The sequence below is a fragment of the Triturus cristatus genome, chromosome 4_1 (genome assembly GCF_964204655.1).
Source record: "Triturus cristatus chromosome 4_1, aTriCri1.1, whole genome shotgun sequence".
Lineage (NCBI taxonomy): Eukaryota > Metazoa > Chordata > Amphibia > Caudata > Salamandridae > Triturus > Triturus cristatus.
This window is the reverse complement of record NC_140585.1, coordinates 84,123,178-84,195,266: the sequence shown is the minus strand read 5'-3', so window position 1 is coordinate 84,195,266 and position 72,089 is coordinate 84,123,178. Positions and strand designations below refer to the sequence as shown.

The window sequence follows — 72,089 nt, the reverse complement described above, 5'->3', positions numbered from 1 at the left end:
GAAGACCCAAAATTATCTGAAACTGGGGCGTCAATCAAATTAAATTGAAGGATCTCATGATGACCATTAGCCTGGATCAGTTCCACCAATTCTGTGTGATGCGTGATAGGGCCTGAGGAGAGATTAGTCCCGTCCACAGCTCGAACGGACTCCTTTTGTTCCTTGCGCATAGCCTGAATTCCCATCCTTTTTGCATATTTAATGTCACAAAAATTGCCTGTGGCGCCTGAATCAATCATAAGGGCCACTCCATCTATCTCTTGATCTCGGAACTTCAAAATCATTTGCAATATTAAATGTGGCATCTGGGTCTGAAGGGTATTCATAATATGATGAATTCCCGGAGTCTGGTCTTCTATTTTCGCCACCTGAGCGACTCCGCCTACAGATGGTTTTGAGAGTTTCCCGAATTCATGGTCTTCGGTCTTTTCAGACACTCTTTCACAAAGTGTCCAGAGCCCCCGCAATACATGCATAATTTTTTTTGTCTTCTTTGTTCTTTTTCTTCCTTGCTTAAAGGCCCGCGAACAGATCCTATCTGCATGGGTTCACTATCCGCAGCTCCTCCCAAACCCTTACTCGTATCCGGCTTCGTTCTGTCAAACCGAGGAAATAAAACAAATTTCGTAGCGCGCGCTGCATCGTATTTTGCGATGCAGCGCGCGCTAGGAAATTCGTTTTATCTATTTAATTGTTTACTTACCTGCAATTATCCATATTCCGGTTTTTAGAACCCCCCACCCTGCCCCTCCCCCCACCGCCTTACCGCCCCACGGAACTCCCTCCACGGGCCGCGGCTGTTTACACTACAAAAATGATACATTAAAACAGACAAACATCTGCAACAATGTTCTGAAGCATCCAAACAGTTTTCTTCCTCAGCCTTGTTTGCCTGCCTGTTTTGTAGTGCTTACTAATAAAGACATTATGATTGAAATTGCTTCCTCAGTTCACGTTATTATCATGCACAACCTTTGACAGTCGCTAGTGTGTGGCATGCAGATAATTCACCAGTCTATTTCTCTTGACTTTCGCAGGATACTGAGTTAGAGCTCGTGTACTTCTCATGTATATTGTCTGTCGAGTTTTTATGAAATTGCAGGTTTGGGTTGGTCTTTCAAAGTTTCACGGTATTGGCAATTCTATTTCAGACCCTTCATAGTTGTTCTTTGTTCTTCAGCCATAGGCAGGTCCTGAGGCAATAGGATCCCTCCTTGGCATTGTTCTGATTGCTGCCTCAGTTAAATAATCTGCTTTTCACAGTATTGTTACAAATGGCATAGCTGTATGTTAAGAGTGTTTCCCACTTTCTCATTAGAACTTAGAGAAAGACAATATAGAGGCATTTCATTTAAATGTTGGAGGTTTCAAATCAAAATATACTAGATTTCTGGGTGGTAGGGCAAAGTAGTAGATGGAGGGCCGCGCCGCCGGAGGAGGGGGGGGCCCTCCATGTGCTTAGCAGGGGGGCCCCCTCAAGTTTTGTTACGCCACTGGGCCTGAGACATGCTTTACTGGGTTACTTAAGTGGGTAGCACAATAAGTGCTGCATTCCCACTAGCAGGATTTCATTTACAGCGCTGGATATATGGTATATCACTTTACTAGCAAATTTGTAATAAATTAAAAATGGTAATCAGGCGTAAGTCAATCTTATAATGTTAGACGGAGTGAGCACAAGCCCTTTAGCACAGCTGGCAGTGTTAAAGTGCACAGAGTCTTACAGCCAACAAATCAAATTCAGCAAAACTAAAACATTTGTGTGAGACCACGTAAAGGCTGACAGGACTAACAAAGGGGCAATGCTCTTTACCTGCAGCATAGAACCTTCTGACTAATTCCTCATGGTGAAGCCATGTTTCACTGTTCTTCAGCTCCATGCACTGTTTGGCTCTTAGTAAACATTAAGAGCCAGAATCTTAAGAAATAGCTAACAATTTCATGCAGGTTACTTTCTGTGCTCCGAGTACTTGCACAATTTCTTTGGCATTCTCAGAAGTTTCTAGCAGGACTTCTAGAAAGCTGTGAATGTTGCAGCACTGTTCTGTTTTGTAGGAGGAAATACATAGGCATATTTTGGCTTTGCTGAGAAACTTCTACTTTTACTCCACCAGTATTTATGAATGGTCTTTCCAGCTCACTGCTACCCCAGAAAATGTTTACTCCTCCCCTTCCCTTGAATACATCTCCAAGATGGAGGGGGGTTGAGCTAAATACAATCTCACACGTTTAGGTTGGTTGGAATGGAGTGCACCACCTCCATTCATAGCAGGAGATTTATTTACTCATAATATTACACTGGTCTGCAAAAATATATTTATGAGAGAGGAATTTGCTTTAAAAACGTAAATTCATATGATGGGATTTGCCCGCATAAATATATTTGTGATTGCAAACTGTGTTTGTAAGATCAATATAAGACTATATTTGTAAAAGAAGGAGGGAGGACAATACCTGCCTCAAGCATCCTAAAACTGGCATTAGCCGTGTAATTTTCAGCAGATCTGAACTACATAAAGATATTGTGATATGAGAATTCGAAGGTACAAGCCAGGGATGGTATCGCCCAAAGGGAGACAGCTACAGATCAGTAACTATGAACAATCCTGCCTGTACACACAACATCTTGTGTAGTTTACTGTAAATTAAGATTGAGAGGGATGGAAGCCCCACTCAGGCAAAAACCACAATCCTTGTCAGGTAGAAGCACAAAAGTCCTTAAATTAACCTGCGCTTAAACCCTTGATAGCTTAGCACAAAAGCAGTCGGGCTTTCCTTAGAGGCAAAGTGTAAAGCATTTATGCAGCACACAAACAGTAATACAGTGAAAATACAACACAAGAAAGATCCAGGACCAATTTTCAAAAATAGAGTGTTTTTTAATAAATACAATTATACCAGAATGACAATAATTCAGTAGAACTGGAGATATTTAAGTTTAAAGGTTTAAATAACAATAGTGCCAAAAGGTGCAAAGGGCCAACTGAGGGTATCTGGGTGCGCTGGACCTGGACAACCTGAGCAAAGTCACAAGTTCAAGCTGACCATGATGGAGAGTATGCCAAGAACAGGACCAAGTTTACTCCACTTGGAGGTGTACCTTATTTCCTTGGTGGGAGGTCTGCATGCCATTCTTTTTGCAATGCTCAGTGTTGGTTTCAATGAGGCTTATCTTGTGCATCAAGTCTTTGGGGCTCTATGTTGCTTGGTGTTGGTTCTGATGAAGCTTTCAGCTCTGTGGCAAGGATTTGCGTGTCTTTAGGATGCTTCATGCTGGAATTGATGGAACATTCAGTTAGGCAAGGAGGAGTTCTCTCTGATACCAGCCCAGGGTCCAGGACCTAGGTAGGCACCTTTTGGGGATTGGGAACTCACTCCATCAGAGGCCAGTAGGGCTCAGGCAGATCCATTAGAGCAGGAAAGCTCCAGTGAGGCTTTGGGAGCTTGGTGTGTTCCTGTAGCTCAGATAGGAGGTCAGCCAACTGACCCTTGCAGTCACATAGGTAGCCAGTAATGAAAGGAGCAGGTGCAGCCTTCCTTCTCAGAGCACAGGACTGGCCTTAAGCAGTAGGGCAGCCCACTGGGAGTTAAGTCAGGCCACAAGCAGCAGAAGAGACCTCTGGGGAACAAGGCAGACCTTAAATAGCAGGGCAGTGCTCTGGGGACCAAGGTAGTCTTTCTTCTGCAATCTTCACAGGTCCAGGGGTGTACTAAAGAAGTGTTCTGAGGAATCAATATGTATACCTTGTTCCAGCCTTTGAAGTGGGGGGATTTCCTGTACCACCCGCACATCACGTTTTGATAAGTTCTTACCGTCCCCAGCCAAGGCGCCAAGAGGTCTGCGGTGACAGAAGACTAATGGCAGGTTACTTTGTGTGTGCTGGAGGCAAGCCCTTTGAAAGACAAGTGGGGGCAGAGAATAGCTTCTTCTCAGCCATCCTAGCAGGGTGGCCCATTCTGCCAGCACAAACTCTCCTTTTGTCTCCTTGACTGGGAGAAATACACAAAGCCCAATAGCAGAGCCAGTCAGTTATGTGACACAGGACTTTTGCAGAAGGCATAAATTGTCATGCAAGAAAATGGCAACTTTCTAAATGTGGTATTTTTAGAATTGTTACTTAAAATCAGACTTTACCATTAAAGAGGATATTTAATTAAAATTCTTTTGAGTTCAAACATGATATTTCTCTCTGGTCCCTATCAAATTTTAGTATTGATTAAACATAATAAGGTGACCCAGTGTTATCCCATGCAAGAGATAGACCTTACCATAGTGAATAAGACATTTAAGAGTTTTTCACTACAAGGACATGTAAAACTTAAGTATATGTGTCCTACTTTTTAAATACAATAGATCTTGCCCTGTGGGCTTTTTGCCTGCCCTAGGGGTGATGTCCATGTATTATAAAGGAAGGCTTGGGCCTGGCAAAAAGGATTATTATGCCAGGTCAAATTTGCAGTTTAAAACTGCACTACCTGCTGAAACGGCAGGCATGAGACATGTTTTGAGGGCCTACCTTAGTAAATGGGACAATGAGTGGCCAGTAGTAGCATTTAATTTACAGACCCTAGGAACATGTTGTTCCAAATGTTAGGGACGTATAAATAAATCAGGTGTGAGCGAATATTACCATGTTTTAGGGAGCACAAAGGGTCAGGTCTAACAGTATCTTATTGCTTAGAGTACTTATGGATAGCAAACGTATCTACTTTGTAAAGTGTACAAATGAGTTTTTGGTGCTACAGTGCTGTAAAAAAAGTTATATAAATACATAGAGATAATAAATAGGTGCATGTTCACTTGATACTTGCCTTGACACCCTGGGCATGGAAGCAACTGGGGAGCAACTAGCCATGTCCCTCACCACGTAAGGGGCAGCAGATGCATTTTGTCCCTCCCCCATACTAAAACAAGCATTAGTGGATGCAGCAGGTTTTGCCTATGTGATTATTACGTTTTGGCTTTTTTGTTTTAAGTTGTAGCTTCCTGAGTAGTTGTACAATATAAGTTACAGAAAGTCAGTTAAAGTGTTATTACTTGTTCATGTACAAAAAGGCAATCTATTGCGCGGTTACCAGTGGTAGTATAAAGTGGGAGATTAGGTAAATGGTGAAGGACAAAGATAGAAAAACATGTACCTGATAAGTAGGCTTCAAAGTCGTGCAGCTAAGGGGAGAAATGGTGAAAACCATACAAGTACAGCGTAAGTGCTGTTTTTGTAAATCCAAAAAAACAAGATTACGAAAACTAGATGAAAAGATATTGTTTGGTTATTGTCCGTTGTGAAGATTCACAAATGAAAATAACTTCAAATTTTTCAAATGAACATTTGAGCAGTTGTGCAATATAAGTGAAAGAAACACACTGAAAGTGAGATAATTGTTTAATTGAGATGGTCAATTTTTGTTTTATAACAGTTTTTTCTTACAAAGTTTTTATTTATTTATCACTGCACATTTTTTTGGGGGTGTAAAAAATACAACATGAACATAAACTCGGAAACAATTAGGAGCTTAGAGTAAATATTTTCCAATGCATTGTCATTGGCATTGTGTTACTCATGGTTTACAATTTTTCTATATTTAAACACTACACTGTGACATTTTCAATTATTGTGCTAAAAACTTTGAAGTTTGTATGTTGTAACAAATACTGTCTTTTTTTTCAAGGCATTTCTTACATTAAGTCCCGGTGCTACTGCACCTGCTGCAACATTGAAATTATGACCATAGTACCTGCTAGATAACTGCACTTTGTCTGTTTTAAGATTACGCAGTTGGTGTTATTTATATTGTATAACAAAGAAAATACAGGAAGCTATTTAAATTACTTTGGACAACTCAAACCCTTTTTAGCATTTATTAAGCTAAAATGTAAGGTGTAAAGTTAGCTAAATTAGCTAAAGCATTAGCCTGTTATTGGAATGTGCAGTGGATGTTCTTTATATTATATAAATACAAGAAGCTGTTTAAATTACTTAGGAGAACTCAAACACTTTTTCAGAAATTTTAAGCTAAAATACCATGAGTTAAAATTATGCAAATATATATGAATGCATTTCTCATCCGGTTTAAGCTGAACAGCAAAATGCTCTCTATTAGGAAATAACTCCTGCTTCAGTTTACAAAGTATTGCTCAATTACCACGTTGCTCATTCATATGGCCAACGGAAAATACAGCAAACAATATAACAACTTTTTGGTGCTAGAACAATACAATCTGCACAGTAAAGGCAAGTCCGTATAAAGCCAGTCTTAGCAACTACCTGTTTCTAAGTGAAACAATCAGTGTTAAAACTCACACCAAAGAAGAAAAAATGGGTTCTTTATTTAAAAGTATTCTAAAATAATAGATACCTTCTGAAGTCACCAAACACGCTTACTCACAAAGGCAAGCTTTGATGCAATATGACAACAATGCCCAGCAGCTGGAATTTGCAAAATCACTGGTCTTGAAACTACACAGCCTCCCTTTCTGGCCAGTAGAAGTGAAAGACTGCAATCACAAAACTCATGGAATACTTTTAGAACAGAAAGTCCAATTGGCCGCACTCTGCTCGTCCTACCAGCGTGTTACCCCAAGGAACTGTGGTCCATGTAGTAGCGACGGCGAATACGCCTGTGCCAAGGTTGGAAGTGAAAGTAAGTGTCGTGTTAGCCATCCCTGGACACGTGTTTCGAGGTAGTTGCCTCTCGTCAGCAGGGAGTAGGTATGTGTATGGGGTTGCCGCGTAGACTGCCAAAAAAGTATTCTCAGGTAAAGTACCACTCATGGCGCGCAGAACAGGCACATGGCCATGTTTGCAATCCAAGACTCTGCTGCAGTTTTCAGGTGCCGCAATGTTATGCAGAAACTATTGCAACAGATAAAGGAGATTAAAACGTCCCTTGAGAGCACCAGGGAGCGTGCTCATGTAAAGCACTGCAATCACTTTGTTCGGGTTTACGCTACATAATGCACCAACAACAAACACATGGCACAGAAAAAAACTATTTACTAGCGACAATCACATGACATAGAATATAAATGCAATTTTATTAGCAGAACAATATCATAAAGAATTTGAAAAACAGTTAAAAGTCCCACCCACCAAAGCAGAGTTAAACAAGCACATTTTAAATGCAAGCATCTGCTACACTATTCAAATCATGACCCTAGTGCCTACACGATAACTTAACTTGTGACTGCCTGTTTAGTTGTGAAATATAGCAAGAATCAGTGTTTAGTGGTGTTGCCTAGAGCTTTTGGTCTAAGTGAGACTGCACTTGCTCCACTATTGAAATCATGTTCCTAATGCCAGCTAGAAAACTGCAATAATGACTTCCTGTTTAGTAATAAGATATAGCCATATTTGGTGTTTAGAAGAGTTCTGACAACTTTTGGCCCTGGAACCACTGCACCCGCTGCACCATTCAAATCATGATCCTATTGCCTGTAAGGTAACTGCACTTGTGACTGCCTGTTTAGTAGTAAAATTTAGCAATATTAGGTGTTTAGTGGGGTGGCTAGAGACTTTAGTCCTGGTGTTACTGCACCTTCTGCACTATTTCAATCATGACCCAAGTGTCTGCTAGATAACTGAACTTCTGAATTTCTGTTTAGTAGTCAAATTTGCAATAATCTGTGTTTAATGGAGTCCCAGAGCTTTTGACCCCCGAGCCACTGCACCTACTGTACCATTCAAATCATGCCTCTTTTAACTGCAAAGTAACTGCAATTGTGACTGCCTGTTTATTAGTAAAAATATAGCAATATTAGATGTTTAGAGGAGTTCCAAAATCCTTTGGGCCCGTTGCCACTGCACCTATTACACCATTCAAATCACGACCCTAGTGCCTGCAACATAACTGCCTTTGTGAATGCCTGTTTAGTAATAATATAAAGTAATATTTGGTGTTTAAAGGACTTATGACAACTTTTGGCCCTGGTGCCTCTGCACCTGCTGCAACATTTCAATCATGACTCTACTGCCTGCAAGGTAACTTCACTTGTGACTGCCTGTTTAGTAGTAAAATATAACAATGTTAGGTATTTATTGGTGTGCATACATCTTTTGGTCCCAGTGCTACTGCACCTGCTGCACCATTTCGATCATGACCCTAGTGCCTGCTAGATAACTGCACTTGTGAATGTCTGTTTAGTAGTAAACTCTAGCAATAATCTGTGTTTAATGAGGTCCCGAAGCTTTTGACCTCTGTGCCACTGCACCTGCTGCACCATTTAAATCAAGCCCCTTTTACCTGCAAGGTAACTGCACTTGTGACTGCCTGTTTAGTAGTAACATATATCAATATTTGGTGTTTAGAGGGGTTCCTAGAGCTTTCACCAGTGTAACTACACCATTGAAATCATGACCCTAGTGCTTGCAAGGTAACGGCACGTGTGACTGCCTGTTTGGAAGTTAAATGATTGCAATGCAGTTTTTTTCAATGGCGGAAAGAACCAACATCTTTTTCTCTGTGTGAGAAAACAAGTTATTTTCTTCCAAGGGGTTTATAATTCCAGCTTGACCTTGTGGGCATCAATATAGTCATACCGGATAAATCTTCAAAAGCACATTTTCAATGCATGCAGCCAGGGAAAGTAAACAAAATGTGTGACATGGTTTCAATGTGCGCAGCCAGGGAAACTAAAAATCAACCAAAACGTTCCACACAAAAGCGGAATAACACAGTATTTCTGCAATGGGACCTGATAAGAGCCCCTTTTAAGATATACTAAATATAAAAGATTTCACCAGCGCTAGTACTGTGCATGCAAAACCTAAAAAGCTTGAATCACCAACACGGATGGGAATGAGTAGTTAGTGCACGGGAAACTGATAAGAGAGACACATCAGAGAGAACAGGCTACAACCATTAGAAACAGAGGATAGTAAACTGGCAAGCCTACGGACCAATAGAAAGTGAAGACAGGATGTAAGTCCCTTTTAAAATATATTAAAAACAAAAGATTTCACAAACACAGAACAAGCGCTGTGCAGGCAAAACCTGAAAAGTGCAGCAGCCCACAGCCCAAAAGGCATTTATCATAGTGTAGAGAGCTTCTCCTTTTCTTCTCCAAATCATGGTGATCTGTGGATGCCAATGCAGCATTACTTCTGGCTTGCTCAAAGGTGCTCCAGGGAGTGCAGTTGCTACCACCTGCTAAGCCTGATCTTATGGCTAATGAAGGCAGCGGCAGGAACATAAAGTAACCGAGGTTTTAACAGCCCTGTTAATACTGTATACATTTCCACAATGTGACTTTTATGTATTCCCTCAGCGGCAAAATTGCATCAGTTGAGAGGCTAAAGGCGAGGAAAGGGAGAACTCTGTCATGTCAATAGGTGTGTGATGTCACTTCCTCCAATCTTAGCATTTTAGTGAATCGATCTCCATGGACTGAGCATGTTCATCCAAAGGATAACACTTGAGGGTAGCCTTTAACCCCTTGAGTGCCCATGACGAGATGGTCTCGTCATGGGCCGCGGTTGCCCTGTGCCCATGACGAGACTATCTCGTCATGAGCCCCGCCCGCTAATGAAACGCCCGGCACAGGGCGTGGAAAGGGCGGGGCACACAAGGGGTTAACAGGATGGTGTCCCAATTTGGCAATGCCTGCAGGTTCCAACATACGTAGTGTGTGTGTAAAAAAGTATGCAGTAGTAGGGCTCTGTGTGTGAGTGAGCTTGAGTACTGAACCCAGTGGTATCCATTTTTTGTGCCCGTGGCCTGTCATGGCACAAAACAAAACAAAAAATGAGGATAGCTTCCCCCATCAGAGGAAATGTATTGCCTGCAATCCTGTGACTGGAGGGAGAAGATTGATACACTGAAGGGAGGAGGATGGAAGCACTTTTATCTTTAGACATTCTACACGGTCTTCTGTTGACAAGGATCTGCGAATTAGCTTAGCACTGCCATTTTGTTGCTGGTAGAACCAGAGATGGACCTAAAGTTTTTGTTTTGCTAGGTAAGAAAGTTTGTAGGTAGGGACTATCCTTTTGTCTATCCATGATTGCCACTTGAGAGAAGCTGTTGACAGTCGAATACAGAAACAGTAGTGAGTGGTGAGGTGGAGAGAAGGGGGAACAGAGGAAAGGGGTGGGAAATAATTTTAAAAAGTACCTTTTCACTGCCGACTGCCGGCCGCCACCACTTTTTCCTCCGTCCTTCTGTCTTCACTCAGCAGGAAGCACACAGCCTCCCAGAATCCCCTGACCAATCACAATGCTGCCTTAGCAACATTGTGATTGGTCTAAGCACTGTGGTTTGGCGCTCAGACAGGGGCTGGCAGGCTGTGCATGTTCTCCACTGAGGCTGCAATGCAGCCTGGGTGGAGAACATGCACAGTGTGCATGACGCTTTAACCAGCCCAAGATAGATGGCCAAAGCATAATGCACACTTTGGGTGCTGCCAACACTCCTCCCCCTGGACTGCGGGGAGCCCAGCCCCACCCGCCCAGCTTCAGCTGCGAGCTGAATGCAAAAAAAAAAATGATAATAACGAACGTTATTATCATTTTATTTTTGGAATTCAGCTTACAGTTGAAGCAGGTGGGCGACGCCTCTCCGCCTTAGCAGAGGAGCCGCCACTGTACATAAACCTCACACTTCATGGTGCGTGTTGTGATTGTTCCTGTCTTGAGGCAACTCCGGGGGTACCTGCTATTCAAGGCATGACTTTACAGAACGGCTGCATCTGGAGAGCAGCCTCAGCACAACACTTAAACAGAGAAACATCCCAAAGCGATTCTGAAGTTTGAGACAGTGGAGCCAAATTCCATGTCTACAAGTAGTCTAAAAATATGGGAACCAAATCACTAATTTTGTTCAAGTTCCAAGCCCTTCATGACCATGAAAGGCAGTGCTCTGTAGAATATTTAAATAATTGATGGTCAACCATGGCTGGTGTCCAACTGACAGCCAGTCGCCCAGAGACAGGACTAAGCTGGGCATCTGGAGATCGAGATGTGACCTGCATTTGGCCTACGTGGCGGCATGGACCATATTTGCTCAAGGCTCCCCTGTGTGTAGGGGCCACACAAATCACTCTGAAGGAGCGAGGAAAAGACGATTGACTACCCTCTAATCCATAAATGGGTATGTTAGAAATTGAGTTGTTGGTGGACTGGGGTTTGAGCTCTGGTCAAGCAGCAACCGAAATCAGGCTAAGGCACAAGTAAACACCAAGTTAACTTGTGCTCAACAGTCTGATAGCTTGGCACACAGCAGTCAGGTTTGACTTAGAACCAATGTGTAAAGTATTTTTGCATCACTTCAAACAGTAATAAAGTGGAAACACCACACAAAACACATTCCACCCCAAGTTAGAACAATAGAACTTTCCTTAATAAGTAAAAGGCCAAAATGACTAAAATTCAATTAGTAGGAATCAGAGATATTAAATTTTATGATTTGGGTGAAAAAAGTGCCAAAAGGCACAAAGTGCCAACTGTGGATATCTGGTCGTGCTAGCCCAAAACAAAGTGACAAGTTCTGACAGACTGCAGTGGGGCGTGTGTTGGCTATAAGTTTCTCCCGCTGAACAGAGTATCCTGATTTCCTGAGGGTTGTGTGGATCCGCGTTGAAGATACGTCGCACAGCAGTAGTAATGCATCGGTTCTGAGATGTGCGAGGGCATGATGAGATGGCCTGCATAGAAGTGGGGAAAAGCTCCTAGAGGCTTGCCTTTGAAGTGCACAGATGCCCTGCTTTCCTGGTTCTAGGGCCAGACTAACTGCAGGGGGTATGCACGCCTTTGTGTGGACACAGAACACAACCGATGCAAGTGTATGTGGGGCTGGGCACAGCTCCTCCCCCAATCCTGCCAGTGATGGCCCATCAAGCCTAAGCTGCTTGTTGTGTGTGACTGTCTAGGAGGAACACGTAAAGCCCAACTGTCACCCATATCCAGTCATGTGACCGAGAAACAAGCTTCAGGCACAAAATGGCTAAGGCGAGAAAATACCAGGGTCCAGATGTAGACCTGTTTTGGCATGCACAAACGGGTTTGCAAACCCATTTGCGCATGCAAAAACATATTAGGACATGTACATAGCCTATTTATCGAGTCACAATTTTTTTGCCACTCGCTAAATAGGTTTTGCGACTTGCTATTTGGAAGAAGCGTTCCCTTTCAAAGAGCGAGTCTCAAAACACTGGCAATTACCACCTACTTCAAGTAGGGGGTAATGCATTTGCAAACAGAAGGGGACCCCAGGGGACCCCTTCCCTTGTGCAAATGCGTGCAAAATATTTTTTTAAGGGCAGGCAGTGGTCTCAGTGACCACTGCCTGCCCTTAAAAAATTAAACGAAAACTTTTCTTTTTTTTTTTAACATTTTTTAAGGAAAATGGGCTGCATTTAAACAAAAAAAGCTGCTTTATTAAAAAGCAGTTCTAGACATGGTGGTCTGCTGAGCCCAGCAGGCCACCATCCCTGGGAGGGCTGTCATTTACAATGGGCTCGTGAATTGTGAGAGGCTCATTAATATTAATGAGCCTCGCAATTTGCGACTCCATTGGGAATCAAAAAACTGTGTAAACACACTGTTGTACATTTCATTTAGCTACTCGCAATGTGTTGCAAATTGCAAGGCGCTAAATGAAAGGGTTGTACATCTGGCCCCAACTTTCTAAAAGTGCCATTTTCAGAATTGCAATTTAAAACCCAACTTCACTATAAGTTAGACTTTTAAATTGTGATTCTAGAGACACCAAACTTGAACTGATACACATTAAATATGCCAATTGGGTATAAGCAAATTCTACCATGGTTTAAGGAGAGAGCACAAGCACTTTAGTACTGGTTAGCAGTGGTAAAGTGCACAGAGTTCAAAGGCCACAAAAAAGTGGTGGTCAAAGGCATAAAGTTTGAAGATGACTCTGGAGAAACCATCAATTCCAACAGGGTCGAAATGAGAATACTGTGAACGGAATATGCATTTGACTTGTTGGTGAAACTTAAGACTGCACCTAATCCTGAGTCATGTTTTTAGCTGAGTACTAGAGTGGGAACCAGCATAACTGGCATCACCTGGGTGGGAGTAGAGAGGGAACTCGGCTGGTGTAACTCCACAAGGGAGGATTCTACAGACGGTCATCACCCTGTATCTTTAGCTGGAATGTGTAGTATTTAGTACTGCTGTGTGATTAAAAGCACTTTTGCTAACTGGAAAAAAATTAAGTACTTGGCTGGAAATTAAGTTATTGTTTCTGTTGGGTGGCTGTTGAGTACTAAACTTGTGGTCTGAGAAATCTTGACTGCTCGCTCTCACTATCCTGAGAGTCAAGAGCGGAAGAGGTTGCACTGAGCTCAGTTTGAAGACCCATACATAGTAAAACACAACTCAGAACACCAGCGGCAAACACCCCCAAACCAAACAATTAGTGCCCGGTAGTAGCCAATGTCAGCTATGTGACCTGTGTTGGGTCTGGTAATGTATACTAGACATTGTGAGGGACTTTTAGGCAGCACCTTTCAGCCAATATTTTTCACAATGTCATTCATGTTTCCGATCAGCCCACAGAACAACATAGAGCGAGAAAGGCTTTGAGTCAGCCCTTTTCAGCACTAGCATGTCGGAAATGTCATCTAGATTTTTTATCAGTCTACAGGACAGTCAATGAGCTCTGAAAATCACACCTGCCACCTTCCCAAACTCTTGGAAACATGCCACTGTCACGCCTCTGCTCAAGAAACCCTCAGCGATCTCCCTCCTAATGTACCCAGCCAAGAAAAACTCTTCAACATACACCTCACTGACCACATCAGCAGCCACCAGCGCCTCTAAACCACGCAGTCCAGCTTCAGACTCAACCGCAGTTCAGAAACCGCACTCATTTCCACAACAGATGACATCAACATGACCCTGGACATACGTGAGACGGCAACCCTCTTCCTCCTGGACCTCTCAGCAGCATTTGACATGTTATCACACCCCATCCTCATCAGATGACTACACGAGATTGTCATCCAAAGACTTGCTCTCTGTTGGATAGGCTCCTTCTTGACAGATAGAACTCAGGCTGTCAGCCTGGCATCGTACTCCTCAGAAGCCCCAAACTGATTTGTGGAGGGCCTCAATGTTCGTTCCTTAACCTTACCCTCTTCAATGCATACATTATCCCTCTGGCGAGTGCCATACATATACACCTCATCACAATCCTCTCCTTTGCTGATGACACGCACCTCATAGTATCTCTTTCTCGGATAAGACCCCTAACACAAGAAACAAGATCACAGCCTGCATGATCGAAGTCACCATCTGGATGAAGTTCATCTGTCTCAAGCACATCAGATGGTTGTATGATAGAAGCACGTATGGTTAAACCACATGTGCCTCTATCTCGTGGTATCTGCATGAATGGTAAAGGAGTATGTGTGGCTAAGGTGTCCACTAACCATGCACTGTCCCTTAACTACCCCATCTCTCCTACTGCCCTAAAACCTACCCTGACCTCCCCAGCCCTAAAACCTGCTCCATCAACCCATTCAACCTCACTGCCCTAAGGCCCAAAACCCTGCCCCTGTACGTACCCTTCCCCGACAACCGCCTCCCCGTGCTGTCCCTTAAACTACCCCAAACCCTTCCACTGCCAAAAATCATACCTTACCCCCCTTAAAACTACCCCACTTACCCATTCCCCTCCCACTGCCCTAAGGCCTAAAACCCTGCCCCTTTATTTACACTACCCTGACTCCCCACGCTGTCCCATAAACCACCCCAACCTCTTCCACTGCCCTAACACCTACCCCAACCCCCCACCCACCCTAAAATCAAACCCAACTACCCATTCCCCGCACACTGTCCAAAGGACTAAAACCCTGCCCTGTAAGTTACACCACCCCACCCACCCTGCACTGTGCCTTAAACTACCCTGACCCATTCCACTGTCCTAAAACCTACCCTGACCCCCAGCCCTAAAAACTACCCCTGAGCGCCACTTACCTCACCGCAGCATCTTCCTACATCCCTCTTCCAGCTGTGAGACTGTGCACTGCCTTAACCACACATATGTGTGGTTATGGTAATTGCATGGTTAAGGTAAGCATTGTCAAGCTTCCGTAGTTGAAACAAGCTTGGTTCAGCCGTGGAGGTCTGACTGTTTCCCTCATCAGATAGATGTAATGATTTTCACCATGAACACCTCGCCATGGGACTCCCATTGTTTGCTGGCTTACCCTGGACCCACATGCACCTCTAGCATCCATGTAAGGAACCTCAGGATAATCAACTACAAAGTACAAATGACCGCACAAGTCAACGCTGTCACAGCAATCTGCTTCCACACCCTGAGGATTCTAAGGAAAGTTTTCAAATGGCTCCAAACAGCTCCACAAAAAATATCACCCCCACCCTTCTCAGTGGCAAGCTTGATTATGAGAAAATCCTTTGAGACAGAAAGACCCAGGAACTCACCAGAAGACTACAAACCATCCAGAACTCTGCAAACTCTCCTACGCAGACCAAATTTAAAACCACACCTCAGGGATCTTCACTGGCACCTCGTACACAGAAGCCCACAGTTGAAACTCTTCACTCGGACATTTAATGCCCTACATAACATGGTTCTCATTTATCTGAACAATTGCGCCTCTTTCCACCAACCCCCTAGACATCTCTGCTCTGATGGACTCCTAGTAGCACACATACCACAAATATACAGAATCAGATCTGGAGGCAGGGCCTTCTCATACATGGCTCGTAAAGCGTGGAACCAATACCCACTAGATATCAGAGCACTTCCACTATCCGAATGCACGCAACCGCTTTGAAGCTAATCAGGCCAGCTTGAGAAGAAAAGGAAGCCGACAATCCAAAAATACCATAGCAGAGAGGCTGCAGGAGGATGCATCCAATGGAGTTCAGTTTCAAGCCAAAGTAACATCTAACCTGAGTTCAGTCTTAAGTTTACAGCGAGCACCAACTGAGTCGCTATCAGTGATCCGCTACTAGACGATAACATTGAACCCCTCATTGCACACAGGTGCTGACATTAATCAGGAGGAGGCTTTGTCATGCACAGATTATTATTAATTGTTTTCTTTTCATCGACAGAGTTCTACCTCTAGACACCCTGCCTGACTCAACTGTGTGACCTTGGACAAATCATTGTGAAGCAGACATCTTCACTGTCAAAGGCCAGAAAGCTCAGCATCACACCAGGCACCCATTGAAGAGCTAAGTGGAAAACTGAACCCTTCAGAAGTTCAAATGTATAGATCTGTGCGTAGTTTTTATTCCAGAAACATAATTTTTCATAGATCCCAATTTTGTGGATACTCAAAGCCAGCCTTTCCTCAGACAGCCTCCCAGGCAAAACTAAATGTATCACCCCTCCTGATCTATCTCCCCCAACCTTGTCTCATCTGCCTCCTCCCATTGGTGATCCTGGTGTGGGCCCATTTGTGCTCCTGCTATCAAGCCTTGGCTGAACACCTCAGACCAGTGACCAGCCTATTAACAGACATTTGCCACCTGATGCCTCACTTTAATCACCTATTCAGTTGCTAACCTGGAGGTGAGAGTCCATGGGAGGTGGAGAAAGAATCCCTCTGTAATTAGTCACCAGGAATCAACAAAGATTCCTGTAGGATCCATTTGTAACTACTCTACTGGAATTTACACCAGTTACTTCTCCAATTCGCAGTCCTGGTGCGCTGTTGTACACTGCACAACATAGCTCCCATTCAGATGGCTCATTGATGCTTCCAGATGCCTAGGGCTCCTTTTTGGTTACTGTACATTTTACAAATGGCAATACAATACAATGCAATACAATACAATGCAATACACTGCAATACAATACAATGCAATGCAAAACAGTACAATACAATACAATACAATAAAATAGAATACAGTGCAATACGATGCAATATAAATCAATCCGATTTAATGTAATTTAATTCCTCCACTGTGCAAGCAATGCCTACACATTTTACAATCTCTGGCTGTTTAAAGGGGAAAAAAAGCAACTGATTTTGGCCCTGAAAGGACTTTCCTGTGGTGGAAAAGATGCAATCTGGGCATTTTCTTATTTCTTGAAAAGGGGCTGCCTTGTCAGGCCTGATAACCAACGCTCTGTGATGTCTCCGATAACACAGAAAGCCTCCAGCCAATCCTGTGAGCAGGAGCTGCTTGGCGGGGCCTTATAAGGCGCTCTCAGTTGCAAATGCGCATTGAAGTCTGCAAATAAGGCACACAGGAGAGGGGGCTTCCTACAGAGTAAGGTATATGTAGCATTACCAATGTCAGGCGCCTGAATTATATTTCTGTGTACAATAACTTTCTTTTCTGGCGCTTTCCTTTTGTCATTATTTCCTTAAATATGTCGTTTTTTTCTTTGTTTTTTCTCTTTGATTCCTTTATATTTTCTTTTCTTTATGGTGTATCCATTGTTTCCATTCTATTACTTAACATTTGTTTTTGCATTGTTCACGTTTCCTTTCTTTTATTTCATGCCAATCTTATGTTGTATTTTTTCATTTTTTGTTCATTATTTCTCTTTTACTCTAACTTATTTCTTTCTTCCTGGATTTTTTTATTACTTCCTTTCTCTCTTTCATTCATTTATTTTTATTGTATTTTCATCCTCCTTTCATGTTCATCTTTCCAACTTTCTTCCCTCGTTTTTACGTTATGTTTTCTTCCCCATATTTCCTTATCTTTCTTGTAGAGCACCTTTTATTTTCATAGATTCGTTTTTTAAAAGGCTGACTCTCTTAGCATTATTCTCCATAGTATGTGATGTGTAATATGCGTTGTGAGGTGCAGAAGGTGTTTTCACGGTTGTAGCATTAATTTACTAATCAATAATCATGAAAGTCACTGAAGTGAGGGATATTTGCGGGACTTTAGATTTGTATTACATAGCACAGTAAATTGTGTAACCGAGACAGCCTTATATTGCCAACATCTAAAGCGCCTCATGATAGGGCATGTCATCCGCCCTGGCACCAGGCACTTCTCGTTCTAAGTCTTGCATGCTTCTGCCTTCAGGGTGGCGAGATGTAAGTGTGGCTCTGACAAGCCTTTAAATACAAAGACGCAGAATATAGTGGGAGGAAAGCTTGCAAACAGTCTAGATCACTGGGAATTCATCCGGGGAGCATTCCAACCCATTATTGGCCACACGTCTTTCCACTCTAGACAAAGGCCTGCCTTATGCAAATTAGGCCGGACCCTGCTTCCCTTAAGAAGAATTCATTGAGAACTGCCAGGCAAGGCCCCCACCAGAAGGGAGCCCAAGTTCCATGTTGTAGTACGAGCAAAGGCCCCTGCTAGAAGGGGCCACAAGCAACCTACTCAATTCACCGATTTCATAAAGCGCACGGCTACCTGGTCATCGAGCTTTCTATCGCTATTGGAGTGGATGAAGTGAGTACATTAAAGAACTAAAAAAGATTACTGGAAGAGATACATCTTTAGGGGCATTATCAAGCACAGCATCTGGTGTGAACATGGGCTTCTATGGGAATTCTCTGCGACATATTATCAAGCCCATTATCGTCGCTTTAGCGGCCGTTTTCTGCCGCTAAAGCGGCGATAATTTTCACGCCATGTTTGATAATATGCCCCTTAGTTTTTTTTAAAGTCATGAAATTGTCCTCATTCTGAGGCTAGTAGGCAGAGCGTTCCAGAGCTCGGGTGATGGGTAAGTTAAAGACCGACCTCCGCTCCTGGCTCTCTTTATTCTTGGGTCAATGAGCAGCTCAAGGTTGTTTAACCTCAGCTCCCTGTTGGCATGGTAGGCAGTGCCCATTGCTGGAGAACAGAAGGACCTGTGTTGTGCTTTGCCCGATGCATGATGCATGGTGCATTGAATTGTACCCTGCAGCGTATGGGCAGCCAGTGAAGAGTTTTGAGCGCAGCACCTACCGAATGTATTTTCTGAATGCCTAACAGTATCCTGGCAACAGCTGGATAATCTGAGGATTTTTAGTCACTGATTTAGTACTGTCTAAATGAAGCGAAGTGCCGTAATGAAGGCGAGACAGGATCAAGCCTTGAATCGCGATTCTAAGTGATTCTTTTGGGAGACAGTTCAGGACCTTTCTCAGGGCTCTCAAGTCAAAACAGCTGCTAGCCACCTTCTTTGCTTGGGAGGCCATGGTCGGCTGATTGTCCTGGATCCTCCCTATGCTCTTTGCTTCTGACCAAAACCTGAGTTTTTTCGCCGTTCGTCTTCAAGCAGCTGGCTGCCATCCACTCAGAGATCTTTACTAGGCAGCTGCTAAGTCTCAGAGCAATAGAGTCCATGTCAGGTGCCAGTGTGGCAATCCGCGGGGTATCATCCGCGTAAGATACCATCTTAAAACCAGAGGAACAGATGATATCCGATAGCGGGTGGACATATATTTTAAAAGGTATCGGCTCAGAGACGAGCCCTGTGGAACTCCACGTACAGCTGAGGCTGGACGACATAAATGGCCCCTCGCTAACTCAAAACTGCGTTTGTCCAAAATTGAGGCAAGCCACCTGAGGGCCTTTCTTCTAACAACAGCTTCTTCCAACCGGTGCAGAAGAATAGGGTAGGAAACCGTATGAAAGGCGGCACTGAGGTCCAGGAGGATCAGTGCCGCTGATCCACCCTGGTCCATGATCCTTTTGAGATCCTCTGTGGCCCTCGGAAGAGCTGTTTCAGTGCTGCTACCAGCAGGGGAACCTGTCTGGGTAGGAGGAACAATATTGTTGGTTTACAATTGATCTGAGATGCACCTATGGATTGTTTTTTCTAGAATTTTGCTAACGTCAGGCAGTAGAGAAATGGGTCTGTAATTACCTTTCATCTCAGGATCTAAATTAGGTTTCTTAAGTAGTGAGCGGAGGATAGCGGGCTTCCAATCCTCTGGAACACTACAGTTCTTCAGGGAAAGATTATACAGGGCGGTCGGGGTGGTGAGCCTCACATTGCCCCTCTCAGCAGAATGTCAATGAGCTGGGTCAGGTGGTGAGCCTGATTTAATTGAGGTTCCCACAGCCATAGCACCCTCTATGGGCAGTTGCTGGAAAGCAGAGAGCACTGATTTGCTGTTGCTGGCTCCTAATCTGTAGTCTCCACTATCCATATATTCTGGTGAGCCTGATAGATTGTCATAAATGTCCTTCACTTTCCCTGTTTATGCGCGAGCCCCTGTTCCTGGCATATCATAATTTAGAAAGGAATTAACTGTTTTGTAAACCTCTCTTGAGGAGTTGAACGAATGCTGGATCCTATCTGTGAAATTATTCGCAAGGGCTCTCCAAATGGCTTGATGCTTTATAGGTCTGTTTACTTGCATCGTCATATTTAAATCTCCATTTCCTTTCATATTTTTTCTTTCTTTCTTTTGTTGCCTTCACTCTTGCGCGAACCAAGGGGTTTTCTCCAGAGGTGGCATCAGGGCCGGACCGGGAACTAAAACCGGCCCTGGCAAAGAGCTCGGCCGGCCCCCGGGGGCTTAAGGGTGCCGCCGAGCTCTTTGCCAGGGCCGGTTTTCGGCCGATTTTGTTACAGGGCCGACTTTGCAGCTAAGCTGCAAAAACGTCCCTGTAACAAAAACGGCCCCCAGGGGCCCAAAACCGGCCCCCACCCTTGCGGCGCACCGGGGGATTGCACGGTGCCCGCTACGGCCAGTCCGGCCCTGGGTGGCATTTTTTTGTCTTGTTTTTTTATGGAACTAGGTCATCCGGGTTCTTTGTGATCCAATTTTTTAGTCCAGTGTATGACATCGACACCCTTGTGTGTAACTGGGGGCCTCAGAGTGGCATTGGCTCTAGAAGTGAGGTACGGCATGGACTCGGGTCACGCTGAGCACGGGACCCGCGTCTGTCATAGTCTCAGCCGCTCAGGGCGTTCCATCAAACACACACAAGATAGTAGGACACATGTTTCCGAAGAATCTAAACCACTGACACCGCCTATGGGAAACATTCCATTCAATCGTTTTTTACCCGCTCTGCCACTCTAGGCATGACTTATTCAAATCAGTACAGACCCTGCCCCCCAGGGGATCAGTCGGAATGAGAGGCCTCTCTCTAGAATGGCACAGTGGATGTAAAATGATGGATTGGAATGATCCCCAGATCAATTGCTAGTGGTTTGCGCTGTTTGGAAGCATTTATGCCATCGCGTTGAGTCTGATCTGCCCAGATGCACTCTGCAAATGAACCCATATCAGGCACATGTCCACTGACAAGCTTCCTGCTCAGCATGGAGAACTGAAAGGGATGGCTGCAAGGCTTGAATGAGTTCTTGTCTCCGGAAGCCACTCAGGACACATTTCAGCCTGTCATATTCAGGAGCACATGGCCTGGCAGCTCAGGCTGGACTCTTCCCATTGGATCAAACTGATCTGCATATGGCTGGGTCCAAACTGAGGTGGCGTAGTGGGCGAAAGAGCAGTGGGTTGGGATGGAACCTCGAGCTATTACCAGCAGTTAGACTTTGTGCAAGCATTCCTCCCATCACCTTCTGTGTGTTTGATGCTCTTGATTCAAACATACACTGTCCAGAGCAATGACGTCAGAATACAAGTGAAAAGAAAGTCAAAGTGAAGCGAATGCTGATTAACCGGGGCACAGGGTAAGATCAGTGAAACCGGAGGAGGAGTTTGGGGCAGGCATGAAAGAGCCTAGAATTGCAGAAACAAGCACTTCTCATGACAACCTTATGCCACTTTTAACAACTGCGCGCCATCTTTGTTCTCTCCAGTAAAGGCTTTCTTTCCTCCAAAGCACAGCACACTAGAGTTCTTTCTTAGCCTAAATCGGTGGCAAACACATGGGGCGTAAAAGACATATTTAACATGGAAAATTCTTTTAAATTCATTAGGTTATGTTTCTTAGTTCATTAGCGAAGCACTATGCTGCACGCCCTGCTCGTTCAGTGCACAGGAGATTGTATTCGTGTTTCACTCTCTTGTGTTTCACAGGATGCACACACAGAGGCTTGTAGCGTTGCTGGCATCACTGCTCGTTCAGTGCACAGGAGATTGTATTCGTGTTTCACTCTCTTGTGTTTCACAGGATGCACACACAGAGGCTCGTAGCGCTGCTGGCATCACTGCTCGTTCAGTGCACAGGAGATTGTATTCGTGTTTCACTCTCTTGTGTTTCACAGGATGCACACACAGAGGCGTGTAGCGTTGCTGGCATCACTGCTCGTTCAGTGCACAGGAGATTGTATTCGTGTTTCACTCTCTTGTGTTTCACAGGATGCACACACAGAGGCTCGTGGCGCTGCTGGCATCACTGCTCGTTCAGTGCACAGGAGATTGTATTCGTGTCTCACTCTCTTGTGTTTCACAGGATGCACACACAGAGGCGTGTAGCGTTGCTGGCATCACTGCTCGTTCAGTGCACAGGAGATTGTATTTGTGTTTCACTCTCTTGTGTTTCACAGGATGCACACACAGAGGCTCGCGGCGCTGCTGGCATCACTGCTCGTTCAGTGCACAGGAGATTGTATTCGTGTTTCACTCTCTTGTGTTTCACAGGATGCACACACAGAGGCTCGCGGCGCTGCTGGCATCACTGCTCGTTCAGTGCACAGGAGATTGTATTCGTGTTTCACTCTCTTGTGTTTCACAGGATGCACACACAGAGGCTCGCAGCGCTGCTGGCATCACTGCTCGTTCAGTGCACAGGAGATTGTATTCGTGTTTCACTCTCTTGTGTTTCACAGGATGCACACACAGAGGCGTGTAGCGTTGCTGGCATCACTGCTCGTTCAGTGCACAGGAGATTGTATTCGTGTTTCACTCTCTTGTGTTTCACAGGATGCACACACAGAGGCTCGCGGCGCTGCTGGCATCACTGCTCGTTCAGTGCACAGGAGATTGTTTTCGTGTTTCACTCTCTTGTGTTTCACAGGATGCACACACAGAGGCTCGCAGCGCTGCTGGCATCACTGCTCGTTCAGTGCACAGGAGATTGTATTTGTGTTTCACTCTCTTGTGTTTCACAGGATGCACACACAGAGGCTTGTAGCGTTGCTGGCATCACTGCTCGTTCAGTGCACAGGAGATTGTATTCGTGTTTCACTCTCTTGTGTTTCACAGGATGCACACACAGAGGCTCGCAGCGACGCTGGCATCACTGCTCGTTCAGTGCACAGGAGATTGTATTCGTGTTTCACTCTCTTGTGTTTCACAGGATGCACACACAGAGGCTTGTAGCGTTGCTGGCATCACTGCTCGTTCAGTGCACAGGAGATTGTATTCGTGTTTCACTCTCTTGTGTTTCACAGGATGCACACACAGAGGCTCGCGGCGCTGCTGGCATCACTGCTCGTTCAGTGCACAGGAGATTGTATTCGTGTTTCACTCTCTTGTGTTTCACAGGATGCACACACAGAGGCGTGTAGCGTTGCTGGCATCACTGCTCGTTCAGTGCACAGGAGATTGTATTCGTGTTTCACTCTCTTGTGTTTCACAGGATGCACAAACAGAGGCTCGCGGCGCTGCTGGCATCACTGCTCGTTCAGTGCACAGGAGATTGTATTCGTGTTTCACTCTCTTGTGTTTCACAGGATGCACACACAGAGGCTCGCAGCGCTGCTGGCATCCCTGCTCTCCTGTGCTCTGGCGGCTGGATTCCTGGAAGCAGAATGGCAAAGCTGGAAGGCGCGACACGGTACAACTCTTATTTTACAATAATTGTGCGCTGTGCAGAGGCGTGGCACCTGGAACTGAACCCCCCCCCACACACACACACAGATTAACGGGTGTTAACCCACCCCAAGTAATGAGTTGTTTTCTCAAAGCTGGAATGGTTGGGACATGTATGTATCAAGTGAACACTATATCAAGTGAGTAATGAATTGTTTTGTGAAAGCAGATGCGCTGGGTCATATATGTTACATGTGAGTATTGAGTTGATTTTTTTGGAAGCAGATAGGCTTGGTCATATATGTTACAGGTGCGTATTGAGTTGTTTTCTGAAAGCAGGTTGGCTAGGTCATGTATGTAGCAAGTGATCATTGAGTTTTTTTCTGGAAGTAGGAAGGCTGGCTCATGTATGTAACTGTTGATCATTGAGGTGTTTTCTGAAAGCAGGTAGGATGGGTCATATATGTATCAGGTGAGTATTGATTTATTTTCTGAATATAGGTAGTGTGGGTCATACATGTTATAAGTGAGCATTGAGTTGTTTTCTAAATGCAGATATGCTGGATCATACCTGTTACAGATGAGCATTGAGTTTTTTTCTGGAAGCAGATAGGCTGGGTCATACATGTTACATGTGAGTATCGAGTTGTTTTATGGAAGCAGCTAGGCTGGGTGATGCATGTTACATGTGTGTATTGAGTTGTTTTTTGGAAGAAGATTGGCTTGTCATACATGGTACAGATGAGTATTGAGTTGTTTTTTAGAAGCTGATAGGCTTGGTCATGCATGTTACAGGTGAGCATTGAGTTGTATTCTGAATAAAGATAGGCTGGATAATACATGTTACAGCTGAGCATTGAGTTTTTTTCTGGAAGCAGATAGGCTGGGTCAAACATGTTACGTGTGAGTATTGAGTTGTTTTTTGAAAGCAGATAGGCTGGGTCAAACATGTTACGTGTGAGTATTGAGTTGTTTTTTGAAAGCAGATAGGCTTGATCATACATGTTACAGGTGAACATTGAGTTGTTTTTTTTCGAAGCAGATAGGCTTGGTGATATATGTTACAGGTGAGTATTGAATTATTGTCTGACAGGAGGTAGGCTAGGCCATGTATGTAGCAAGTGAACTTTGAGTTGTTTTCTGAAAGTAGGTAGGCTGGCTCATGTTTGTAACTGGTGAACATTGAGGTGTTTTCTGAAAGCAGGTAGGCTGGGTCATGTATGTATCAGGTGAGTATGGATTTATTTTCTGAACGCAGGTAGTCTGGGTCATCCATGTTATAGGTGACCATTGAGTTGTTTTCTGACTGCAGATAGGCTGGATCATACATGTTACAGATGAGCAGTGAGTTCTTTCTGGAAGCAGATAGGCTGGGTCATAGATGTTACATGTGAGTATTGAGTTGTTTTCTGGAAGCTGAGAAGCTTGGCCATACATGTTACATGTGATTATTGCGTTGTTTACTGAAAGCTGCCAGGCTAGAACATGTGTGTACCAGGCGAGTATTGTGGTATGTTCAAATCACCATTAGGTTGGCTTGTTATAGGAAATGGGTGAGTTGTATTTTGACGACTGACATTTTGTGGTGTTTCATGAGATTTTCAATGGGTCTGTTGCTTGTCGTCAGGACATGTATCCACCATGGATATTTGAAAACTGCATGTTGGCGTTGTTTCCGCTCTGTGGTGCTATAGTTTTGCCATGAATGACAGCATAATTATGCAACACGTCTTGATGACGTTATTTTGGGAATTTCGCATAACAACCGTGACGTGAAATTAGTGAAAATACACATATTTCATCAAAGTAATTCAGATTTTACCCAGGCGTATTCAGATCTTACTAATTGCTGAAAGAATGCATATTTGTATTTTAGGATTCTGCATAATTTTGCATAGTGTGTGGAAACAGTGATTTTGCCCACCCTTGTTATCACGTGTAGACTGCATCCTTCGACCAGGGCTATTTCTATAGATTGTCCAGTTCGTCCACATTGGCAGCCACCTCTGGTGCCACCAATGGGAATGTCCCTCATGACCCTTTGAGCAGCAAAAATGCCAAATAGGAAATAGAGTGCAAAAAAGTAACACCTCTAAATGCCCTTTCATGGCCCTATCTATACACTTTGCAATTAGCCTTCACCTAAAGCATTTCACCAAAGTTACCCTTATGCCCAATTTTACATATTCATTCTTCCCTGTTCGCCACATCTGGCACGTTCAATGCAGGACCAGGATGGAAAACTGTACAACCCCGCATTCACCTTAGCACAGTGTTTCTCGTATGAAGACGACACTCAGATGTCCCTCAGCAGCTGGAAGAACCAGTTGTCAGCAGCATCAACTGGTCCAGACTCACCAGTCTGGAATGAAAGGAAGGAAGGAGCTACCTCATCACGACTAGTGATCTTGGAGTGAATGACCCATGGAATAGTTTCCAGATAACCTCGGAGTTATTACCTTCGATCCACTGCATGTACTTGTGTCCTCCCAGCTGACTGTCAAGTTGTTGTTACCTATTGCATGTCATGTGATAGTCATTCCCCTCTATCTACTGATTCTTTCTGTTCTGTACATAGTTCTTATACGTTTTATGTACTTCACACTCCTCTGCATCCTCAATGTTGTCTTCATTCTTCTCTGTACCTCTTCTACCCTCCATTGCCCTCTGTTTCCAATGTACTCCCATCCTGCCCTTTTATCTGTCATACTCTCCAGGGCCCTCTGTACCAAGCGGTGTGTTCAGTCCCATGCTTCTTTCTGTGTAGTCTCTTTACCTCTGGCCTTTGATGCTATGCCTGCTCCTGTGATGTTAATGTTCTCTTATGCCACTGTGTCCTGAAATGTATCATCACTTTCTCTGTGCCCCTGACATGCCACCCATTTCCCTGTGTACTCTGAAGTACTCTCTGCATAAACCTTAATTGCACCATATTAGAGTTGCCCCTAAGATGCTCCCAGCATTGGGTATTTTTCCCTAGGAGGCCACCATACTTGAGAAATCTCTACCAGCTGCCACTCAATCAACTGATAACTGCCTCTTCTTCAAGGATCTTTTGCTGCACTACCTGACACCAAAGGGAGAGAGAACAAATGTGCCATACCTACTAAGATATTGCACATTCTTTCCCCTCCCCTATCATTGGTGCTCTTTTGTCTGCCATGTGCCAACACACACTCCTATGCCATGCGTGCAAGAATATAGGAATTCTCTGAAGCATAGGTTTTGTCCCAGCACAAAAACGCTCCTTACAAACATTCCCCACTGTGTACAGTTATACAGTTGCACAATGCAGCACACATGCAATGTTGGAGCAATAAGGAGGAGAAATGAAAACATTTCTCTGCATTATGCCCACCTCAAGGAGGCGTAAGGTCTTGGCGCAAATCGCTGTCCACAAATGTTAGAAGACACTAATTTGCATAAAAACCCATGGGTGGTTGCAGGTGAACGCCTATGTACCACCCATTAAACTATTCCTAGATGTAAAGTATTGCAAAGCACAAGTTTGTGTTACTCTGGCAACTTTCAAAGCAAATCCTGCTTTGCATTGCATAGAAGCTACCACCACAAACCTTGTGCAAAGCATTAGTAAATGTGGGCTCTAGTCACTTGTGCTATAGCTCCTCTTCCTGCAGCTATATATTTGATAAAATGCCCCCAAATGCCATCCGTTGGCATCGGTACAATTTATATCCACAAACATGTAAGCGGTGACAATACATCAGAATCACATTTTTTTTTTTTAATTTCTTTTATTGATTTTGCAAAAAAAAGAAGAAACGGACGAGCCAGTGTGCTCAACAGTCATCGGGATGCAACCCGGCCATTCGCTGCTGTGTTCGGCATAAACAGTAAGGAAGAAAGAAACAACCCCCGCCCTCCCCAATCCTCCTCCTTGAAAAGGAATACACCCCAATAAGATAAAGAAATGCACAGCATTCTGGAAAGAAACCTCTCAAAGTTTTCTAAGTGGTGGGCATGGTGGGGGCAAGGGGTACAGGAGGGTCTGCGAGTCTCAAAAGTATGAGGTATTTGGGGCAGGTGAGCTCCGTAAATTTGGATGTCAGTAGTGCGAGGAAGGGCGCCCACAGATCGTGAAAAGAAGCCCCTGGATTAGTCAAGGAAAGAGAAATCTTCTCCATCACCAAATGGTCCCTAGCCTATGAAGCCACTCTAGTCGTGTAGGGACTTTCTTGGTACCCCAGTGCATCAGGACTGTTTGGACCGCTGTGCCTAAGGCCAATGCCATCTGCTTACCCCTCCAGGATGTAAGAGGGAAGGTGATGGCGTTGGGAAGGCCCAGAAAGATGTAGACCAGGAATCTAGGAATCTGGTTATCAAAGTGAGAGTCTACGGCGTCCAAGTTTTGTTGCCAGTATGTCCCCAGAGAGGTGCATTCCCATGGAAGGTGGGTGAGGGTGCCCAGTGAACCGCAGGCTCGCCAGCACAGTGGGCTACATGAAGGATTACCCTGTGAAGCCTCACTGGGGTTAAATACCAATAGGTGCTAATTTTAGTGGCAGTTTTGATAAAGGCAACATTGCATGCTGTGAGGCGGGCCCGGTAATAAATATCCTTCCATTCCTTGTGTGTGAGTGCCCTGCCCAGCTCCCCTTCCCAGCATAGTTGCCTGGGGGACTTCCCAGTGTCTGAAGTGTATTTATATAAGTCGATGTTAGCCGTGTATCGCTGTGTCGTGTTAGTAACCACTTCTCAAAAAGAGTGAGAAGTCTCTCCGCACCCACTTTCACATCCCCGTGGAACACCCAGTGCCTGATCTGTAAGTATCGATATCATTCCGTTTCGGGGATGCCATGATCGGTACGGAACACAGAGAAAGGACGGAGTCCCGAGAGATCTAAGAAATGGCCTATGGAGTGGCAGGCCTTTGTCGTCCAGTGGTGGAATTCCCCGGGGTCAAGGCCTGGGGTAAAGTCAGGATTCTGTGCGATATACGTGATAGGGGATGGGAATGTCATGATCCCCCTGGAGGTCGCAGTCTTATCCCATGTTTACAGTGTGGGATGAGTCACCTCCGAGAGATATATATTCCGAGGGCGCCCCGCGCGCAAGAGAAACTGAACCCCCCATAAAGGCTAACCAGCAAGGGACCTATCCATAAACAACCAGTGCTTCTCAGATTCGGGGCGTGACCACTCCACTAGCGCCCTCATCTGAGCCGCCTGCCAATAAGCCAGGAGGTCAGGGATACCCAATACCCCCTCCACTGGGTCTTTATATGTGAGTTCCCGCCAAAGCCGAGCCCCCTGGTCTCGCCAGACAAAGTGCTCGATGTCACGCTGCAGTGCCCGTATGACTCCAATTTTTGGCATCAGCGGAAGTGTATGGAATTGGTAGAGAATCTTGGGTGGTAGCACCACTTTCACCACCGCTATACGGCCCAGCCATGAAAGAGAGTAGGGCCTCCATTTCGGAAGGGAATCACGGACATGCCTCAGAAGCGCCGTATAATTCGACTGTCTGGTGGCAGGGATGGTAGCGGCCACCTGTATCCCTAACAGGAGATAGAATCAGGGACCCACTGAATTGGGAAAGTGCGCTGTAGGAGCCCCATCGTCTCGGGACCCAATGACAAATTAAGGGCTTGTGACTTGTGCACATTGATCTGGAAGCCCGAGGCAAGGGCAAAGCGATCTAATTAATCTAGAAGAGCTGTTAGAGATTCCCTAGGGTGTTCCAATGTCGCCACCACGTCATCCGCATACAACAAAAGTTTATGCTCCGAGGCCCCGAAGCATGCTCCTTTAATATCAAGGTCATCTCGGACCCTTTGAGCCAGAGGCTCCATATCGAGAGCGAATGGGAGCGGCGACAATGGGCACCCCAGTCTGGTCCCCCTACGGATAGTAAAGGCCGATGAAGCCATACCATTCACATACACTGTAGCCGTAGGGTTCGCGTAGCTCCGAAAGATCCAATCGATGAAGCAATCCGGTAGGCCAAAATGAACCTCGCTCGGAGATACGGCCAGTGGACCCTGTCGAACACCTTTTTGGCGTCAACCGAGAGGATCATACGCTCGACCGAGAAACGTTAGGAGCGATCTATCGGGTGGAGGAGCCGTTTGATGTTGTCGGAGCATTGTCTTCCGGGGACAAATCCAGACTGGTCTGGATCTCTCAACCCGGGGAGATGGCGAGACTATCTGGCCACCAGAAATCCTGTGAAGATCTTTAGGTCTACATTGAGAAGATATATAGGGCGGTAAGAATTGCAAAGGCGTTTATCCTTGCCTGGTTTGGGGATCATCGTTATTAAAGCCTCCAACATGGAGGGTGGGAAGGAGGAAGTTGGAGTCAACTGGATCGAGTTAAATACACGCACCAGAAGTGGGTCCAGCATCGTGCAGAACTTATTATAAAAAACAGAGGTGAACCCATCCGGGCCAGGTGACATGTTAAGTTTCAAGCATGAAATTGCCGAAATAGCCTCCTATAGCCGGATGGGGGCCTCTAGCTCGGCTGCCTGGCTTGGTAATAATTTAGCCGTTGCCACATCCCGGATATAATGAGTTGGTTCATTCTCGGGCAGGGATTGGGCCACATATAATGTCTCGTAGAATTGTCTGAAAGCCTCCCCTATCTCTGGGTCATCTCCACAGTCTCTCCCCTGAGGATCCCAAACCTCGGTGACCCTATGGGCTTGCCGTTGTGCCCGAAGTCGATTAGCAAGAAGGCGTCCGCATCAGTCTCCCCCCCACATAAAAAGCATGTTTCAGGCAAAGAGTTGCGTTTTCTGCCCGATCAACATCTAATCCCGCTAGCTGTGCGCGGGCGACTTTAAGAAGTTCCCGGACCCTGGGTGCCCCGGAACTCTGGTGTATATGCTCCAGCTCAGTTACCTCCCCTATCAAACGCTCCAGTTTCTCTGTACTATCTTTGTTGTCGGCCCCTGCTACGCCTAGGAATTCCCCTTGGACCACCGCTTTCATCGCCTCCCATAAGGTCGTCATGGGGATATTAAGAGTGTCGTTGCTGTCTAAGTAATCCGTTATGCACTTCTGAATTTGTTGTACCACTGAGGGACGTTGAAGCATGGTCTCGTGAAGGCACCAGAAGCGACGTGTGGGGCGCTGGGAGTTTAAGGACATAGATATCCTTATCGCTGAGGGGTTGGACAGAGGGCAGGGGAGGATCTCTACGTCCCGCGTCTGTTGTGTTAAGGGGTCAGAAGTAAGGACATAGTCAATTCTGGCATAAGTTTTGTGAGGGTGTGAATAGAAGGTGTATGCCCTAGCGCTTGGATGTCGAGGCCTCCAAATATCTGTAAGTCCAGCCTCCGCTAGCAAACGTTTTCCTTCGTCAGAGAAGGCACCTGATTGCCCCCATCTCTGTCCCGAGTGGTCCATATCTCTGTCAAACGCCAGATTGAAATCTCCCCCCAGTAGTATCGTGCTGTCTGGAAGGCCTGTGAGCTCATGTATTACTTCCTTAATAAAGGTCTCTTGCCCACTATTGGGAACGTACACCGTAGCAACTGTGAACATATGTGAATCTAAGGTGAATGAATGTGCCAAGAGCCTCCCTCTGATCTCAGCCTGCTTGCTGCTGATATGGCCTGGGAACCTGGAGGAGATCAGAATTGCTACTCCCGCTGTCTTGGAGGTAGCAGAGGAGAACATCTGATGGGGGAACAGCCGGGATCTCAATCTGTGTGTATCAAGTGTGTCTCCTGAAGTAGACAAATATGAGCATCCGACTGCTCAAAATAGGACAGGAGAGCTCGCCGTTTGTTAAGGTTATTCAGCCCCTTCACATTAAGGGACACAATGTTAATGTTGGAAGACATAAGAAGGAGACCCCATGTGTGCTGCAGAGAAGTGCCCCCGGTCCCGTTGGAGTAGGAAGGGAGCTGGGGTAGCAAATAGCATCCTGCTGTCAGAATTCGAAGGAGGAGGAGAAAACCCCAAAACCCAAAACTGAGAACAAAGAGTAAGAAACATTTACATTTGTAGTCCACAATTGTCCTGGGCAGTCTGCCCTGTGGTGAGGCGTGAGATGGATAGCAGGAACTCTCGCCGCCCGGCCCGCACCAGGCCCGGCCTAGGAAATCATGGTAAGACCCATTAAAAGAGCAAGGGATTGCACCTCAGTCAATGCGTATCAGTCTGCGGCATTCAAGTCTTCTGACAGAGATTGACGGACTGCTGAGCGTTCTTTAGCAATAGCGTCCGGATCCGGGCGTAGACTCAGTGGCAAACTCCCCACAAGCTGCCATCGTGTGGTGTCAGCTCGGCGACCGGTGGAGGTAGATTTATCCGGCCTGATGCAATCCTCCTCCGGAAGACGAAGAAGAGACTCTGACCCCTCGAGAGAACGAACCTGGCGCAGCTTGCCCTCCCATTTGAAGATGACTCTAAATGGGTGTCCCCAGGAGTATGCAACATACTTGTAGGAATGCTGTGACAGGGCGGAAATCTTGTCTTTTCTGCAGCATAGAGACCGCCAGATCCTGAAAGAATAGGGGCCTGCAGGAGTGGAACTCGATGCGGTGATTGGCCCGTGCCTCCCGTAATATGCGCTCATTAAGTTTAAAGTCACGGACACACGTCAAAATATCAGGCAGGGGGGCAGTTGGCGATCTCTGGAGACCCACACGGTGTGTCCGGTCGAGCCTGATCTCCTGGTCCGGGGGGACTCCCAGGATGTGACAGAACAAATCCACGACAAAAGCCTCAAGGTCCTGCTCCTCAGTTCCCTGAGGCACCACTCGTATCCGTATGTTGTTTCGGCGGGAATGGTTCTCAAGATCTTCTGCGTGAGCTTGGAGATCTAAGTGTTGGTCCCTAAGTCGTAGGACCTCCTGCTGGAGCTGGGATACTTCCTCATCTCTGATGGCTGTCTGATTCTCCAGATCATCCACTCGCTCCCCTACTGAGTCGATGGCTTTACGTACCTCTCAAATTTCTACCCTGAAGTCCTTCTTCATGTTGTGAAATTCTCTGGTACGGTCCGCGAAGAGGGACTCCAGGATGCTGCGTGTGACTGGTCTCTCCAGGTCCTCTGATCCTCGCCGGCCTGCCGCACCGCCCTGCTGTGCCATCGCTTCAGTGCCTCTGGTCCCGGCCTTAATTAGTAGATCCTTGACGGACCTGTCCTTCCGGGATTTATCAGTGGCCATTAGGGGGAAGCCGCTAGTCTACGCTGACCGTCAATAAGCAGCACTGTGTGTGGGAAGGCAATTCACCAAGCTAACCGGGGCCATGCTGTAGGACAGGCCTCCAACCTCTCACCAACAGGAGGGCCCCTCCGTCTCCGGGAATGTGTCAGGAAGGATGAGTGAGGTGCAGGTCTACGAACCTCGGGTCTAGGTGATCTGCCTTGTAGTTCCTCAGCCGGCCGCTACAACCAGGCCCTTCAGTGTAGCCCCTGGGAGACGGCCACGGGACTCGACCGCGCCGTGTGTGATGTAGCAGGAAGCAAGGGGCAAAAAAAACCCCGATGTCCGCCGCCAGATCCCAGCACCCAGAATGGGCTCACCTCTCTGCAGTCTCCGCGGTGCTCTGTTCCCCACCCTCAAGGTGGGGAATGCTAGGGTGCCTCTCCATGAACGTGTGCGGGCCGGGCGACAGGCCAGGTCACAGGCCAGCGGACCGCTGCCTCCCCGGGTCAGTTCACAGGGCCTGGCATGATGGTGATGTGTCCGGCGTTCCGGTGGCTGTGGCTCTTTGTGGGGGTGGGCTCACCTCGGTCGAGTGCTCGGGTCGGCCTCGTTGCCGTGGCACCCTGTGCGCTAGCTCGGCGCTTGTCGGCCTCTGGTCCCAGGGCCCCTCAGGCTCGTCTCCTCCAGAGTAACGTGCTGCAGGGGGGAGCTGTCTCCAGGTCCATCTCAGGGCCGACCAATCCCCGCTCCCACCCAACCGGGCCGTGGGGCAGACTGCAGGGCACGCAACACCATGTGGGTCCCAGCCTCCGGTCTCGGGCGCCCTGAGGTCACGCCAGGTCCGGGCGCGGTGCCAGGCGGTCCCAGTACCTGCAGCTGTGCAGGATTAGGTCAGCGCTACAGGGCAGCCACTCCAGAGGCTGGAACGTGTCGCAGGCAGGCTCACCTCCGCTCTCAGCAGGAGCGTTGTTTGGCTGGTTCAGGCTGGCGCTATCGTCTTGCTTCCTCACCAAGCTCGCTTGAATGGAATCGGATCGCCCACTTCCAGGCTCACAGCTTCACCCTACTCTCCGCTGTCAGACCCGGCCTCCAAATTCGGGTCACGGCCCCGGTGCACGGACTCGTGCCGGCTCGCAAACTGGGCCGCGGGGTGCAACCATCCCAACGCGCTCAGATTCCGGTGTCGGCCGTGCAGGGCCCCCGCTATGCCAAAAGCAGGTCAGAGGTGCCGGGGCATAATTAGTCCCAGGTAAGGTCCAGGTCTACAGCCAGGGTCACTCTGGGCGCAGCTATACAGGCAGGGCACGGGCCACAGGACGGAGCAGCGAGCAGGCACATCCTACTCGGCCGCCTAATTGACTATGCTCCCCCCTCAGAATCAATTTTTAAGGCTGTAGTCAGAAGCTGGGTTTCAAATAAGAAAGCAACTTGTTTGATCTATAGTAAGCTCAGTTCAGCTAGCATGCTCAGAAGATAACTATACCTGGATGTGCTTTCTAGTTGAAAATAGAGTTGTGAAGCACCAATATATAAATGTCTTCCTGTTTCACAGGAAGTGTTTAGTTGAGTCAAGATGACGTCACTTGTAACTCTGAAGCACTGATGTCCTGGGCAAAACATCGCCTGCTTTAGCCTATCTGCCTTTTACTCCACCAGGAGATAATGAGAAAGCCCAATCACACTTGAAGGGGAGGAGGAGGAGGGTCATGGAGAGCTATCAGACAGTGGCTTATAGAGACTACATTTGTAACTAACATAAGAATATTGGTGACTGCAAGGGAATGGCAGGTGTGGGTGATGACACACGAATGTCCAGAGGTTCAAGATGGTCGCACTGTGGAAACAATGGGAAAAATCCAAAGCAATTTACTGTTCTTGAACTTGTAAAAACGGATTGTTTTCTGCACGATCGACATCAATTCTTTAAATTGGCAGAACTTTGAAAATTGGTTGAAAAACCTGAAGAAACTCATTTGAGTCTAAAAAATATTTCTGATCTTTGTCATCACTGAGTACATACAGTTTCTTTATTTCCAGTTATGTTGTTACTTTGAGACTTTATTACTCTTGATGACCCTAGTACTTGTGAAATGGATATCTTTTAGGGAAACCCTTTGGTAATCTTGTCTGTCCGGAGCATTGGACAGCAGCCATTGCAGCGCATGATGCAGTGGGCACCAATGGCGGCTAACGAGCGCCTGTGGTGGCTGAAAGTTGGCTTGTTGTTCCTTAGACCTTGACTGTGTGTGGTGATGGCCGGTGTCTATCGCAAATCCGTGCATGTTTATGGCTGTGTATGGCTGTCTGTGGCTCCATATTTTATATCATTCAGCCTCATTGTACCCAACAGTTTGCAGTTCAAGTGCTCTGGGAAGGGCGCATATTAATGCCGTGAGGCTGGTTCACCACATATATGTACATAGACTTCACTACTGAGGCTCTTACTGCTAAATTGATTGCATGTTGATTACACTCTGCAGAGAGGAAGTATGAGAGCAAAGAGGAAGAGGTGCTTCGCCGAGAAAGGTGGGAGGAGACCTGGAAGAAGGTCGCGGAGCACAACAAGCTGGCGGACCAAGGCAAGAAGAGCTACCGGATGGCCTTGAACCACTTTGCAGACCGGGTAAGATCAGCTTGCTGGAAGTATTCAATAATAAATTTAGAGCCTTCAAAGGAGTGTTAACAGACATCAGGAAAGATAAAGTGGCAATACTGACCCTTGATATAAAAAGTCCTACACAGTGAAATGTCTCTTGGGGGACTAGTGCAGAAAAAAAATGCCTGATGCAAAGCTGGATAGTAATTGAAGATCTGCTGGTTTCAAGAGAGGTTTGTAATTTAGCTGGATAGTAATCAAAGATCTACAGATTTCTAGAGTGGTTTGTACTTTAGCTGAATAGAAATCGAAGCTCCTATGATTTCTAGAGGGGTTCGTAATTTAGCTGGACAGAAATCGAAGCTCTGAGGATTTCTAGAGGGGTTTGTAATTTAGCTGGATAGAAATCGAAGATCCACAGATTTCTATAGGGGTTTGTAATTTAGCTGGATAGTAATCGAAGATCCGCAGATTTCTGGAGGAGTTTGTAATTTAGCTGGATAGTAATCAAAGCTCTGGGGATATCTGGAGGGGTTTGTAAATTAGCTGGATAGAAATCGAAGCTCCATGGATTTCTAGAGGGGTTTGCAATTTAGCTGGATAGTAATCGAAGCTCTCAGGATTTCTAGAGGGATTTGTAATTTAGCTCGATAGTAATCGAAGATCTGCAGATTTCTAGAGGGGTTTGTAATTTAGCTGGATAGTAATCGAAGCTCTGAGGATTTCTAGAGGGGTTTGTAATTTAGCTGGATAGTAATCGAAGCTCTCAGGATTTCTAGAGGGATTTGTAATTTAGCTCGATAGTAATCGAAGATCTGCAGATTTCTAGAGGGGTTTGTAATTTAGCTGGATAGTAATAGAAGCTCTGAGGATTTCTAGAGGGGTTTGTAATTTAGCTGGATAGTAATCGAAGCTCTCAGGATTTCTAGAGGGATTTGTAATTTAGCTCGATAGTAATCGAAGATCTGCAGATTTCTAGAGGGGTTTGTAATTTAGCTGGATAGTAATCGAAGCTCTGAGGATTTCTAGAGGGGTTTGTAATTTAGCTGGATAGTAATCGAAGTTCCACAGATTTCTAGAGGGGTTTGTAATTTAGCTGGATAGTAATCGAAGCTCTGGGGATATCTGGAGGGGTTTGTAATTTAGCTGGATAGAAATCGAAGCTCCATGGATTTCTATTGGGGTTTGTAATTTAGCTGGATAGAAATCAAAGCTTTGAGGATTTCTAGAGGGGTTTGTAATTTAGCTGGATAGAAATCATAGATCCGTGGCTTTCTAGAGCGGTTTGTGATTTAGCTGGATTGTAATTGAAGATCTGCAGATTTCTAGAGGGTTTGTAACTATAGAGGGCAATTCTTCTCCACTGTGCTATCCATCTAGTGGGGGGACATACCACTGGTGAACGTTCTTTTAGATGTTGTAATTTCTACAGAAATATGAGAGTATTTTGTTATTGCCCAACTCTAAATTAGGCAGTATTTTTATTATATTGTTCATACTTCTCTGAATAAGTTGCTTATGACGATGGAGAGGCATTTAATTTCATTCATGCGCCTAGTACTGGAGTAATGCTTACGTTAAGAGCTTAAGCAATAGATGGGCTGCCTGACACCCATCACATTTGTCGTGAACTGTCCACATGCCTTGTTCATGTGGCCAGCTCATGAACACATCTGATATTCCAGAGTGATGATTTGAAAGGGGAAGATCCGGCCAAAACTTTGTTCAGGCAAAATGTCTAAAATGATCTAGTCATTTTTTTTAATTTGTACAGCTGAAAGTCAACACCTACCAGCCGCCATCTTTATCCCTCTCTGACAAGTTCCTAGGAAGCTTGTTTCCAGGCCAGGGAGGACATGGCCTGGCAGTTCGGGCTGGACTGTTCCCATTGGGCACAGGGTCAAGACTGATTTGCATATGGCTGGGTTCAAGTTGGAATGGCATGGTGAGCAAAAAAACGATGGATTTAGGCCCAGATCTCTGTACTGGGGTGAATGTATGACTTTGTTCTGCATTCTGTCCATCAATTGTTCTTTTTGCATTTGTCACCCCGAGTGGGACGGGTATGCCCAGACGTGGGTCCCATGCTCTCCATGCCCCTGATGAGGGGTGAAACCCTGAAACTGGTCCTAGGATGCTTGTTTCGAGGCCAAGTAGGACCTGGCCTGGCAGTTCGGGCTGGACTGTTTCCATTGGGCACAGTGTCAACTGATTTGCATATGGCTGGGTTCAAACTGGAATGGCATGGTGAGCAAAAATAGGATGGATTTAGGGCCAGATCTCTGTACTGGGGTGAATGTATGATATTGTTCTGCATTCTGTCCAACAATTTTTCTTTTTGCATATGAAGCTAAAGAGGCATTTAATTTCATTCATGTGCCTAGTACTGGTGTAATGCTTATGTTAGGAGTTTAATCGATAGATGGGCTTCCTGAACCCCATCACATTTGTCTTTGACTGTCTACATGCCTTGTTCATTTGGTCAGCTCATGAGCACATCTGATATTCCAGAATGATGATTTCAAAGGGGAAGATCCGGCCAAAACGTTGTTCAGGTAAAACGTCTAGAATGATCTAGATATTTTTTTCAACTTGGACAGATGAAAGTCAACACCTACCAGCCGCCATCTTTATCCCTCTCTGACAAATTCTAAGCAACAAAAAAGGCACGCTATGCGCTACTTTAGCAGCACTCTTACATATCTGCATAAGGAAACAGAATTAAATGTCCACCTTCAATGCAAAGTCTGACCAGGGCAGAACAAGAATCTATTTCTATTGAAGCACTAGAAGACGGAAATGCTCCTGGGCGGGACAAAGGCCACCGAATCAGGAGCAGGGAGGTGGGATGGACAGTAAAGCCATCCTTTCATGAGCAACGGCGACCCAAAGGCCATTCTAAGGCACTCAGTATGAGTTGGCCAAGAAATACGTATATGTGCAGTTACTGCAATGCACGCGTTGTAAACATTTCACAGTCCGAAGGAAAGGGCGTGACGACTCCTCATGTGACTGCTCATGTGACTGTAGGCAATCGAATGGTCAGTGCCTGCCCTGAGCAGGTACTCACCATCTCAAAGTGATAACGGTCCATTCTGAAAAGCTTCAGTATGTCCCTGCCTACACCACATTGCCTATCAATGCGCATGTGTAAACCCCAGCTTATGAAAATGAATATGTCCCGTACACTGCACTGGCTCAGTACATCCTGTGCAAAGAAGAAACGCCATGGTCCAGTGAACTGCCTTCCTATCTGCATTTCCGTCTGTGCATCTGTCTGTCCGTCCTTCAATCCATCCATCGTTCCCTTCATCCGTCTGTGCATTCCATCCATCCATCCTTTAGTCCCACTATCCATTCACCCATCCATCCATCAATACACCATTCACACATTTATCTGTATCTGTCTGTGTATCTATCCATCCACACTTCCACTTCTCTTTCATTTTCTGTAGATCATCGTTCCCTTTCTTTCACTTTTTTCTATCACTAATTCCTTGCCTTCTATTCGGTTCCATCGTCCCTTCATTTCTTTATCTCATTGCCTCTTTTATCCCCCCACACTCTGCCTCCTTCGCTTTTTTCCCTTTCTCCCTCTCACTTACTCTGTCTTATCTTTGTTTTTGATTCTTGCAGACTTCATACGAGCTGAAATCCATGTCTTGCCTGAGAATTCCAGCAGTGAGGCAGCGCAGTACGTCGAAGTACAGTGGCGTGAGCTTGTCGTCACTGCCGCCGCAGGTGGACTGGCGGGACCAGCGGTGCGTCACCGCCGTCAAGGACCAAGGACGCTGCGGCTCCTGCTGGGCGTTTGCAGCGGTATGAATGAATGAATGAAAGAATCATTTATGTAGCGCAAACAAATACCCGGTACCTTTCTGGCCAGGGCCTGCTTTAAGTATGTGTGACAGGTGCGGTTGCTTTAAACAATTGAAATTTGTATAGAACAGGGCTTATGGAGGGATGAGGGCACTTCTGCTGGGTGATAGTGAGGAAATCTGAGGAGGAGGTCCTTGGGGGGCACTAAAATGTTTGTCGCACCAGGTGCCACTAGAACCAAAGCCGGTGTTCCGGCCGTGTTTGTGGCATGTCTGAAATCCTTTGTTTTGGAAATGCACCTCAGGAACGAGTGTCCAGCTGCTTTCTTGCTGGTTGGTCTTTCTATTGGCACTTGGTGTGCTTTAGGGCAAAGGCGGGTTGACATCCTTCTCGCTGAGCCTTCATTTCTGTGGTGTCTGCTCTCACCTTCGGATTCTTGTAAAACCCCGACATTCCCAATGACTTCCACTGACCTGTCCAACAATTATTCCTTATGCCCTGGAAAAATGTCCTAACCAATCACCTGGATGGGACTACCCTCTGCAAAGACTTGACCTCACTCTGGTGGACGGGAGGTTGGAGGCAGGAATGGACTTTATGATGAACACCGTGTGGTGCCCAGAGCATCACACTGGGGCTAAAACCCTTTAATGCCCCAACCCAGAGGCTTTCCTCGTCGGACGTGGGCTTCTTGTCTGTCAGCAGAAGGTACCTAGGGGTCATTATTGACCAGGCCTAAGCTTTCGGAGGGCCCCACGCCTCTACTCCAACATTTATTGATAGGCCTAAAGCAAGGCTGCCTTATTAATGACAAATTCAGCTAACATGGCTAATACCACTAGAGAAGCCCATTCTATGTAGAGCCCCAATATAGTTTTGTGACCATGGCCCAGCCAAATCCTTGTGATATGTCTTTGAATCTTGTTCTTGGACAGGAGCCTGTGCAGGTGCTCTAGGGTAACAGGGTTACACCGCTCCAAAGCTCTTGTGGTTTTCCAGTGTGGGATGTCACTGTTGACAGACCCCACCACCACGAGACATGTTTTTTGGTTAGTGAAGGCCACTCCCTACAGACCGTGACTGGGTCAGAACAAGGCCTTCCTGCTCTCACTCTGTTTTCTTCAGGAAGTGCCAGTACCCAACTGAAGAAGACTTAGCAGAAAACACACAGGGACAGGTTCAAATTCAACACATAACTTGTGGTGCAATGTAGACTGAACAGTTTTGTTTTTGAGATTTCTAACAAGTTGCAGAATACATATACAAAATACTGTCAATAATACCCAGAGGCAAAGAACAGATATAAGCAAGCAGTAAAAAAAGCACTAGGAGAGAGGGTGCCTTGTCCAATTCAGAAGAATATCCTAGTTGCCCAGTGTTGGCTTCCCACCTTCCTGGCTGCTCATTTAACAACTTAGGGGCTGATTACAATGCATTATGAAACCGCTGCAAACATCAGTCGTAGCCATTCCTAACTCATCGTAATCAGCCCATCGGATTCCCTTAGAACCAACCCATTAGGATGGTGTCGGTCGGAAAGGAATCCAACCGGTCATTTCGACTGGCTTCCGACAGGCTCGGAGAGCCTCTCCGTCAGTCGGAATGAGTTCAGTAATTCCAAGGGTGCCAGAGAGATTACGATGTTGGATTCCAATGGCCTTTCTGTGCCGGCCTTTCCGAAAGTCTGTCAGAAGTCGACTTTGGGGGACCCAAGCAGGGCCCCCATGGGTGTAAGGCCTCCAGTTGGAGGCCGAGGAGGCACCTATAGTGTCCCCCTGTTGATCCCTTCACCCCGTGGCAGGCACCTTGAGGTGCCAGCCATGGTGTGCAGGGATGAACTGCACCTCTTCTCTTTACAAGGAGAGCATGCATTCCGGTCAAGACGCATGCTCCCATTGTAAAGAATAGGAGTGTGACCGAACAGTGTGTTTTTAGAGTTGTTTGTCTTATGCTGCTTTCAGGAATTTCAATTGGGCCATTCCATTGGATGACAGTGAGTTGTAACTGCAAAGCTACGGTCTAGAAACAGAATTTAAGCTCATCCATCAGGCAACAGCGGTCAAATATGCAGGACATGTACAGGTCTGGAAGTAGGGATGTGCAAAATTCACATGAAATTTCGGAAAATTCAAGGGAAATTAAGTGAAACACAAATTTGCCATTTTGTGCTATATTTTGGCGCTGTATGTATCCTTGTGTCTAAGTTTAACTCACGTCTGCACTTTGTGTGAAAAGCATAGCACAAAAAACACATGTGGGAAAAACGTTCTGCCCAATCACGTTGATCTGGTGCTCCTTCAATAGGACTTTTAACTGCAATTATGGCAAGTGGCGCAATTGCAAAATCTCTCGGTAGTTCATTTAAAAAGCGTAATGTAAAATGCTGGAAATTTTGTGAATTTCAATGTCAATTCAATTTTGTCCCGCTTAGTTGGCAGAAGCAATATCCGCTAGAGAGATCGCAATTTGTTTATCGTTGGCAATGGACAACAGGATAAAGCAAAAACTGCAAATAAACTCTGCCAGAGTGATAATATAGATACTGAAGAGAGTAGTGCTGAGTGAAGATCCCTGTGGTACTCACCGAGCAGAGATCTGGATTGGGAACAGATAGATGACAAGACTATGGATTGGGTGCAATCTTTCAGCTAAGAACATAACCAGTCCAGAGCTTTCTCCTCGATGCCTAAATCGAGAAAAATGTTGTGGAGTTAAGAGGCAGACTGAAGTCCAAACATGGGTGTCCGCAGGATTTTTTTCAGGAGCACATCATTTTAACTTCAATAGTGGCACTGACGTTTCGGCATGCAGTGATGTCATCTCAATATCGACAGCACGATCTTAAATCTTTGTATTTAGGGCGAGTAAAAAATCCAGGGGGAGGGGCAAGCGCCCCTCACCCCATTTCCCCCTCTGTGGATGCCCCTGCAGACCAAGGAGGACAGGGGTCATCTGGAGAACAAAATCTTGTAGTGGGAATGAGGGTTTGTAAATAATCAAAACTCATCCGGCAAAACTGGGATAGAATAGAGGAGACCCTGGAAAGGATAGAGGTCATTGAATTGACAAATGTTGATGGTAGACTCCAGCTACCGAAAGAACTAGAAATCTTTAAAATGTTTCTTCAAAATAAACAAGACCTGAATTCACAATTTCCTATGAGGGAGGAACAGAGGAGGTGGAAGAATAGGGTGAGAAAAGTCTTTGCACAATCTTAAAGTTTCTCGACAGGAATTCTTTGATCTCTGTGCAAGCTTTCCTGAAGAGTTTCTTTAATAAATTCTAGGCATTTTCAATTAAGCAGGTTTCTTGATGGGGTCTACAGCCATCATCCAGTACAAAGAACAGGTTTGCTTACAAAGAGGGATGCAATCAAGGGCATCGATAAACCTGTTGTTAAAATGATGAGCCATCTCATCAATAGTGTTGTCCGAAAAAGTGGGGGAGATATGTAAGTCTGTGGTAAAATTCTTCTTGGGGCCAGTGTTGGGATTTATTTGAACTGTAGTCAGGTGGAGGATTAGTAATGCAGGGATTGGCTCAAAATCAGTGGAAACCTGTGAAGTTTCACACGGTAGTTCCACATGCCCGGCCTGCAACTTGTGAAGGCTAAAAAATAGTGCAGTGACACCGGCCAGAATCAATCATTAGAGTCCCAACCATTGTGTAACCAGGAGTTAGATGAGGTCCCTCTACTAAGCTTGGAAGCTTCTACTTTTGAGCTAATGGACAGAGCCTTCCCAGGCTGCTCTACTGAAGAAGTCTCCTGTGCATCAAGGGATTGATGAAGCAGGTGCAGAGGTTGAAGAGTGAAATGTGCGCAACAGATCCTGTAAATTCTCCTGAAGATATAAAGCTAAGGCTAGGCTTTCTTTACAAGTGCCCTATTGTCTTACAACTCATGGGCAAACATAGGCTCGCCTGAGGTTGCAATAGTAAAAGGCATGGAGATCACTGCACTAGGGCAGTTACCGTGAGCGATAACTTCTGCACTCAGGGAATTCCCCGTTAAAGTTTGGTAGGACAAACCTATTGAAATTTAAAGGCATCAAAAAGTCTGGTAATTACTGGTGTAGGAAGCACAAAATGAGTTTCTATGCCTCATCATGAAGAGGTAACCTCTTTACAGGCGATAACCATCGAACAGAGTCAGACACGTACTGAACCTTGGGATATTGAATTTTTGGCGTGAAATAATTATTGCAATCCCTCCGGGTCCTAAATGTGTGTTTTCTACACCTATAGGTTGGAGCCCTTGAATCTCGCCATTGCATAAAGACCGGGGAACTGTTCGAGATGAGCGAACAAGAGCTTGTCGACTGCGATTCTGCAGATGACGGCTGCTGCGGCGGGTTTCCATATGTGGCCTTTAGGTACATTTCCCAGCATGGCATAATGCCCTCTAATAAATACAAATACAAAGGACATGTAAGTACTTTGTGGTTTATATCAATTGAACCATATAATTGCATTATAATCATCTGTCATCAAAGTTCACATCTGTAAAATGATTTGTGCATTGTATTTACTCAGTCACTTGCTGAAGTTAGAAAATATGTCTTCTTTTCAGACAAGAATATCCTTGGTGTTTTTATGTTTCTAATGCTTTTCTTTCCCTTAAATGTATACATTTGTAAATTTTATTGGAAGATTTCTGCTCAACATTTTCCCTTGGGAGTCCATTGAAAACCTCACACACAGCATATGAATCATCTGCTGTGATAAAAGAAATTAAAAAACAGCCAATAAACATATTTACAAAAACAAGTAATCCAAAAGATTCATAGCATATTAAGCAAATCAATTTTTATTCTCCCAAAATGACCCAAGCTACCTATGATTTTGCATTTCACATTGATTTGATAGTCTGATCATTTACGAAATGACTGCCAGTAAAATAAATAGTTTAATTACCTTTTCTGGCCCATATCCTTGAGACCATTTCTGAATACCATGTAATGTTAAAGCCTCGGTAGACCTGTGTAGATTTTTTAAACTCTATTTCATGGTTTTATTGACACTGTTTTCTTCTACTGATTAGCTTCCCCCCCTAAAAGGGATTTCAGAAGACTTTGGGCCTTATTATGAGTTTGACGGTCTTGGAGCGTGCCACCATGCCAGCGCTCTGCGCCAAGCCCGCCAAACCCATAATGAGACGGCCTGCCGGATTCCGACTGGAATCCAGGTCGGGCGGGTTTTTGGCAGTTGGCCCATGGCTGTGTCGTGCTAAAGCTCATATGTCAGTCTAAGCAGGGCACCGCAATGGGAACACCATTGCATGTTCCTGCACGGCATGGACTGTGAAGTCCATGCTATGTAGGAACTGGGGGTGCATACAGACAGGGGGCACACCATGTGCCCCTCCTGCATGCATCCCCTGGCACAGAGGCAACAGGGGGCACTGTAGGGCCTCCTTAGATTCCTCACTCCCACATTTTTCATGCCGGGCTCACCGTCATGAAAACTGTGTTGGTGTGCAAACTTGTAGTACGCTTGGTGGTGCCGAAGCAGCACTGCCAGCATGTTACAGCTTCAAACCACTGTGCCACCCCTGAGGGTTTGCGGATCCCCAGCGGTAGCAGTGGTCCAGTGGGGGTTCTGACAGCCATAGTCAGACAATGGAAGGTGGACTGCACGACTACTGCGGTTCCAGGTGCTCGGAACTGGCTCCTAATGGGTATCAGATGCTTGGCACCGGCCCCTAATTGTAAACACCGCACTTTTGACAGTCTGCCTTTAGAGATGAACAGAACAACAGTTGTTTATTAATACAATATACTTAAAAAAAATACTAATAACTGCCTCCCCAGTTATTCCTTCAGTGGTGGCTCCTCCTGTAAGCCGGAGGAGTGCTGCCCCACTGCTATGTTATTATAGTTTTACTTTTTTGCAGGTTCGGGGCTGGGTTAAGGTGGGGCAGGGCTGGAGGTGCAGGGTGAGGAGTGGTTTGTACACTCCAAGTGCACATGAATGCTTGACCGGCCGTCTTGGCCTGGCCCAACATTTATGCGCACTTTGCATGTTACCCACCAGGCTTCATTACAAAGCCTGGTTGGAAAGATGCCCAGGCCCCCAAACCCCATCTGAGCGGTAGTCCACAGCGTTCAGACCAATTGTAATGCTACATTTCAGCGTTGTGATTAGCTATGGGGAGCCTGGGTGCTTCCTGGTTCCGGGACTCGAGAAGAGGAACAGGTAAGTGGCATTTTTAATTTTTGTTTTTATTTTATCCCCTGCCACTTCCACCCTCCCAACCCCTCCACCTTCATTGCCTGTCAGCCGCTACTGAATTACTATAGCTTTGGGGACCTGGAATAACCTGAACTGTCACACTTGTAGGCAAGAGAGATGGTTAGTAGTTGTTTGGTACCATCATTGGCAGTGATGGCAGGGGTGATGGGTGATGTATGCTGCAGTTGTCACCTGGTCAGAGCCATAGCACTGATTATTTTACAAAGGAAGCACAGTATGGTTATCACTTGCACTATCACTTAATGAAAGCCTCCTGGTGACGTCTTTGTCACCATATTTCAGAGGAGGCTGCTACTTTTGTTACAGCTAGAGGCCCCAAGTACTAATCATTAATGCAGATCACATACCTGATATCCCATGATGCCTTTGTATCTGTCCGAATTTTTTGAAGGGACTTAAATCCACAGAGGCATATTATGGAGTTAGGAAGACTGGACTCTGTACTTGAAGGCTGGAAATTCACAAGTGTCATGGAGTTCTCTCCAGAAAGATGCACTACTTCACAGAGCCAGATTCACTAAAAGGCTACTTGGAAATCAATTGCGTAAATACGTTACATATATACTTCACTAACGAAAACTAGGTGTCTGTTATGTAGAGACCTCCAAAGCAGTATTGTGATATCTGAGGTTTTAATAATCAGCATTTAAGTACTTGAATCAACTAGCCCTCCATGTCTTTCTTCTGAATTTACTTGATGTTAACTGTCTCTGTGTTATGTATTTAATAAGTATATCAGATCTGGAACAGGCTTTACTAACTTACATGCTCTCGCGTATGCATATTTCCATAACACTTCCCTTTTGCAAGGAATGAGCAAAACTAAAAAAAAACTGTTGTGTTTGCCATCAAAAACTTCTTACAAAGTTCAACAAAGATTGGAGTGATATTGTTTGTATTTGCAGTAATTCATCTACGTATATGAAGGGAATTTTCTCCAGACTCTGAAAAGTACTGCATCATTTTTTGACCGCTTCACTAACTGAGGGCATATGTGCCCAGTTCAATGCATATGTTGCAAAACCTGTCACAGGGAATCACAATCTTCAGGTGCACCAGTATTGGCATGGAAAGCTATGTCAGTGGCTAGAGTTAGCAAATTGTGTACTGGCTGTTTTGGCGTTTCCCATCTCAAGTGCCAAAGTTGAGAGGGCCTTTTCACAGATAAACATTTACATGGGAAGGAAAGAGCGAGTGCACATGACCAAAGACTCACTAAAGAAGTATTGTATGGTGTACTACAATAAGTTTGATCTGTAAAAATGTATTTGGACCTCGTATACCCTGTACGCACACTGTCTAAACACATGCACTATCAGTGCAGAAAGCAAACTAAAATGAAAGCAAAACATTCCATAAACAGCGGGAAAACACGGTTTCTGTTGGTTTAAGTGGCGCGAAAATGTGTAACCACCGATAACCACTGTTTTTAAACGTTTTGAAAACACTGAAAAAAGCCTACCAGAATTTACCTAAAATAGAAACTGAAAACAGAAAAGCCTACATATCAGCAATATCTGAAAGAGACTGTAGCTGTAGATTCCCTACCTTTAGAATTACCCCTGGGGTCAGACGGGGTCTGGAGAATTTTTTTGGAGCAGTACCCCTGCACGTCCGTATGTGGCGTCAGTCAACTCCGCGTCCGTCATTAGGGTCGTGGTCATTGGGATGAAGTTGTGGTGTCTACTTAGACACCGCCCCTGTGTGCTGACATCAGTTCTTTCTTTGCCACGCCATCCACTGCTGATCTGGAGAAAGCTACCCCCTAGTCACTTTTTGACTTTTGTCAACAATATTCTTTAGTCTTCGACTCCTGGTTCCACGAGGGGTGTTCCATCGTCGGACCGGCTTTAAGCCTTGTAACTGATTTCCCTAACGAATCCGCACCTCGTGTGCTTCTGGTGCCTGGAGTGCGACCATGACACAAAGTTGTGCTCCAACTGCAGGGCCATGAATCCGAAGTCTTTGTGGGAGCTGTCCCGAAAGCTCTTGGAGGCCTGGCAGTCTGCTCTCTGCCGTTTAAGGGTCCCGGTCAAGAGGAAGGTCACGGGACCATTCTCGGAGCCACCATCACTTGTCATCGAGCAAAAAAAGGTGAAGAAGCATTGTCGCTCTATGCCTTCTCCCCGTCCATCGGCCGACGCGACGGGGACCCAGAGCATCATCCCTCTCCAGCGGCTCTGCGCTTCCCTCACTTTCCTGGAGTTAGAGCGTCCCCTGCCCAGCTTCAAGCCTTTTATGAGGCACTTCATAGCATTTTTGGGCATCCGGACTCTGCATGTGTGCCTATGGGCCCCACAGACTTGGCTGGGGGCCCTGGGCCTTTGATGCCGGTGGCTTCGGCTCCAGTGCCAGAGGGATCTCGGGGATCCAGGCCTGGATCCAGATCGGCACGAGTCAACCTCACGGTACCTTCCCCGGTGCCAATCCCAGAGACGACACCCCCGACGCCGGTTGTGTCCGCAACCGGCATCGAACCCAGCCTCATCCCCAACGTGGACATGGTGCTGGAGGGTACTTTTGTACCACTGTTCATCCCTGGCGTTCCCTGTCACCCTGAGCGGCAGCCAGAGGAGGTTGAGGAGGCCTGGGAGGGGTCTGGAGACTCTTTAGCTGACCAGCTTGAGGAGCCGGACTGGCGGGTGGTATTTGGGTGATGCCAGTGGTTTGGATACCTGCCCAGACCTTGGAATGCTCTCCAACCCACCGTGGCTACGGAGGAAGGAGCTTCTTACTCAGTAGTGTTGCATGGGGCGGCTGAGGCCTTGGGACTCGAGCTTCCTTTGGTGGCAGTCAGGACTAACCTCCTGACAGAGGTGCTAAAGCTGGCAGTGGCCTCTTCAGTACCCCTGCTGCCTTTTGATTAAGCGTTCACAGACATCCTTCTGGGCACTTAGTTCAAGCCCAGCACAGGAGCGCCTGTGGACAAGATGATTGCCCGACACTACCAACCGGCCACATGCGACCCACTTTTCCTCTACCAAAACCCAACTCCCGAGAGCTTGGTGGTTCAAGCCTCATGCTCTAAAGGTGCATCCCCTACTGCTCCCCCAGATAGGGAATCCAAGAAATTGGACCACCATAGGAAGAAGTTGTTTTCTTCTGCCTTCTTAGGGTTGCCGTCAGTAAACACAGCATGCCTCTTAGGCTGTTATACCTATACGGGCCTTGGGACTCGAGCTTCCTTTGTTGGCAGTCAGGACTAACCTCCTGACAGAGGTGCTTCAGTAAGCAGCGGCCTCTTCAGTACCCCAAGCTTTTGAGCATGGCCATCGATCCTCCGATCAAACTGCCTCTTTGGGAGGATCTTCTGTCGCAGCAGCAGGGGACGGCCCTCTACCCGAATCTATCCAGCCTCCACCTCCTTGCGTGGAGCTTGAGCGGAGACAGTTGGCAGCTTTCGACCTTCCTCCCGAAGTTTGTAATGTCATCTTGGCAGCCAAGCGTCCCTCCCCTTAAAATGGTATACGCCTGTTGATGGAACAAATTTGTGGCATGGTTCACTGCAAAGGCTGTGGATCCCCTTTTTGCCCCTCTTTCAGAGGTTCTCCTCTTCATTCTATCTTTGGCCCAGCAGGTCTCTTCTCTGGGCACCCTTAAAGGTTATCTTTCGGCCATACTGCCTTTCTTCACCTTCCTGATCAGCCTTTTCTTTTCAAGTCCCCTATTGTAAATATATTTCTTAAGGGCAATACTCATCTCTTTCCTTCTTCTCCTTTTGTAATGCCCCAGTGGAACTTGAATCTTGTCCTTACTTATCTTATGTGTGCTCCCTTTGAGCCATTACATAATTGCCCTCTTTGTCTTCTTACTTTAAAGACTACTTTCCTGCTCGCCATCACCTCTGACCGCAGGGTGAGTGAGCTTCAGGCTTTGTGCTTCAAGCCTCCTTTTCTTGCTGTTCATACGGACAAAGTGGTCTTTTGCACTAGGCCCTCTTTTCTGTTCAAAGTGGTTACCTCTTTACACATAGGTCAGACCATCATATTGCCCACCTTCTTTAGGCCTCCACACACTTCCAAAAAGGAGGAGAGACTCCACCATCTGGACCCAAAACATTCTGTGTCCTTCTACCTTGACTGCACTAAAGATTTCCGGATGGACAATCAACTCTTCGTGGGTTATGTGGGCCCCAAGAAAAGTCGGGCTGTGCAAAAACGTACCATCTCTCAATGGGTTGTCCTATGCATCAAAATCTGCTATTCTTTGTTGAAAAAGGAACCTCCAGTAGGACTAACTACTCACTCTAGGGCAATGGGCGCCACTACTGCTTTGGGACCCGGAGTACTGCTGATTGACACCTGCTAGGCAGCCACTTGGGCGTCCCAGCACACGTTCACAAAACATTACTGCCTGGACAGCCAAGTCCGGAGAGAAAGGCTTTTCGGCAGTTCTGCTCTCCAGAACTTCCTGATGTGAATTTAGTTCGCAGATCAACCACTGGGGTTAACATTGCTAGTGTATCAATTCTAAAGGTAAGGAATCTATAACTACAGTCTCTTTCAGATGAACAAGTTACTTACCATCTGCAACGATGTATCTGTAAGAGACATATGTAGTTATGGATTCCTTACCGCCCCACTCATCCTCCCTGTTCTGCGAACTGACTTCTAGGGATAGGCACTCCCTTCTAGGGCCCTAGTTATGTGCACCAGTGGTCAGTGTCTTGCATGGCTCTGAGCTTCTGGCTTGGAAATCCGTGTCAGAACTAACATCAGCGTGCAGGGGGGGCATCTAAGTAGTCACCGCGACGTCATCCGGGCGACCACGATGCCAACGATGGACAACCAACTCCACCTACCAATGCACAGGGGTACTGGTTTGAAACAAAAATTCAATGGATCCAGTCTGACGTATGGGGTAATTCTAAAGGTAAAGAATCTATAACTATATAAGTCTCTTACTGATACATCGTCATCCACGGTAAGTAACTTGTTCTTTGCAGGGTGTCCAGCTGTTAACAAACTTGCTTAATTTGTTAACAATTAGGTCATTTCCAGAATGCTTGCACCAATAAGAAACCAGTAAGGGTTGGCAGTGTTGATGTGGAGGTCGATACAAGTTCAGGTTCTCTTAATATTGTGGTTCTAACACTAGACTGTGAAGATGGATCCAAGGTGGTGAAAAGTTCATTATGTGCGGCCATCATTGATAACATTTCCTTGCAGGTCATAGCTGATTTGGGATCGCCTATAACCATCCTAAGAGACAGTACCTTTTATGAAAAATGGGGAAAGGATTTTCCTTTTTCTTAGTCGCATGTAAACCCCAAGCGATTTGCAGAAAAATACATTGAGATGATTGGGTATTTTTTAGCCAAAGTACAATGTTTAGGCAGAAAAACAAATATAATGCTATATGTAGCTGAGAAGGCAAATAATATGTATCTGTTTCCTTGGCACCAGAACCAGTTAAGGGTGCAAGATTTGTCAGCTTGCCAGGTGGATTTTGTGGTTGGTTCCATTAAGGACATTTTAGCTGAATGTTTAATGACCAGGTTGGACTTCTTAAAGGTGTGGGTCACCACATTAGGTTGATGTCACATGCATAGCCAGTAGCACACACGGTACGACCCATGCCTATGAGTGTCAGGAAAGAATTGAAGGTCAGTTTACAAAATTTATGCTCACAAGGGATCATTCAACCAAATGATTTGCCGCAGTGGGTGGAACCCATAGCCGTTGCTTGGAAAAAGTTAGCCGATATTAGACTGTGTGCTTATTTACGTGTTCTGAACAAAAATATTATCATAGACTGCCACCCACTGCCCAGAATTCATGAGTTGTTGGCAAACCTCGGGGGGGGGGGGGGGAGGCAAGTGGTTTTTCCTGATCGATTTGAGGTCAGCATATCACCAAGTGTCATTGACGGCTGATTCTCAGTGTTTGATGATGTTTGTGACCCCCTTTGGTGCCTATAAGTTTCTGAGGCTCCCATTTGGTTTGGCCTCAGCAGCCAGTGTGTTCCCTAGACTTATGGACACATTGTTTTAGGGCACCAGGGGGTACAAGCATATTTGGATGACATCCTGATATATGCAGAGACCTTGAAGGAGCATAATGTAATATTGAGAGAAGAACTATCTATATTAAAGTCACAAGATATGACCGTCAGGGCAGACAAATGCAAGTTTGCAGTGAAAGAGTTGGAATACTTAGGACACGCAGTGTTGGATGCTGGCATAAAACCCAAGTTTCTGTTAAAGCAATTAGCAATGCTAAGGCCCCCATGGATGAGTATACCTTCGTTCTTTTCATGGGTTGGCAGAGTACTATGCCTGGTTTGTGCCTCAGTATGCTTAAATGGTGGAACCATTACGTACCTGACTCAGGAAGAGTCAGGTTAAAATGCTGGTTGAAAATGTTCAGCAAGTTTACTACCAGATAAACATTGGAGAACATTACAGACTCCATTGAACCCAACCCAGTTTCCAAACACAGCATGGGAAAAGGTTGATTTGGACTTGTTTAGTATTGTTGTCAGCTATGATGTATTTGGTTGTTGAAACACCAGATACAGATGCATCCATCGAATTACTGAGTAGGATATTTTTAACTGAAGTTGCGCCCAAACTCATAGTCACGGATAATGGCACACATTTTGTGTTAGAAAATATGTGTTAATTCATGAGCTCACAGAACATAAAACTCCTCAAAGTTGCATTATACTCACCCACTTCGAATGGTCTAGTGAGGTGTGGTAATGAAGCAATGAAAGAGGGTTTACAGACTGCCATTGTTTCTGGATTGGATGTAAGGGAGTTAATTGAACAGAAGATGTGGAATCATAATACATCAACACACTGCACCACGGGGGTTTATCTATTTGCGCTAATAAGGGGCAGGGATGTGCACACGTCTTTATTTCCATATTGGGTGAGTGAGAGGAAAACTGTGCCCAGAATTGGTAAGTCTAGTACTGAAAGGTATCTTCTAAGGTTGCCTAATGTAAAGTAAGGAAAGTGGCATCAACATTTTCCATGGCAGTGCAAGTCAGTAAAGTCAGCATGGGGGCAGCATTTGTGGTGGATAAAGATTGGTGGAACAAAAGACAACTTGTTTTGCTTGGATGTACAAGATTGGGCGCACCGATTCCAGTCTGATGTGGAGGGTAAGACGGTGTCAGGTGGTGTGGATGAGGGCATCAGTTAGGCGGTTACTTCATGTTCAGGTGCCAAAGGGTTGACCCCAGTCATGATAATATTGCAAGTACAAATGGTTTGCGGGTCAGAAAAGTTCCTAAATTTTTTTATAATTTCATTAGATATTAAATATTACACCTGTATGGTTTATGTGGTTTGATTTTCGTTTAGTAATTTTAATATTACTGTCTTATTTCCAAGGGGGAAGGTGATGTAATATGATTTTGTATTGAACATGCTTCTCGCGCACATCTTGTGTGCTGTTCTTTGTAATGTGTAATTGTTATGCTTTAACTTAGGCTCGCGCACGGAGCGGACCCTGGTAGGGGTTCGAATAGCAAGTGTCAGTTGCAGTCCGAACTCTGAGCCAGAGGGACGCTTCATGTCATGGGTGATGGAGATCAGTAATTAAACTTATCATTACTTCACTGCCTCGCTCACTGTAAACTTTGCCCTTTCGAATTTTGCATTCAAATCTCTTCATTCAGTGAATATTTGTTTAGCAGTGATTTTTAGAATAATTTTAAGCACAACACAAAATCTTTCTGAAAGTAGCAGTCTAGTATCCTAAAGATAATGTAAGTTCTACATGATAATGTCATCAAGATCATGATGCCAGAGCCACACTGTGTGATCCCCTACATCTCTTTTCAGAGTGGAGACTGTCGCTTGAAACCCTCGAAGACGGTCCCAATGAACATGTCCAAGTTCTATATGCTGGACGGCGAAGACAACATGGCCGCCACTGTTGCTTATGATGGACCTATCACCGTGGGATTTGCTGTGACAGACTCCTTCTTCTACTACAGTGAAGGTAATGGCAAGTTCATTCCACACCACAGCCATCTTTGAATGTCCCCTTCCCTCACAAAGGATACCTGCCAACAGGAAGGTACCACCAAGATTAATAAAACATTCTACCCATCATCGACAAAAAGATGCGGTGCAAGCTATTATGCAAAGGGTGCTCAAAGTAAATTTGCACTCATAAATCCTTTTATTCTAGTAGAATATTAATGACCCCATGCTTGAATATTATTGGTAAGCCGAAAAGGTTTGTGAATGCCCACAATCATGTAATTTGGTGGTCATGCACAAATGTCCCTTTCACAGTACGTAGGAGTGCCACATAAGACTGGTTTCACACTGATTAGTTGTGTGTGGTTTGGTTCCAGTGGCACACCCTTGCCACTTAGCACCTGCCGGTGGTTAGGTAAACTTCATGCATTGCTCCCATCACCTTTCATGTGTTTGATGGACTGCATTACTGATTACTGTAGGTGGCAAGGGCATGCTAAGACTTGCAACACAATGAGCATGGTATGCCCCTTTCTTGAAGATTCATATCTAACATTGATGTTAAGCCTCTTTCCCATTTCATTCACTTAATGTGCTGCAACATCAACATCTATGTGAACCAGGATGAGGCAAACCTAAATGTTTGATCACAATCTTGCATTTCTTGCTTGTTGAAAAGCTAGGACTGAATGAAGAAAATGTGGTTACTGTTTTAATCCAACAGGATGGATGTTACTAGTGGTGGTGGGTGTAGACTTGAGCAGCAAAGTCCTAATGCCTTTGTTTGATAAGCATTTCTGCTCTTCCAGTATCATATATTTGTAACCTTGAGTTGTTATTGATGAAAAACTCTCATTGGATGCCCACATCTTAGAAGTGTCTCCATCTTAATGGATTTTTCTGGTAGAACTTTGGTCATTGCAGTCCTGATTCGCTCATAAATAAATTATGTTAAAATTTTTATTTTAGTTGACCTTTCAAACACTTGGTGTCTTTGAAGCAGCCCAGAATGCTGACGTTTGCATTCTTGGTGGACCCCTTAAATTTGACCCCATTACTCCTCTGCCATGGTTCTTGCATTAGCTCCCAGTGAATGCTTACATTCTGTTCAATTACTTGTGCATTTAGCGCCACTCCTTCTGTGGCAAGGGCCGCTCTTTGTCAGCCAAGTGACTACCTCACAGCACTCAGAAATTTAAAAAAATAGCCACTCAGCCAACCAGCAGATACTGCTAACCAATGACCTTTGAAGACACTGAGGAGGGACTTTTCGTCATCTCCCTGTTTCTCTCCAAATAAGGATGAACCTACTCACTTTCATGACTTCTCTGAAAACCTTTCTCTTCTCATCTTGCTACAAATAAATGAAGAGGCCTTCTCGTCCACCCTCCTCCCATTGTGTAGTGGATTTGTGCTAAGAGACTCCCTGGGATGGTTGCGTGCTCTGTAAGAATTTCTATAACATAAAAGCATTGTTTCCCTTGTTTTTCACAGGCCTGGAATTCACGAGTGCGGATCCATGTGTGCCATGCACAATATCTACATGTTTTAGACATACGTTGTGTTACACACATGATGGTTTAATATTCTGTATGTGCAATCCTACTCCTTTGCTTGGAAGTAGGTGTCCTAGTAAAGGGATGTTTTTAAATACCAGAAACACTCCTAAAGTTTCCAGTTTTTGAGTTTTCACAAATTTATTTCCAACCCATCACCTCTTCGGATCGGTTGAGAACTTACTTATGTCAGGGGCAGGTGTAAAGGCATTGCCAGGAATGTAATGGAATTAATTTATTAGGCTCAACGTTCCACAATTTTAGATTTAAAAGGAAGAATCAGCGAGTCAATTAAAAAAATCTGAATATTTCCAGAACCGTTCAGAGGTACAGATGAAATGTAATGGAATGGAGACCCAGAAGGAGTCCATTCTAAAGTTGAGGACCAAGTAGGAAAATATCATGCCCACTAGACCTTGAGATTTGGCCATATGTAATAGAAATCATTAGCTGAGAGTTAGAACAGAGCATCACACTGAACTGAGTGTCAGTTTCTCAGTGTCATTGACGACAGTGCAGCAGACACACACAGTATCTTAAAGACAGTCCTCTGCGTTGCCAGACGCCAGTGCAGACAGATCCATGCCCTGTGCGTCATGGTCCAATTTCCTTCGCCTACACCCTGTCTGAACAGAAACGTTGTACATTCTTTGCTACTGAATCAAGAAAGATCCCATTAGATTTGTGACTTTATTTGTTGAACCTGTGAGTGTATGGATCTATCTAATGCTATTTTGAAGGAAGGTGTGGCTTTAGCTCTTGCTAGCTCTGCTTGTTGACCTCGAGTGGTGCCTATCTGACATGGATGCTCATCTAAAAGCTCACTTTGCTGCCTTCTGTCCCCATACAGGAATTTATGACGAAGAAGATTGTCCATATGCCAATCACGCAATCATAATCGTGGGATACGGAGAGGAAGATCACGAAGGCTACTGGATAATTAAGAACAGGTGGGATGTTTATTTTTCACTTTTCCTCCTGCCTTTGTGTGACATGCTGGTGATTGAGCGTGTGTATGTTGTGTTGGTGGTGTCTTGGACAACCTCTTGGCTGCATCCCTTTGTGAGCGAAGAGTCTAATATGATGCCGAGGTTTTGTGTTTGATCCATGGGTGGGGTGGGACTTCCTAGTGCAGCAGGCCACCAAGAGTCGTCCCACACTTAGGAGTGGGTCCCAGGATGAAGACTTTGGTCTTTTCCATGTTGAGTTTGAAGCAACTGTCTTACATCCCGGTGGCGATGGCCGTCATCCTGCTGTGTAAGTTGATTCCGGTGGTTGCGGGTTTGTTGGTGAGGGAAAGGATCCGCTGTGTGTCATTGGCGTATGAGATGATGTTGAGTCCATGGTTCCTGACGATGACTGCAAGTGGGGCCATGTAGACATTGAAGAGGGTAGGGCTTAGGGAGGAGCCCTGGGGCACTCTGCAGCTGATCTCGGTGGGTTCTGAGAGGAACAGTGGTAGTCTGACTCTGTGTTCGATCGATGAGGAAGGAGTGCATCCAGTCCAGGGCCTTGTAGTGGATGCGGCATTGTGGAGACTCATGATTAGGGTGAAGTGGGAGACAGTGTCAGGGGAGAATGAGAGGTCCAGAAGGATGAGGGCTGCTGTTTCGCCTAGGTCGAGTATGAAGCAGATGTCGTCGATGTGGCAAAGAGGGCGGTCTCGGTGCTGTGGTTGCTTCAGAAGCCAGATTGGGAGATGTACAGGAGGTGGTTGGCTCCAATGAACTTGGAGAGTTGAGCGTTGTAGACCTTCTTGATGACCTTGGATGGGAAGGGGAGCAGGGAGACGGGTCAGAAGTTCTTGAGGTCTGTTGGGTCGGTGGAAGGCTTCTTCAGCAGGGGGTTGATCTTGGCATGTTTCCTTTCATCGGGGAAGGTTGCTGTCTTGATGGAGCAGTTGATGGAGCAGTGTAGCAATGGAGGTGGTGGCTCTCTGGAAGATGTGGGTCCAAAGGGCCTCGGAAGTGAATGCTCTTCATTGTCTTGAGTGCCGTCTGTGGTGAGCGGGGTCCATTTGATTAGGATCTGTTGTGGTGCGGCATCATTGGGTAGTAGTAGGTGTGGTGGGAGGGTCTTGGGTATGGAAGCTGTCATAGATCTGCATGAGCTTGTGGTGGAAGAAGGTGCTGAGTTTGTTGCAGAGGTCTTGGGAGTTTAGGACATCTGTAGCCTCGCTGTTGGGCCTGACAAACCCCTTGACAATAGCAAATAATTATTTGCTGTTGTGTGCGTTGGTGTTAATTCTGTCTTAGAGGGATGTTTTCTTTGTGGTTTTGAGGAGGAGGTGGTGTGCGACAACTGCAGCTTTGAAGGTTGCGTGGGCTTCCGGAGGTATGTTGTTCCTCCACCACTTCTCAAGTCGCCTAAATGTGCGTCTGGACTTGTGGAGGGCGGGTGTGAACCAACTGGCTTTTTTGGGAGTTTTACCTGCCATGTGCCTTCTTGATGGGTTCCAGAGTGTCGGAACAGTTGGAGATCCATCGGTGCAGGTTGAATGCTGAGGTATTAGCATACATGGATATCGGCGGTGTGGTTGTACTGAGAGAGGCGGTGAGGTGTTCTTCAGTGACTTTGTTCTAGCTACGACAAGGGGGGACGCTGAGTGCGGTGGTGTATGGTGAGTTTGGTGAAGGCAAAGTACACGCAATGGTGGTCGGTCCAGAGGAGTTCAGAGGTATGGCTGTAGGTGAAGTTTTCGCTGGCTGCGAAGACGGGGTAGAGCATTTGTCGTGCTGCATGGGTTTGAGAGGTTACTAGCTGCTTGAGTCCCACATTAGCGAGGTTCTCCAGCATGGATGCAATGTTCTGGTCATTGAGGTTGTCCGGGTGAAAGTTGAGGTCGCCAAGTAGGATGTCATCAGTGGATGCTCGAGCCTGGGGTGCGATAAAGTCGATGATGGCATCGGTGAAGGGTGGGCAGGGCCCAGAGGTCTGCAGATGAGGGTGCAGCATAAGGTGGTGTTGGAGTTGGTCTGTATATGGAAGTGGAGGTATCCCATGGCTGTCATTGGGTTGTCTGAGTGGGTGGTCAGGTGGAGGGTGTTTTTATCGACAATGGCAATGCCTCCTCCTGGTCGGTTGGTGCGCTCCTTGCGGGTGGTCTTGTAACTGTTAGTGATGGCGGTGGCGATGTCTGGGCCAGAGCTGGGGTTTGTACAAGTTTCCACGAGGATGACGATGTCATGTGAGATGGAGTCAAGGAGGTCACAGATTTCTGTGGCGTGTTTGTGGAGGAAGCACGTGTTGAGAAAGATGCAGCTGAGTGAGTCGGGTGCACTGTGGGTTGGCTGGGCTGTGGGAGGAGCTGGAGTTTGGAGGTGAGTGAGGGTGCAGCTGCAGTTTCAGCAGGAGAAAAGTCCTTGGATGTCCTTCGGTGACTCAAGGTGGCGTAGAGTCCAGTGTTGAGGGTGAGGAGGGTGCTGGTGTCATATCGGTGGAAGGTCCGAGATCCAGGGTCCATGACCTTTGGCGCAGTTGACATTAAGTAATATGTGGGGGGACGGACAGTTGGGAGGCAGGAGGCCAGGGGAGTAGGAAAGTGGCAGTGGAGGGGGGCAGGGCCACGAGGTATCGCAGGGGCAAAAACAGCAAATAAGGTAAAAAGGTGCAAAATTGCAAAAAAGGGTGAAAGGACAGAAAAGAATCAGAAAAATGCAGAAAAAGAAGGCAGCCAAGCAGCAGAGCAGAGACACTCTACCACTAGAACACCAGGGATAAGGCACAGGGGGGTGCCTGTGGCTGGAAGGGGCTCGAACCACTGACCCGAGGGACAGATAGCAAGCAGCAGGGAGCTCGGGGGCAGCAACTACCAGGCAGAGTGGTGCAAGGAAGGGAGAAGTCCACTGAAAGGTCAGTGGATTGCACCCTCACCACTCAGCGGCCGCCATTCAGCACTGTGCAGGGGGCTCGACAGCTGACAGTTGGGAGACGCGGGGAGTAGGGAAGTGGCACTGGAGGTGGGTGGGCAGCGGCAGATCGTAGCAGCAGAGACAAAAGCAGTGAAAATGGTGTAAAAGGAAAGAAAAAGGAAAAAGTGCAGAAAAGGGTGAAAGGGCAGAAAAGTATCAGAGAAAGGCAGAAAAAGAGGGCAGGCCATCAGCAGAGATGCTCTACCACTAGATCACCAGGGATGAGGCACAGGCGGGTGCCTGCGGGTGGAGGAGGGCCTCGAACAATTGACCGAGGGTCAGATGGTCAGCAGCAGGGAGCAGCTACAGGCGCAGCAGCATAAGGAAGGGAGCAATTTGTTATTTACCTATGCAGGAGAGTGCAAGTATTTCCTTGTCTCCCCCCTCTTTTCCCTATGCCTCCTCCCTTTATCTTCTTTTTTTGCTCCTGCCTTCCGCTTCCTAATTCTCCCTGCCTCACTTCCCATCCCACTTTTACATTTTTACAAGGGCCCAGCACCTGCAAACTGTCTCTTCATGGTTCCATTTTTGCACGGATTTGTTATTCACTTTTTTTTTACATTCATCTTTGCCATTATAACTGGCCAATTAAAAACGCATCATGGCACCAACTAAAATGGCTGCCATGAACCATAGCAATGTGTATGCCATGACGCCTGGGTGCATGCATCACAACATATGTGTGCACATGCATGCATATGCATTAATGACCATTATAGAATGGATTTCTGTAATAGAAAGTACATTGTAAAATTCCCACCCGTGTGTGTGCAAGACTCATGGTTTGCATACTACTGGCAAATAACATTAGTAAGTTCAAAAGCTCAGAACTTTAGAGGCGAGACCTACTGGCTTTGCCAATGCTCTCTTATAATTGTTTCTTTTTATCCCCAGGAATATGCATTCTTTCTCCCTCATGCACTTATTCCTACTGTCTCTCAAAGTCATTGTCACATGTAGTGCCCCTTTGTGCTCACTTTTGTACCATTTTTATTAATTTCCTTTGCAGGTATTGCACGCCATCTTGCTGTATTTGCTTCATTTACTTACGATTTCTTTATCTCTATTGCTTATTTTCTGATTATGCATTTATTCTGTGATGCATTTAGTTTTTCTCCCTTTTTCTTTGGTTAGTTTTTATCTTGAATATTCTCAATCTTTTGTTTATTTTCACATAACAACTTTCCTAACTATTGTTTTTTTAACTGCTCATTCCTTCCAATTAATTTCGTCATTATTTCATCCTCTTGCTCCCTCTGAAACTCACACACATAGGATTTCAATACGCCTCCCAGTGAATTACCTCCTGTTGTCAATCAAATATATGACAATTGTGCATTTTTGTGATAAACATCGGTAGGTCAAACCTGCTGAAATGTATCTTAAAATCCATGATATTGACCAAAACGTACAGATTTTGAAGCAGCAAGCACCAAAACCCCCATGCTATTAATTGCACCCAGTGAATCCAGACTCAATAAAAACCACACCAATTACCCAGGCAGTTTTTAATCAAACCATAGTGCACAGTTACAAAACAAATGTAAATTTTCTCTTTTCCTCTTTTACATCTTCTTTTTTCTCTTTGGTATTTTCCCAAATGTGAGGCTTCCTCCATTGTACACCATTTATATTTGTTCATTCATTCTTCCTTGCATCTCTCACTTGTTGTTTAACTCTCATACATTTATTTGGGCAAAAAAGATACTTTGTGAAGTGCATAATGTTATCAATAATCTGCTGCGCAATAATGTAAATTCCTTTGCTTCCCATGGTCACTGAAGATTTGCATTTCTCTTTTCTATTTTTCTGTTCATGTGGTATCATGTTCTCTCTGTTGTGTCTGTTTAGTTTGTCCTGCAACTTCACTCCTTATTTAATTTTTTTCTCTCTTTCTTATTTTCAGCTGGGGACATTATTGGGGCGTCCAGGGATATGCAAAGATCAGACGCAACTCAAACATTTGCACCATTGGTGAAATGGGATCTGTGATAGATCTTTTGTGAGACTTGCAGTTCTACCTGGATGGTCACATAGTTTTCATGTTGATGCACCTCAATAAGTCTTGCAAGCTGTTAATGTTCACAAATATATTAAAATACCTATTATTGAGCACAGTATATACATTACATTGGCAGGTTAACTCAACAGGTTACAACAAGTTTCAGAGTTTAAATCGCTCATAGGAATTGGACACGTGTTCTCAGAAAATTAAAACGATGTTTTGTTGCAATTTTGATCATATATAATATTACAAAAAAATCTAAATATTGTTTGATTTAAACCCTCTAAGACAGGAATACTTGTAGCTGAAGTGCCAATTCACTATTCACTTGACCACACATTGTCCAGAGATAGTCTATATTAGAGCTATTGCTTTTCACTTGTTAATATTCCTTCCCATTATCCACCCAATGCCTACCTGGCTGTTCTCATTGGCCTGTTAACACTGTTGTCCATGAACACTCTTGCATGTGCTAAGGCCAAGAAATTGACACTAAAAGTCTCTGGTCACACCTGTTGGAATTACTTAGCTGACACTCCCCTCCCCCTTTGAACCTTGCTGTTGGTTGGTTTGTTTCATCATACTATCCTCACTCTAGGTCATTATGGACACAGTCACCAATTCTGAACTTTTCATCTACAAGTCATTCATTCCAGAATACATCAGCATATCACAGAAAGTCCGGGACTGGAAACAATGTCTGTAATTATCTTGTTGAAGGTGGTCAACCTAGTTTATAATTCCAAACAGTGTGTTCACTTTTGTCTTTTTTATAACTGGTCCCAGCATTTGAATGGTTAAATTGTGTTGCAGCAGTTACGCAGTATTACAAATATACAATAAAGGCAAAAGCATATTTCAAGCAACTTCTTCTGTATTGTCTTGGTTCCTTACCACACCCAGGAGGTGTAATCCTGCAGTTAAGCATCCTTTATTTGATTCCAATGCGGGTGATAGTAAAGAACTGAGTGAAATTAGAACTTCAGCTTTGTGTCGTGATCAAGCCCATCCTCACTGCAGGCACACTGCCATCCAGTTCTGATATCTCTGCTTCCCTATTTTAGCATTTCCCGCCCCTTTCACAAACCACCATAGACCATGCCATCTCAAATTTCCAACAATGGCTTTTACCACAAATCAAGGTTTAGCAAATGGAAACAAATTTAGGAAGTCTTTAAGTCTGAGGAAAACTTTCTTGTTAATGCCCCAAACAATGTCACTTTCTGTCTTAACAATACCTCTTCCTCTTCCTGCTGAAAAGCCAAAGCTTCAAAACATTTTCCTGAGCAGAAATACTGCTGTGGAACAACCATCCAACTGAAGCCTGGAACTGTCCTCTCCTCCTCTCCTCCTGTCATTTGACAACACCTAAATACTCCCATCTTCAGACTACACTTTCACAAATGCCCCGATTGCTACTGCCATTCTTCTTCGTGTTGCCTTCTTCACCCATGTATACCTCTTCCTCTTCCTCTCTGCAAACCCACCCCTTTAGATTCATTATCATTGACAAGCCCAGATTGGTGTCCATGGTTCTTCTACTTTAAAGTGATACCTGTGTGCTCATTGTATTGCTATAATGTGAAGGATCCTCATCCAGTGCTTGAAGCTATATACAATCAAGTGATTATGTCTTTGACGTCCTGCAATCCACACGCATAAGTCTGTGCAACTCTCTCTGCTGTGCAGCAGGGCCATTGCAAAGAGCAGTCGCCACCTGCTGGGGTCCCACTGGCCATGCATGTGAGGTCTCAGCTGGGGAACTGCTGGCTCACTTGGGACAAGCTTCAGCTTTCCATGAACTCAGTCTTAACCTGTGAATCAATGTATCCCTCGCTCTGTGCACTTCACATGTAAAAGTCTACCTGTTCTAGGAGCCTCTTGTTATATATGTAGCACACATCACAAACATTCAGACTATCCCATTAGAAAACTAGAAACATTAATATAATTACAATACAACTTCCATAGTAAGACCTTAATAGCCAAATTAAATCAGTCAGTTCTGAATATTGCAATTGTTAATCCCCACTAGAAGTATCTCCTTTTTACAAAGATTACTTGTAATCAGCCTTCCAAAGACAATGAGAGATTTGTATTGATTTTCTAATATTAATGACTATTTTTATTAAGGTCAAGAATGCACAAAGACCTTTTCATATGCTCAAAAGCAAAGACAGGATGAGGAACAGTAAATCGCCTAATAGCCTTAATTTAAACCTTGGTAAATATCCCAATCTCCCTCTGGGAATGGGGGGCTGGTGCGTGGAAGTTCAAAGGTCATGACCTCCCCCATTTTGGAGGAGGACTGTCCACCATATTTAGAAATCCCATCATGTCAGCATGTGGAGGGCCCCGTTGCCACAGCATTTCCTTTCACACCAATGAAGTTTTCCAAGCAGGCCCACTCTGCAAAGTGGAGGTTTGTTTTCTCTAAGCAAAACATACGCCCAGAGATCTTTTTTTCCTGGGTAATGGGCCATTTAGTATTTTCCCTGCACACGTTTGGTAATTTTACTCTCAACACTACAGGACAGCTGTCTCTGTGCACCAAAGAGTTGCCCTGATTCTCCATGAAGATGGGAAAACACTGCTTTGGTGGGACAGGTGGACCACCAGTTCGTGGCGTTCCACGTGCTTCACCAAAAACGAAATGAAAATGGGTTTAAGTAGCAAAATCACTTTACTTCTCTGTGCCTCTGGGTAGGCCTGGATTCAGACAGCACAGCTGTCAAACAGACCATTGTTTATAAATATTTACTGTGAGCACTGTGCCCACTCCCTCAGCTCCTGGCCTGCTTTGGACCAGCCTCTTTTAGCCATTGACTTGATACTATCGCGCCTTGCCTTAGCACAGTGGAGGATTTGTCTTCCAGCTCATGTGGATGAATGAACTCTATTGCCTCCAATGTAGTTCCTGCATTGAAAAGCTTGAGGGACTATTTTCTTACTGTCGCCCCCTCCTCAGTCAGCTCCTTACCCCCCCGAATGTCCCACTCTTGTATTCATTCCTCTAGGGTCCCCTGTTTCCAGCACAGCTGTCCCTCTCTCTCATTGCACATTCTCGCTCCTCCCTCTTTCTGCTGTGTGTCGCCCCTTGCCACTCCCACCCCTCTCTCTCATTGTCCGATCCTCTTTTCACTGATTGCTGATTCTTGCTACTCCTGCCTGAACCCCGCCCTTTCTCCTGTGTTATGACAATAAGTCAAATATAGTAGTAGAAAAGTGTGTTTATTGAATTAAATGCATATAAATAAAACCAACGAGCTGAAGGAGATAATGGTCAGCTCAAGAACCCAGTGCCGGGTAGAATGCCCCAACATTCTATGACATCACATAAATAATGCACAAAGGTTCTACAGGGACATAACTTGAAATAGCAACAGGGATAGGCTAGTAGGAAAATAATGCAAATGAACTGGAAGGGACTACAATGGAAATTAAAGAAGAGAACCTATACATATATACATCCCCCTTTTTTCTGAAAGAAAATAGATGAATCAATACAGTACAAAATTATCAAAATGTCTTGGTATTCTGACAGCTCTTCTGAATGAGTTCTGACTTGGATTTCGATTTACATTCGCTCTCTGTTCATTGGTAATTGGATGACAATTTTCAACATCAGGATTACAGATGGTCTTGGTATTGTCTTGTACAGTAGTATGAATTTTAACATCCTCATTTAAATTGTCAAAAGATCTGTCAGTATTTTCATGTACAATAGATGTGGTGTAATTGGCAAGGCCATCACAACTTACATTACTGGTATTGAAAGTACAATCAGTAGAGAGTGCCTCTTCACTACCCATCATGCTTTCTTCAAACATGTTGGGCCCGATTCACAGAACTAACTTAAGACAAAATCCTAAACCTACTACCATTGTAGTATTCACAGAAGGCAGTTACTTATTTTGGTATTCACAGTAGGCACTTACTCATTTAGGTAGTCACAGAAGGCACTTACTCATCAATGAGTAAGTGCCTTCTGTGAATACCAAAATGAGTATGTGCCTCAGAAGGCACTTACTCATTGATGAGTAAGTGCCTTCTGTGAATACAAAAATGAGTAAGTGCCTACTGTGAATACCAAAATGAGTATGTGCATCAGAAGGCACTTACTCATTGATGAGTAAGTGCCTTCTGTGAATACCAAAATGAGTAAGTGCCTACTGTGAATAACAAAATGGTAGTAAGTTTAGGATTTTGTCTTAAGTTAGTTCTGTGAATCAGGCCCGTTATCACCTTGTACATCATTTCTCATAAGAATTTTCTCATGACCAGGTTTTAATTTCACAATATCACTTTTGTTCCACCATCCCTTCTCTCCTAGATAAACTGCACCTCTAGAGACTTCCTTGACGAGAAATGGTGAAGTGAATGTAGACTCAACTTTCTGTACTCTGAAAGTTTTTTTGATGATGACCCAATCTCCTTTCTGAAACACTTTGTTTTTTGCTTGTTGAGTTTAGTGAGTTTTTGTCTATCAATTATTTTCTGTTGCACTGTTGTTTCATTTTCATCAATTTCTTTGTAATCAGTTTTCTTTTTAAACCAATCTCCACATTTTTGAGTAAGTGCAGTGTTACACATTCTTCCTCTCATTAAATAAAATAGAGTTTGTTTGGTTATGTCATTGGTAGTAATGTGATAATTATCGACTTTTTCACAGATAAATTCTTATACAGGTAATTGGGATGCAATGGCTAATTGAACGCCTTCTGTTGACGCGTTCTACTTAGTCCATTAGAGAATGGCTACATAAAGGTGTTTTTTCCTGCTTTATCCCAAGTTTGTGTTAAAATGCAGTCATTTTAGTGGAGACAGTTTGTAGTAATGAAGACAATCCAAGAAGTTTTGAGTTGGTAGTTTATTAGCTACATACAGAGCAGAGAGAGACAGGACCCACTCTGCCAGCAGCTCCAGCATAAATGTAATCACATCATCGCCTGGTAACCACATAGACATTCTAGAATACTTACAAGAATACAGATAAGCTGCAATACAACATATCTTCTCTTCTTCAAAAAAAAACAAACTAAAAAAAACAAGAAAAAAAAACTAAAGGAAAAAAAACACAAACTTCATGACCTGTACCTAGCAGGTTTAACCTTTTGTTTGGATTGAGCTGCAGACGTATTCCTACTCACTAAAGACAACAGATGAGCAACATCTGATTCAGACCTAACCCATCTGCTCAACCAAGCAGGTCTGAAACTGGAGGTAGGTTTACGTCCTCTCAACAACTCAAAAGGTGAAATTTTGGTAACAGAATGAGGTGTAGTTCTGTAAAACCATATCATGGCATTAAGTGCTTTACAAACATCATGACCACCAGCTCTAGCCCACTTAACACACTCCCCTACCACCCTATTCATTCTCTCAACCAAACCATTACTCTGGATGATAGAGTGAGCTTTTATGATGTTTTATCCCACAATCCCTTAGAAAAGATTCAAATTCTGTACTGATAAATTGCTTCCCATTGTCTGAAATCAATGTCTCTGGAAAACCCTCTCTCAACCACACATCCTTAAGAAAATCTTTAAGCGCAATAGTGTTTGCATCTTTCACCATCTTGATCTCTGGCCATTTGGATGTATAATCCATTAAAACAAGTATAAAACGGATACCACCCGGGAGAACTTCATAAGGACCCATGACATCAATTCCCAGTTTTGACCACGGGCTTTTTGGGCACTCAATGGGCATTAATGGAGGAACCGAGACCTTTAAACTTTTGTCAGAAGAGCCACAAACACAACAACTGGAAACCATCGAATCAATCTCAGAATCCATCCCTGGCCACCAATACACATCCCTGATACGCCGCTGGGTGAGCGTTGAGCCCAGATGACCCTCATGAGCCCTTTCAATAATAGTTTTCCGGAAAAGAACAGGAGGAACAAACTTATCACCCCTGAGTAACAATCCATCTTCCATGGAGAGTTCATTCTCAACCTTCCAGAAAGGTTGCAGAGCAGGCGAAAGTACCTTTTCTCTAGGCCAACCACTCTTGACCAATTTAATCACTTCACTCAGTACATAATCAGATCCCATTGCTTGTTTCCAGTACTCCTCTGAACCCAGACTGAGATTCGGCAAATCAAGTACAGCAACTAAACAATCATCACAATCCTCGTTCGAAAATTCTTCAAGACTCACTTCGTCAATTTCACTGTACTTGATGGGAAAACGAGACAAGAAATCAGCCCTCCCATTCTTCCCACCTGGAATATGCTGTACTGAAAACTGGTATTGTAGAAGTTTAGTGACCATGCGCATAATTCTAGGGGAACACATTTACTCATACTTCCACCCAAGATATTCACCAATGGCTTGTGATCTGTCAAAAGCATAAACCTCTTTCCCCAAATATAAGGTCTAAACTTTTCAATAGCCCACGTGCAGGCAAGTAACTCTTTTTCAATAACCGAATACTGAAGTTCAGGAGTTCTCAGTACCCTTGACGCAAAACAAATAGTGTGTTCAATATTATTGTCCATTTGAGTTAATTTCGCACCCAAACCCACTTGGCTTGCATCAACAGTGACGCAACACGGCAAGCTTGGATCAAATGGATTGAGTACAGGACCATCACTCAAAGCAGATTTCACAAACTTAATAGCCACAGAACAATTGTGACACCAATCAAACTTGACCCCTTTTTTTAAGAGGTTGCTTATAAGGCGGACAACAATGGCAAAATTTGGTATAAACTGAGAAGAATACTCACACAGACCCAACAGCGACTTAACTCCTGCTTTATCTACTGGGTCAGGTGCCTCCACTATAGCTTGAAGAAGACCCGGTCGTGGGCTGACCCCTTCATGGGAAATGACATGTCCCAAATATTCTATTTTAGAACAAAGAAATTTACACTTGGCCTCTTTAACAATCACACCACGTTTTTTGAAAAGAGTCAACACCTTTTCTAAAGCAAGATTATGGGATGAAACATCTTTCCCAAAAATAAGAACATCATCCTGAAATACAAGGACACCATCAAGATCTCTGAGCATGTTGCCCATTATCCTCTGAAAGACGAACGCTGCAGACGCCAGCCCAAAAGGCATGCGACAGTAGCGAAACGTCCCCAGAGGCGAAACAAACGCAGTCAGATGTCGTGATTCAGGATCCAGTTCTACTTGATGGTATGCACTGGCCAAGTCTAATTTAGAAAAGTACCGTGCACCTTTTGTTGAGGCAAATACGTCACTGATTTTGGGTAAAGGGTGGGAATCCACCCATATCTCCTTATTTAGGGACCTCAAGTCGACACAGACGCGAAGGTCCCCCCCCCTTTTTCTAGCAACGACTAATGGAGAAAGCCATAAAGAAGAGTCAGTAGGCTCAATTATTCCTTTGGCACACAACTCCTTCAACTCCTTTTCTAAATCATCCCTAACGCTGAAGGGAACCCCTCTTAGTTTATGTTTAATGGGAAGGGCACCTTCCTTTACAATAATCTTGTGTCTGAAACCCTTAATTTTCCCCAATTCATTACTGAAAACCTCAGGGTTTCTTTCCTTCCATTGTGAGTTGGTGTCTTCGCAACCAACAACTAACACTTGTTCTTTTTGACCAGGCTTTAGTATCATGCCAAAAAGGCCTTGATGAAACCAGCCTAATATATTGAGACCTTTTACAGCAACATGAATTTTCCCTCGAATCCTCCTCTCTTTAAATTGCAAATCATCTTCGAAATATCCCAACAAATCTATTTTACGTCCTTCATAGGAGACAGGAGAACGATCAGGGGGACATAAGGATTGGGAACCATTCCACGTTTCTTCAAACAGTTTCTGAGTAATCATAGTGATTTTTGCTCCAGAGTCACCCAAAGGTTCACCGAGTGCTCCCCAACCTTGATGTCAACAATGGGATCAATGCATAGAGATGGATCGCCTGTAACAACATTACCCAACATATTAGACCTCACAGGATCCAACTCATTCTCACTCCTTACAACAGAAACAACTTCCAAGTCTGACTCTCCGTCAGATTCCACGCTGCAAACAGCAGGTTTGCTTACATTCTTTTTTATTAAACATACCTTCGCAAAGTGTCCCATTCTTTTACAATAGTTACACATGACATTGTTGGCAGGTCAGCGTGAGCCTTTGCTATGCGGAGGATTACCACACCTAATGCACATATTTTTGGAAGGAGCTTTAACAGAATTGTTGGTATCTAACTTAGGCTTTGAGGTTTGATAAACAGATTGTGGAGGCTTTCCACGATTTTTAGAATTACTGTCAGTGCTGACAGCATTAATGGCATCCTGTGGTTTATCATCGAGCTCTTTAAGAGAAACCATAGAAATCTCAATACTCTTAGCAACCTTTATAATTTCATCTAGAGAAGGATCTCCCAAGGTTAACAATTTTTGGCAAATGTTCTTGTCCTTGCATTGGCACACAAACTGATCTCTAATTAATTGAACTGTGAAATTTTCAAATTTGCACTCATCTGCCAATCTGCGCAAAACCGAAATGTACCCATCGACATCTTCCCTTTCCATTTGTTTTCTTTTGAAAAACTTGTGCCGCAATACCATAAGGCTAGGCTGCTTATCAAATCTTGTTCTTAATTTAATGACCGCCTCTTGATATTCGTCAACACCATTCTTCTGAAATGTTTATGAATTGACCTTCCTTCAAATCCTAAGTAGTGCAGAAGACATTTTCTCCTCTCTGCACTAAAGCGTAAAGCACCAATGGCTCCTAGATATGTTTGGAAGGCATCATACCAGATTTCCCATCTGACTGGAGGGTCGCCTGGTGATTCTAGAAATGATGGCGGAGGATTGACAGATTTCATGGTACACAATTCTGCTAGTGATGGAACACTTGAGAGAGAAATGGTGTCTGGTTGTATCAAGTCAAGAGTGGACTAAAACTAGAATTTGAGTATGAGATGACACAAAAAATAAAACTGTTACAAACGAATCAGGTATCTGAAATTATGCATTAGCACATTTGTAACCCTAATAAATTGAACAATTTACTTAGTACCACTGTAGTTTGTATCTTTACTGGTTTTGGAACATATTTTGCAGTGCGTGTCAAAAGAATAAAACAGCAACAAGGTGTGCGTGTCACCGGTAGCAACGACACACCTGTAGTAGAAGCAATAATGGTGTGCGTGTCACCGAATCCCAGTAACACGCAAATGGTTTCTTATTTTGTGTTCTCTTCTTAAGGAACAGTTCGCTATGGCACAATTGAAATGGTGTGCGTGTCACCGAAATGTATTGTGCACGCATTGATGAGAACGAACTTTCCCAAAGGTGTGCGTGTCACCGTCAATTGGAAACACGCATTAATGACGATGTTGTGAACGAGAATGGTGTACGTGTCACCAACAAGCAGAGACACGCGTTGCCAAGGAGATAATAAACAATGCTCTCCTTCAATCACCCTTGACGTCGGTGATGATGTCACACGTTCAGCACGTAGTTTCAGACGAACAGGAAGAAGAATGCTGGCACGGATCCTGAAGACTAGAACACGGTGAGCGCGCTGCTGCAAAGCGCAAGGGCTCGGGATAGCGTTTGAAGGTAAACACAAAGTGGAGCGCGAGGAAATTGAGCGCAGTTGTTGTTGGTTATGCCTCTCTTATTTCTTTTTTTTTTTAAACGCTATGGCTTGGAAGCGCGGGCGAACAGCATACAATAAAAAATGCAGAAACAACAACCGAGCCAAGTCTTTACAGCTCAATGCGCAACCCCCAGCATTCTTGACAGGGAAGAACTGCCATCACAAAATCCCCGCAAACTGTCGACATTGAGTGAAAAGGGAACTTAATCTTTGCAGAAGCTTCCTTAAAAGGGAGGATTAAGCAGGAGAGCTGCAATACGATATATCCCTTTAAAATGTTGTTATATCCCTTTAAAATGTCGATTAAGGCAGATGAACAACAAACAGATAAAGTCAGGGTCAATGCTCACTGTGCAGCTGGGGATAATTTAGAGTGCTGAAGAAATAAAGAGAACTGTCTCTCATTGTAGATAACAAGGCAGCGCAGCTTAAAAGAAGAGTACCTTTACAAGAAGTCAGCAAGAGTTCTTCAGATGAAAAGGTAGAATATCTTGATTGAAGAATTTTCTGAATGAAAGGTTCTCAAAATGACTGCATGGGTTCTTGTATGTAGCTAGAGATCGTCACCATAATTTTGTAGTAATGAAGACAATCCAAGAAGTGTTGAGTTGGTAGTTTATTAGCTACATACAGAGCAGAGAGAGACAGGACCCACTCTGCCAACAGCTCCAGCATAAATGTAATCACATCATCGCCTGTTAACCACATAGACATTCTAGAATACTTACAAGAATACAGATAAGCTGCAATACAACACAATTTGAGTACTGTTGTCAGATAACAAAACTTTGGGTTGGCTCTCAATAGAAAATATTTTCTTTAAAAATGCGATTATTATCTCAGTAGTGTTATTTTGAATGAATTCATAGTGGATCCATTTTGAGTAGTAGTCAGATAATACTACTAAATATTTACAATTAGTGTCAAGTAAATTGAAAGGTCCTGAAAAGTCAATGGCAACCTTAAACCAAAGTCCATTTGGTATATCAACAAGTTGCATTTAATTTGTTATGGTTTTCCAATGCTTGTCAGCCTTTAAACACTGAATACATTCGTCAACATGTAGGTTTACCTCTGCATTATTCCCTGGCCACCAGTAGTAGTTGCGCAAAATGTTCCTAATTGGAGGTGAGCCTGGATGCCCATTTTGTTCTATTCTAATTAATTTCTTGCGTAGTTCACACGGTGGTACAAATAGATCATGTCTTTTTAGAAACCCATGTTCTACAGTTAGTTCATCAGAAACTTGCTGGTAGCTTTTCAACACTCGACTCAAATTTCTTAAAGGCGGCCATTTACCAGTAAGGTACTTGATGACTTGTTTTAATATATTGTCTTTTTTTTGTGCCAATCCATTCTTCTTCAGTGACTGTCCCTTCACCATGATGGTTGCGTACATGTGTGCAACAACACATTCAGTATCCTCTAAACACTCTTTGTCTATTTCTGAAATAGATAATAGGGACAAACAGTCTACACGACAATTTAACCCCCTGGAATGTGTTTTACTTTGAAGTTAAATTCTTGCAACTTAGATAATAGCCTCACTAGTCTAGATGATGCTTTACCATTGCCTCTACCACGTCCATCCATCATATAGACTAGAGGTTTATGGTCCGTTATAGTTTCAAATTCCTTTCCCCACAGATATGTTTTCAATTTTTCCACAGCCCTTACACATGCAAGTGTTTCATATTTCTCTGCA

General features: G+C 44.9%; 1 protein-coding gene across 2 annotated transcripts; it reads left to right on the top strand.

The window, feature by feature from the left end:
* The first annotated feature begins 17,109 nt into the window (after positions 1–17,109).
* Positions 17,110–61,648, top strand: LOC146839606 (cathepsin S-like). 2 transcript variants are annotated; one of them, XM_085651691.1, is made up of 8 exons: positions 17,110–17,218; positions 23,500–23,603; positions 35,185–35,327; positions 38,937–39,119; positions 43,365–43,547; positions 53,167–53,326; positions 55,717–55,816; positions 60,684–61,648. In XM_085651691.1, exons 2-8 carry the CDS (start codon positions 23,501–23,503, stop codon positions 60,781–60,783), a joined length of 972 nt encoding a protein of 323 aa, XP_085507817.1. In that variant the 5' UTR covers positions 17,110–17,218; position 23,500; the 3' UTR covers positions 60,784–61,648. The 2 variants fall into 2 exon arrangements, with proteins under 2 accessions (XP_085507817.1, XP_085507818.1); XM_085651692.1 differs by having other exon boundaries at positions 17,131–17,213.
* Positions 61,649–72,089: the final 10,441 nt, after the last annotated feature.

Excerpts from the sequence above, each read along its gene's own strand:
- LOC146839606 (XM_085651691.1), top strand. The coding sequence starts at position 23,501 with ATGCACACACAGAGGCTCGCAGCGCTGCTGGCATCCCTGCTCTCCTGT. Across the intron at positions 35,328-38,936 it reads TGAACCACTTTGCAGACCGG|ACTTCATACGAGCTGAAATC; the intron begins GTAAGATCAGCT and ends TGATTCTTGCAG. Across the intron at positions 55,817-60,683 it reads TACTGGATAATTAAGAACAG|CTGGGGACATTATTGGGGCG; the intron begins GTGGGATGTTTA and ends TCTTATTTTCAG.